The sequence below is a fragment of the Typopeltis vanoorti genome, chromosome 16, assembly GCF_054136105.1.
Source record: "Typopeltis vanoorti isolate ZY-2024b chromosome 16, IOZ_Tvanoo_1.0, whole genome shotgun sequence".
NCBI classification, from domain to species: domain Eukaryota; kingdom Metazoa; phylum Arthropoda; class Arachnida; order Uropygi; family Thelyphonidae; genus Typopeltis; species Typopeltis vanoorti.
Window position 1 is genome coordinate 30,950,007 of NC_143564.1, and position 67,494 is coordinate 31,017,500.

The 67,494-nt window shown below is 35.3% G+C and overlaps 1 protein-coding gene across 2 annotated transcripts; it reads left to right on the forward strand.

The window, feature by feature from the left end:
* Positions 1-33,719: 33,719 nt before the first annotated feature.
* On the forward strand, positions 33,720-59,249 carry LOC150097924 (sedoheptulokinase-like). 2 transcript variants are annotated; one of them, XM_090406305.1, is made up of 4 exons: positions 33,720-34,364; positions 51,284-51,459; positions 54,498-54,695; positions 58,707-59,249. In XM_090406305.1, exons 1-4 carry the CDS (start codon positions 33,742-33,744, stop codon positions 59,105-59,107), a joined length of 1,398 nt encoding a protein of 465 aa, XP_090262431.1. In that variant the 5' UTR covers positions 33,720-33,741; the 3' UTR covers positions 59,108-59,249. The 2 variants fall into 2 exon arrangements, with proteins under 2 accessions (XP_090262431.1, XP_090262432.1); XM_090406306.1 differs by lacking the exon at positions 54,498-54,695.
* Positions 59,250-67,494: the final 8,245 nt, after the last annotated feature.

Here is a 67,494-nt window from a genome sequence, read left to right on the forward strand (position 1 = left end):
TTTGCAAAACGCAGAAGACGACTATATTCCCTTTCAGTGAAGTGTTGAAATCATAAACGGGATGTTAATAGTGTTTGAACTCAGAGAGAAATTAGAAAAACAACGAATGAAGTATCTGTAGCAGTTCTACATTTTAATGATCAATCATCATAATCTCCAGTCAAACCGCTAAACTCATATCACTCCTCCAAACATGATTGGGAATTACACAAAAAACAAAAATGGGCAAGAAAGGTAAGTTATACTATTTATTTCTTTTTAAAAATATTTAATATTTTCAAACTCTTTTTAAAATTTAAGAGTATGGCATTTTAAAAATTTTAAATTTAAAATGAAATTTTGTGAAACAATATTGTTTCACAAAATTTTTCACATTTTTGCTTTTACATTCGCAAGCAATTTTTTTTTTAATTACATGTCACACCTAAAGGAAAATTTCCAAACCATAAATAATGAGCAAATCTAAAAAATGAAAGGACGTTATTCAACTACTGTTGTGTCAGACAATTTTGGCCACTAGCCAAAAATACAAGGAAAATTACTCACACAAACACGCAGGAAATGATTTCCTAGTTTAGTTAGTAGGAAATACTTTTTCCTACTAACTAAACACCCACAATATTCGCCATGGATATTTATTTATTTATTTATTATTTTTGTTGTTGTTGTTCATGGAAAAAAGTCAGATTTCATTGACTGGGACTCTTATTTACAAGTACGTAGTTTAACACGTATTTTGCAGTAATAACTGAAGTTAAAAAAGGAGTTCAATAAACACTTTGTATAAATAGCCGACATAGAGGATATAAAACAAACCTTAATTTCAAAACCTAAACTCCGAACTCGAAATTTAAGAGACTGTCTGCCACAAGGTAAATAATAAATTTGATACCGTAAGACTGTACCTTCCCATGGTCGCAACTTTTCATTAGACCAACAGTAAATCTTTGAGATAGCGCGATTCAAAGTATTTGAATACGATGAAGCAAATCTTAAGTACGCTTTACATACCAATGATATTCTCTGCATGTTAGAATTATAATGAAACATAATACAAAAATCCATCATTAAGTGCACGCTTCTGTAGTTTAGCAACCAACTTTCTGCGCACTTTATTACGCGCACAACGTTCTAAACGTTGTTTTGAAATACTGTACGTGAAATATTCTTTAATTTATTGAATTTAGGTGCCTATGATTCTATATCCACAGCACTAGTGTACTGTAGTTTAAACGACATCTTGCGTTCGGGATCACTATTAAAAATAAATAAATAAATATAATATCATTAAAAAAAAAACGTCGTTGGGAAGACGTTAATACGATTAAAATATAAATACCGCTGCTGTTTGTGGATCATTACTCTAGTCTGAATGTTTTTAAGCGATTTTTGAGGTGAGGTTTGTGAGCATCATGTGCTGAATATGTTATGATGTAAATTGATACTGAGCATTTTTTTAAAATCTGACTACGCTGTTTGGATTCTATATAATTTAAGCAGAATACATGACGCATGCGCACACACATGACCTACAAATGTCATATCGGAAATGGATAATCTTGTCGGTAGTTGCTTCAATCGATAACTTTCATAATTTTAGTAATTGAATTTTCGTCTAGATTGAAGTGATATTTTTCATTGAGATGTTTTTTTAAAGGAATTTTTATGTCGATATATTAAGTTTCTTTTGCCATCAAAATATCTTTCTATTTCTGTAACCACTTCAATCATTTTTATGTATAATTCACGCTGTAATGGGATATCAGTAGTCCGAGGCAAAAGCAAAAGATAGCATTTTTTTTTTTAAATTCTTATTGTTAAACTCATAAACTGTTTGTTAATAAGAGCAAATTTGTCATGCTTTGAAACTATGACTCTTAAATCCGAGATAGTTATGCGTCCTGGAAGAACACTATTACGAGCAAAAAACGTCTAGTAATACCTCCGTCTGAAGTGACGTTGCCAGACGTCCTCTATTACGAGTATATTAGGACATTTGGCAACCTTGGCTGACGTTATTGTTTGGATGGCATCAGAGGAGAGAGAGTGAGTGCCAATATAACCGGTTTTTTATCGTTGTTAACGAAGTCACTTTCAATCAAACTGACATTTCACTACTTAATATAACTACCTTTTCCAAGGTAATAATGAATAATTAACTGATAAAAAAATGAAGTGAGAAAGAATTACTCTCTTGTGTCGTATATATTAATTGTCTTGATTCCAAAATGGTGATTATTGAGGTGTTTTTTTAAAAAAAGTGCAGAATTGAACCGTGATTTCTTTTAAGCCATGTGAACGGATGACTCATCGATAAAAACAGCTTTTTTTTTTTTTTTTTTTTTTTTTTTTTGTAAATAGGATATCGTTGCAGAAGGCATACAGTTCAATCAATCAATTCATTTTCTTAATGAAGTAATGCAAGCTGTTAGACCTGATGTTTCTTGACCCACATCACCGTGATGGGCTGTTTACAACTTGTCATAAGTACAATGGATTTTTTGGAAATGACTGGTATCGTTAGAGGATCATAGAAAATTTCAAAATTTTGGGCCAGTTTATAAGCTACTCAGTGGAGGCTCGTGGCTTGAAATTTTGGGGGTGCGGCAACTTTCGAAATATACATACACACTATAAGTACAGTGCATATGTGTTTGGATAAAATATCAAAATTATGGTAAAAATTTAAAAAAAAATTAAACGTGAAAAACTATTGTTTATTATCGATAAAATTATACACTTTAGTATAATTCAAAATTACTTAAAATAAAATCCATTCATTTAATTGTGATTAAAGGAATGGATTTACAATTTTTGGATATTACAATTAAATCCTTTAATTGTAATGTCCAAATATTTAAAGAGACGGAGTAAACATGATAAGCACTACGAACACTCTACTACTAGCGCAAACTGCATAGAAACAACAGTGGAACTGCGCGACGGACAGTGCCGCATTACGCTAATAGCTCGCATCTCATTATGACGAGTTTATATTTGTGCGCGTAGCAATATGACACCGTGGTAAACACAGTGCTGCTAGCGTCCTTCCCTCCTAAGTGCTACAAGATGGATTTTTATTATTTTTTATACAAAATAAGAGAATTGTATAGGATTGTTGATGATAAAATTAAATATTACAAGCAAATATAAATAAATTAATAAATATATTTATGTATCGAGAAAAATTGGGGGTGCTACAGTTGCGTAGTGCCTATGCACGAGCCGTCCCTGAAGCTACTCTGATATTAATTATTGTAATAAAGATGAAATGAGAGCAGAAATATCGCATAGGAATGGTTCAAGAATAAAATCCTTGAGTTTGAAGTCCTTGGTTTATTTAAAACAAAGTTAACAACACTAAAGCCTTGTTATCATTATCTCATGTGATGATTTGTTGTTAAAACAATTTTGACCTTTCACAGGTTACCGTTTTTATTTGTAGTCTATTACTAAGAGCAAGATAACAAGAAGAAATTAATTGCTCTGATAATTATTTCTAAGGCTTTCAAAGTATTAATGGTAAGAATTTCTACATTATTCATAGTTGGAATTTATTCCAAGGTAATCGTCGTAATTTGTTTACTAATGTCGGAAGGAGCAACTTATCAGATTGAACTTCGTGTTTGTGCCCTGATACACTCCGTTAGCGTCTTTCCTTCTGGCAATACGTGGCTGTAAGGTGACGCAACAGAAGGATTCAACCATTGTCGACAGGGGGCAGTAGGGCTTGCTTTCACAAAAGGAGTATTCGTTTTCCTTGACTTTTTTTTTAAACTTATTAGTAGAGATAAGATATTCATATTTGCCTCAAAACTGATTTTGATAGAAATAATCAAAATCTTTTAATTTGACCTCGATATTGTCTTTTCACTTTTAATTGGTGTTGCATTATATTTACTATGGGCCGTTTTGTAGCTTATGATTTACTATGAATAAATCAGCTAAAATGAAAATAACATTATTAATTCAAACAAGTAAACAACAACAACAACAACAAAAAAGCATCATATTAATAAAGGGTCAAAATATCCCAGAATTGTGCAACTAGTAAGACGTAATCATTTTGGGTTTGCCATCATTTCAATCAGTTCCAGTATTTTGTATTTTAGTAGTGATGAAACAAGCATAACAGTAAGAAATTACTAATGAAAGAAGTTAATTACTCTGATAATATGTGTTTAATATATAACGTACAGTACCAAAGAGTGGTTTTAAATTTTCTGTGTGAGCGTAATTTTAAGAACTCGTTGGACCCCAAAACTTCGTGTTATAACATAATATGTTTATAATGAATTTGTTTTATAAAAATACAAGTACACATAAACGTTTATTTAATAAATGATGAAAATGTGGCCATTTTCCCCTCATAAATAGAAGTTGGACAGGGTGTATGCTTCGCACTAATACATACCTAGGAAATCGATCTCCATGTGGTTTGTACTTATTGATCCTTCACACTCATCACATGAAATATTTGTTGAGATTATTACTTGCATTATTATTGCAAGTAATATAATATAATAATAAGTATTATTAGTAGAAGTTTGCTTTATTTGAAACGGCTATCTCGGTCGCCTGTTGTATCTGTAGGTTAAAACGCCCCTTCTTAAGCAGTCAGACAAGGTTTAGTTTGCTTGGGCAAGAATTGGGAGTTGTTTTCCTTGAACTACTGAAAGTATAGAATTTGACATGCACTTTCGTCAGTTTTGAATACCAAAACAAAGCACAACTATAGCATGATACATCATACAGTAACATATTCTATAATAATAATAATAATAATAATAATAATAATAATAATGCTTGTTTTAATTTTCCAAAAGGAGTAAGCAAATCTTTCAACTAACCAACTAACTTTTGGAAATCGGTGAGCAGCCGTTTTCCATCCTTAACCTTCTCGTGATCCTTAACCATAACCCGTATTATTCTTTGAGATAGTGTCACGGTAAGTTCTATTATCTGTTTTTCTAAGTTGCAGGATTATTATTATTACGTGACACATCGAATGAGTCTAAGAACTGGGAGGGAACACTATTCCACTTCAAAACGTGACTACTCCTCTACTTAATTCTTCAACTACAAAATGATATTACTATAACTGACAACGCCATCTACCGCCCACCACCGTCGCTAACAGTATTTTTGTCTGTAAATTGATTGTTCTTATGGCCGGTTTGCCTGTATGCGTGATCAGTGGCGCACCCAGGAGGTGTCCAGGGGCCCTTCCCCCCCCCAAAGTCTCCCTCCTCAAGATTAAATCTTGAGTGCTCTCCCCCAAGATTAAATCCTGAGTGCACCATTGTGCGTGATGAAAAACCGAGTTTTCTGGAGAAAAAAGAGTACTACTTCTGTATGAGATTGCTAACTCACTTCCAATTGAAAGAAAAGCCCATATAAAGATTCCTCTCGTCGCGACGAGAATCGAACTCTGTTCTTTTCATATCGAAAGATTTCTGAGAGGGGAAGGATTTCCCCTCTCATTCTGTGAAACAAAATCAGCCCGATAATCCACGCCACTAACAGACATCTTAAGCTGGCTTTGCAGTCTTAGTTGCTTTGGCCTTAATTCAAACCAACCAACTAACCAACCCATCGCACAGGAAGTTCATTCTACTCGTAATTAGGGTAAACAGAGCCGTCGCCAGATTAGATCGTGTCCTGAGGCAAACAATTAAATATCGCCCGTGATGGATAATAAGAGAAAAATATAAGAAAATCTCCAATTGCTGTTTTGTTTTTAATGCAGGAGAAACATTAATGCAAAACGATTACATAATAATATTAATTAAATGTTTGCTCTATGGGGATATCGCACAATAAAACTGAATTTTATTCAGTTTTATTGTGCTCTTCGAAATTTAAATTATAATCTATGGCCGTCTCTATCGATATAGTTGCTAGACCAAATAATCTTTCTTGGGTGATTGCTGTTTGCAAATAATTTTTAATCAGTTTAAGCTTTGAAAAATTTCTTTCCGCACTTGCTACGCTTACGACGGCGCCTATCGCAATATGGCTGACCGAGCGCCCTTATTAAGCCGCGCCGTAAGGCAGGTTGCCTCTATGCTACACGCTGTCGACGGTACTGAGGGTAAACACGACTTCTCTTGTGATTCCAGAAAACAGGACATGTGGATAACTTACTTATTTTCAGAGGTAGCTGCCGTGCAGTGAAAATTCTACTGTGTGAGGGGAGAAAGGATGAGTTTATTTGGGTCAACGAGGGCCTGGTCATAAAGGACCAAAATTCTCATGATCTCAATGGATAATTCGGCGATGTTCATTTCATAATCAAGATGTTTAATATTAGTTAATTCCCCCCCTCCTAAATGTATTTTTTACCATAACTTTCAACTTCCTACAATATTATATAAAATTTAATCGAAATAAGCTTTTAGTTCTCAAAAATATTTTTTGCTTGCATGTCAAAAATGAATACCAGTTAAAATTAGTCCCTGTTGAAAACAAGGGAATCAGAACAAAACGCGACTCCTTACATTTATTTTGCTATCATGCTTAGTGGCTTAAAAATAAAACTTTTTGAGTGAAGGATCCATTCCTGCTATTTAACTAAAAATTCATAATAATACGAATTTTTAGTTAAATAACAACAAATGATATTTTGAATCCTAATGCAAAAATTTAAAATTCGATTTGTGAGAAATTGGCGAAAATTATATTAAGAAAACAGAAATGAAAAAAAAAAAAAACAAATACAAATAATACAATAAACAAACAGTTTCATTTATTTATTTTTCTTTCTATTCTCTCTATTTCAAAAATAGACTACAGTACTATCTTTGGGAGTATTTACCTGTTTTGATAAGAGTACATTTTTCGCCACGAGATGGCGCCATATATTCATATTTTCGGTAAAATTGAAAATATACATACCGTATATAGGTTTGTTTGTTTTGTTTTTGAAAAGTACGGAGAAAATTACTAGTCGTACTGAAATCTCATTTAAAAATGATGATTACTTAAAAAGAAAGGGTAGCTGGTGAAGAGGTGTATCGCTTTGTTCTGATGGTAATGAACTGATTCCATGAATATGTATTTCTAGACGGTGATAGTTCTTTCTCAGAAGTTGTTCAGGATATTTTGAAAAGACCGTCTGCAAGTCATGTTGCATGCTTCTCAAAAGGAACTAGAACATAAGGTCAAGGAAGTAAAAAAAAACAGAATGTGAGAAAATTGTGCAATACAAAATGTCTTTCATTTCTTTAATTAGGAACAATTGATGGTGAAACTATATTAGCCTTCAGTTTCGTCTTTACTTTGCATTTAATCTAGCTACAGAAAAGCAAGAAATTGTTATCGGTATCAAACTGACCAAGCTATTGTTATCAGTATATTAAAATTATATAATGGCGGTGCGTTGTGCTTTATTTCGAAAATTATGCAATATTTATTTATTTTTTTTATGTGTGTGTGTGTGTGTGTGTGTGTGTGTGTGTGTGTGTGTGTGTGTGTGTGTGTGTGTGCGCGCGCGTGCGCGTGCGCGTGCAATGCCATTTTTGAACATTTAAAAGATTTATTTAACTCTTAATTATTACTAAAAAAATATAATTATTGTTGCTTTTATCAGTTATATATACAAGGTTTTGTTTTATTAATTATAAAGGATTAGGCTTAACTTCTGGCATAAAAATGCTTCCGGATAATAATATAAAAAAGCTATAAATCCATATATTTAATGCAAGATCATACAATATGTTTTAAAGCACTTTCAAGTTTATTCTGAAATTATCTGAAATTACACTCATATCAGGGTACTTCACATTTTAAAACAAAATGTTTAAACAAGTACAATTTTAAGTCACACTCTCTAATAAAATACTGAGTTTCGTATTCATCCGATCATTTACCAAATACGCTGAAGAGAAGTGCAGTTACAAAAAACAAAACAAAATAAAATAAATAAAAATGACATCACCTCGAGAAGAGCCATATTGCATTGGGCATGTTACTCTTTCATAAAATTAAGGGATGTGAGTTTAAGGTGTGTAAGCAGTGGCGGATTAAAGATAGTTGGGGCCCCTAGGCAAATTATATTTGGGGCCCCGAAAATAATAATAATAAAAAAAATAAAAGTTAGGTGGCAAATAAATGAAATTTTGTACTTTTGAATATTTTGAACTAATGGATTTTTCTGCCTGTTAAAGGGTTAAAGGATGATAAATAATAGAACTTTTCATTTCTTTAAAATTTTTATCAGTTTTTTTTTTTTTACAATTTTACAAAGTTTTTTTTTTTTACTTACACTACACTCAAATAATGAAAACACGAAAAGTCACACTAAAAAGTTATTTTTGAAACAAACACCTCACTCTTACACGATTCAATAACAAGTGAAGTTAAGGAGCAACCAGGCGAAACTTCCTATTTCGGCAATGCAATCAGTTTTTGTGACCTCGAAGCTGTCAACAGCGCCGATATTGGTAATGCGGTTTTAAAGCATAGATAGCGCGCGCTGTTCAAAATACGAAGCTTGTCAACTAGCGCCGACATTGGTATTGTGGCATTATTTAAAGTGTAGATAGTACGCGCTGTTCAAAATACGTATTAAAATGTAATAATTGTTTTGAAAAAATTTTCGCTTAAAATAATCAACATTTTTGTGATGTTTACTAAAAACATTAATCTATTTTAAAACACTATAGGAAAATGTCTTGGCTTGAGTCCCCGTGCTTCATTGACTTAATTGGTAATCTGCCACTGCGTGTAAGTCAACGTGAGTTTAACAGTTCTCTACTAGCATCTAAATGCTGCTCTGTGTATTTTTTATAACAGCATGTCTAATCCATGCCACTAGCAGCTATACATATGCAAATTCGCAGTTGGAGAGAGAGAGAAAGTGGGAAACTAAAAGCTATATTATCAGTTTATTATTGAATAAAAATTATCAACACTACATAAAACGCTACATATGCCTGAAAACATATTAATGTATTTGTATAGTGTTAATGATGTATACTGTTCTTTCGACATTTCTAATACGTAATCAGAACGTTTATATCAAAAATTTACATCTGATACAATAAGAATTTTGTTTATTTAAAAAAAAAAAAAAATCCACCTATGTAGCTCAGTGGAAATGGAATGTGCTGCCCATGGCGCTAGATCGCCCGAAAAAAGAGCATTGTAAGTCAGTTCGAGTAGCCGACTACAAGAACTTAAAATAAGCCTTTTTTTTTTTTTAATTTTCAAAAAAAACTTTTTTTTTTCTGAAAAAATTTCGCTAATGCCTTTTATTCCATTGGAAGTAAGGGAGGGGGGCAGATTTTACCTCATCCAACTTTTGGAACCTGAAAGGAAGTCAAATTCCAACATTAGTGATCAGCGATAGCTGGCTGAAGACTATCACTAATTTTAAATGGCATTCGGTGAAGAGAGGGCAGACAAGTGCCGCTATCTTGAAGTTCCTAACATTATTATTGCCTGAGATAGGATGGGTTCTACGGTCGATTTTATTGAGTTTACAGGACGAAAAACTTGAGTTTCGGGAAGCAACTTGCCCGATACTGGTGGTGAACGCAGGTTCACCATGCAGAAATGTGGAACGGCTGACCATGAAGTTTAACCAGAGGAAAAATGGTGGCGTTTCTTATACCTCAATCTACTGTACCCTCCTGCATATGGACTTCCGAAGAGAGGAGCCCAGTCCATGCGCCTAATCATTGACAATTACATCTATCTGTTTGTATTGGAGAGACCTCATTGGGACCACTGGAATTTGGTAAAAAAAAAAGTATCCAATGTCTTCAGCTGCGAATGGTGAACTGGCACATCACGATCCCGTTTCGTGTGTTTTCTAAAATATATTTACCTTTAACTTTCCTTTTTCATTTCTTTATTTACGTATCTTTAAAAAAAAATCTATAAACATGCTTATCAGTTCATTATTGAAATAACTTACTCATTAGCACAGTGTTTAGATCTCTCAATAAGATCTAAGCTGGATGCCTGCTTAAAAAAAAAAAAAAAATCGATATATTTACTGCTCTCAGTTGATAACAATTGCTGCATGTTTATATTGGGTGAAGAATTTTCATATTTATTACTGTCCTTCCTAGTAATACATCTTTATCGGCTCGATTAGACAAGTAGACATCATCTTGACTCTCCAGCCTACGGATTGTGAGCTGGATGTTGTGAATGGTTTTAGTAGTAGGTGATTTTCATTCCCGGTATTCAAAAGAATTATTGGGAATGATCGATCATAAATATATTTCAGTCAGCATGAAATGACAAATTTGTATGAAATTGCTGTTGAATCACAATAAAATTAACATTGAATTCATTCTATGATAAAATATAATTTTCTGATGTGTTTCTCAAAATGCTATGCACTATTAGATTTGTGGACAGTGACATTTTTTATCGAAATCCACTATTTGGTAATATTATGAAAATCTGTTGAGCTATCTAAATTTTTTTTTCAATCAGATCGACTGTAGGGATATATATAAATATATATAATTTGTATTAAATTGTATTATATTATATATAATATTATATGCATATGTATTATATAATTTGTATTTTATATATATATATATATTAGGATAACCAAGTTATTTTATAAACTTGGTTATTTTAACTCCTAATCCCAAGTATGCAAACAATTAAGTTTGCGCCTGAAACAAAGTTCAAGTCTAAAGATGTTACAACACCAGGGCAACTCATTGTAAAGGTGGATAAAGATCTGATCACTATTCTTAGTATTTTCCCATAATGTAAAGCACATCTCACTAGAAGATGTATACTGCAATGCATTATGGGTGGGGTCACTACCTAGACCGGTTTCAACCTTTTTTTGAGGTCTCCTCAGTGAGTAGCTAGACCCTAAATACCAAAGTTTTAGTAATACGGAGCCTTATCACCTTTACCTATAGAAGTTGCAATAAGGTAGTGACCCCACCCCATAATGCATTGCAGTATACATCTTCTAGTGAGATGTGCTTTACATTATGGGAAAATATTAAGAATAGTGATCAGAGTTTTACCCACCTTTACAATGAGTTGCCCTGGTGTTGTAACATCTTTAGACTTGAACTTTGTTTCAGGCGCAAACTTAATTGTTTGCATACTTGGGATTAGGAGTTAAAATAACCAAGTTTATAAAATTATTTGGTTATCCTAATATACAATATCCCCAAGTTAAAAAATTTATTACACACACACACACACACATATATATATATATATACATGGTAATTACTCTTCTCTGATTCGGTGGAATTTAATAATTTTCAATTGAAGGTGAGTTAGCTGATCTCACACGGAAGTAGACTGGACTGTGTTCTTCCAGAAACTTAGGTTTTTCATACCGTATATAGGAAATTTGCCTGTACACGCAATTTCCCATTCAAACATCTACTCCACACAACTCACCTACTCCATTGCCTCATCCTCTATCTACACACAGTGGCACCATAATCACCACACATCGCCATCTATCGCTCACTAATAGTATTTTTGTTCTGTAAACTGTGTGAATTTTAATGGAATGAAAACCCAAGTTTTCTAAAGAAAAAATACCTCCAAATGAGATCTGCTAACTCACCTTCATTTGAAAACAGCCCATATAAAGATTCGTGTCATTTTAGTAGTGGAGACAGTAGATAATGTGCAGTGGAGTATCTTCTCGCGATGAGCCCTTGGATTCTTTGTGGTGTCACATAATAATAACAATAGCAATATTTACTGTTTTTCGATATACAATAGATCGAATATGTTTATTTAGTTCTTCTTCTTCTTCTTCTTTGTCACTACAGCCCCATGTAGGGCCTTGGCCTCCCATTTTTGGGTTTCATAACTCACTATGAGGTGGGGTCGTTACCCTCATGCTCAACCATGTGTAATTGTCTGTGAAGCGTTGTGTTCTTAAGACCAGTTTGTCTGCTTTGCGGGAGGAAAAACCCCAGATAAACTGGGAAGAAAAACCCTGCAGTCCATGCCCAAGACCGGCTAACTTGTCTATGTCTGAGAAAGATCCTTAGGCGACGAGAATCGAACGCAGGACACTCCTTTCCCAGGCATATGGTTGCAGAGCACGTAATCACACAGCTAACCGCGCGACGTTTATTTAGTTAAATCTTGATTTTTGATTGGTAAAACGATTCTAACTGATAGTTAGTAAGAAATCGAATTTGATGGATAAATTTAAAAAAAAAAATAATAATAATAAATAACATTTAGGATCTATATTAAATTTGTCAACCTGTTTAAATTTTTGATTTATTTAAGCCATTGGAAATGGCATAATTCTTAACATAAACTTATTCTACAATACATAAGTCACAGTGGATTTGATGTATAGCCAGATTTATGCATAAGCTAGATAAGTTACAGCTTAGGCCTCCAAATATTACTAAATTTAACATATACTCAGTACAGGAAACTCAGTAGCTTAGTGTGTCCGATTACCTTTAAACTCGGCCTGGTGTATTATAAACTACATTAGAACTTTTAACACACCTCGATAGATGTTTTTGAACACCACATATTTTTCAACGACATCATAATGATAATTCTTTAAGTAACGACAGAAATATTGAAAATCAGCTATGAAAAATTGAATTTTATTGGCCTGTAAACAATAACAATTATTGATGTGAGTGTAAATAATCAGAAAAAAATATTGTATATATGTTTTACTTCATAAGCACCTGCGTAGCTCAGTGGAGGTGGCATGTGCCTTCCACAGCGCTAAATCGCCCAAAGAAAGTGGGTCGTAAGTTCGATTCTAGTCGCCGACTAGAGGAACACCAGTTTCGACTGGTTCTTGATTTAGTCTATCTCTGGCACGGAAAAGCGGGTCCCCCCCATAAACTCAAGAAACTTTCAGACAGGAAAAACATAGTGTTAGGATTAGGGACCACGAGATGACAGCACTTAGTAGTCTCCTCTCTTCGCTAGACCATGTATAATTAGTGATAGACTTGGACAAGATATCTCTGATTGGCTACCGGTGGAGTTTGAACTTCCCCCTCAGTCTCCAAAAATTAGATAGGACTAAAATAGCCTGGCCTAATCCCTATACAGGAATAAAAGGCGTTACCTGATTTTTTTAATGTTTTACTTTATATAAATATAAAGTGAAATCTCTCTAATTTTTCATTAATCTGCTAAAGGCTTTTATTTCCCAAGGGAATAAGCAAAGCAGTTCAGCAGCCTTAACTAACATTATGATAATTAGAGAGCAATCAGTCTCTGCCTTTAGCGAATCATCGCAGATTCTGGCTCAAGAATATGATTTTATTTGAAATCTCGCGGTTTCTAATCTTAACACTATATGTTATTGTCTGAAATAGTGTGACTTCTATAGTCACTTTTCTTGATTTTTTTCCACATGCATACTTTTGTTTTGTACATTTTTTTCAGTAAAATGATCAGAAAAAAACGTCGTGATAAAATATACATTGAAAGATAGGCAACAAAAAGACTATTTACATATTATAAGACTATATATTACAGAGAAAAAAAGGATTTTCCTTTTGGACATACAATAGAAGGAGGCACAAGATATGAGTGGTAGAAAGGATTTGTCATTTTAGTAAAAGAGTTAACAGTACAGATCAGTATCACTCTTAGTTATCTTTCAGTTGAAGTGTATCGTAGTCGATCCAGAACAGGGTACCAGTTGAATTCCACTCATCTGTGAATTTCGCGAAAGTTCTTGTTTCTTTCTAATAATCAAGTTCCAGTGAAAGCCTGCTTTGTAGTTTCCGACATAGGGTACACATGAGGGTTTGTACCGATTTGATGATGATGGTGGATGCTGGATATTTCTTGTGTGCTTAAGGTAGAAGCTGTAAATGACGGCCTTAGTGCAGATGAAAAGGAAATTGCATATTCTGTGTCTGTTTCTCTTCTGTATGGACTAAATTCCAGTAGTCTTCTTGGCTGTGTGCGTAGTTACAGGTGCTAGAGGTAGTATTCAGGGCATAGGTGATTATCACTTTGTTTGCAGGATAGGTTAGATATGTGTGTTCCAAGGTACCTGAAACTTCACAGAAGAGACACATCCGAAAGTCAGTAGGCAAAGGTTTTTTGAGGATGATGGATACCGTCACTGGCAACTGATCCAAGGCTATTCATAATTTTTATAGGCATCCTGGGGAGAGAGTACAGCATATATTTATATAAAACATATATTTGGTCATTTTGGCAGCCTCCTGTAATTGCTTACTTACACAATCGCAATTTTAAATTGTTCGCAGTCGAAAATTGATTGCTACCGTATTTTATTTTATTTTATTTTTTTCTCGATAACTCTCATATTGTCTCTAACGGATATTCAGTATTAAAAAAAAATTAATGGTGTATCTGTAAAATGAGAGTGCCTCTAAGTTTCTTGAACTGCACACTAATGTTGGCTTATGTATTGTAAACCATAATTTTTTTAAAAAAATAGTTATTTACAGAAACTATTACAGTTCTTTCGATATATTTTGTAAATAAATATGAATAATGGATGTTTTGCTCTGGTAAACATCCTAAATATTTGATTCTGTACATTTTCTCCAGCAGAAAGAAGTTATAGCATATGATTTCTATACATTTTGTCTCTCCAGTTGAATCAGAAATTAATATGATTGGACAAAGTTGCCAATAAAATCCATTTAGACAAAATGCATGATAACCTTGAGTTCAGATGGATGGACTCAAATGCATATTTTCCCTTTCGCAAAATATGCATTTTTGAAATGAACTTAACTATAATATTTTTTACTTTCAGGTTCACGAAAGACTTCATTATTATTGTTCCCGCTACTTTGCGTGGATGTACTATAGTAACATGAAAATGGGGGGGGGGAGTCAAGAGACAACTTTATGTTGGGCTAATATACGAGATGTTGGCTGGTCAACCTATCAACCTATAGTACGTTACTACCGTATATGGGTAGTGGGTTGGGAAAGGAGAAATTTGTTTACATTTGATTTAAAAGCCTGTATGTTGTATTCCTTGGGAAATACGTCAGGGGGAAGACTATTCCAGAGTACCGCAGTAGCAGAGATGAAGGAGAGGAAAAGAAACTTGTTCTGTGGGTTTCAAGGTATACTGTGAAAGGATGTTGGTTGACAGCTGTACGTGTTCCGATGGGCTTAGTACAGAGTGGGAGGGATTTTATTGATGATGTTTCCGATGAACATTTCCCATGGAAATATTTATAGAATATACAAATCACAGAGACCAATCATCTATGTGAAAGTGCGGGGAGCGAGTTGGTGAGAGATGGGTCATCTATCAGTCTAGTTGCTCTCCTCTATATTTAATCAAGCATTTTGATGGAGCTTTTAGGAGCCACACTCCAAATGTGAGAGCAGTATACGATAGCAGGGCGGATTTGTGATTTATATAATGTTAACAGCTGGTGAAGTAGCGTCTTGAGCGAAAGAGAAATCCTTGTTTTTTTTTTAAAGCTGAGGATGCAATAGTTGTGATGTGTTTATGCCAAGAGAGGCTTGATGTCAAGGTAATTCCGAGAAGAGAAATTTCGTCTCTGGGAATTTGAGTGTTATCAAAAACAATGCTGGGGAGAAATGGTTCTTTTTTGTGAGAAATAAGACAGAACTGGGTTTTACTAGCGTTGAAGTTGACGAGGTTATTTGAGCCCCATTGGAAGATGGCTTGGATGTCAGAATTAAGGGGGCAGTGGTGGTTGATGTTCTGTGGGTTGAAGTGAGTTGTGTAGAGTAGGTTTTGGCAACGAGATGGCAACTGTCGCCATCTCGTGTTTATTATCCAATATTGCATGCTATGACATTAAATGTCTTTGTTCAACAACAGTGGCTGAAAAAAAAAAAAAAAAAGAAGGCACAAGAAACGATCCTCTAGCTCAGTAGCGCACTCAGGATTTAATCTTGGGGGGGGGGTTGAGTAGACGATTTGAGAATACACACTACGAATCGCATACGACCTATGACTGAGCATCTGCAATGATCGCTAATTCATAAGTAGCATAGAAATAGAAGACACGACACAACATAAATTTAAAAAAATTATTTTTAATTAGAAAAGATTTTTGGAAAATTTTCGAGTGGTTTTTCCTTTTTCTTTGCGGGAACAGGACCCTTTCCTCCTCCTTTGGGAGCGCCACTGCTCTAGCTAATTACTAGTATATCGAACTTATAAGACTTCTTTTGGCAATCTAAAATCTAGGGGGTGGGAAATCCTTTGACACCCACGGTACAACAAATTAAGTATATAACACAATTATTAAGCATCAATTTATTAAAAAAGTATATACAAATAAGTAAGCTCTATATAATAATTTTAATAAAAATTTTATATAACAAATATTAGAAAAGTTTCATATAGTAGGTTTATAAATTTAATTTTATAATGAAACATTTAATGAAATTTTAATAAATTTTCGGCATTTGTATGTCACACGTCACAGTTAATAAAGTTACGGATACGCAGTACCGTTCATGTGACGTCAACTAAAGAACTTGAACCTTTTTTTTTTTTCTTTCTTCGCTTGGTGGTGTGCGAATTTGATTTTTAAAACACTCACCATTATCATATTAAAATCTATAAGCTGATCATGAGCTTATATAATTTCATCCTGTATTGCAATCGTAACTTTTCTTTATCATTTTTAAGATTTTTTGAGGAAGGTGGGCAGAATAGAAAATATTTCAACCGCAGGTATTTCTGATGCATTTTTATCGAGAATATTATTATTTGAAATATATTAATAATTCTATAATGATTATGCATATCTTGTTTGAATTACTAATCCAGTTAAATATTTCGTTATTTACCATATTTATGGTAGTTAAACATTTCTGACACTAGAAGGAGAAAAATATCGTCCAGCTATATTTCAGTCATTTGTTTTCGTACGCTGGTAGTTGATAGATAATTCAGTTCGAGGATAAGGTACTAGTGGTGTAGGGTAGAATGAATTAATAATTTATTATAAATTCTTGGAAATTGTATGTGGATTTTCTGATGCGAACTGGTAAATATTTGATATGGCATATTGAATTTACTGTTTTGGGAAATTAGCGCAATCTCTTTTTTGTTTGTGAATTAAGCCTAATAATTGATATTAAGCATGCAGAATTTGGTATATGAAATGCAAGCGAAATAAAAACTAATTGGTTGGCTTCAGAAGGCTTTTAAAAATCCCCAGTGTAATATTGTTTATAATAAATTATATAGATTTTGTGAAATGAATGGCAAACCAAATAAATATAAGTGTTTCACATGGTGCATTTAGTAATAAAAGCACATCTTTTCCCTGCAACTTAACTACTGACATTTAACAGGAAACTAAAGACAAACATATGGCTATTATTTAGAATTTAGAAATCCATCACAAAATCCTAGATATCATGGGTTTCTTCTTTGTGAATATGAACATTCTACAGTGATAACAAATTCGGTATCATTTGTCAACACGATTGACGTCATGTGCATATGTAATAACTGCACATCTGATATACCAGAAATGCAGTAATAATATTGCAGCTTTTTGATGTCTATATACTAGAGCAACTGATAATTAATGGTATGATCTAAGATTAGTTTAGTTGTATAAGTGAAATATTGTATAAGTCTTAGCGATGCAATATTCATAGCGGTCATATTTTGTTGGGATCATGTGATTGGCAAAGATAGTTTATGATAATTAATTGATGCTATTACATATATTTGTTTATTATGATAGGCTTAGTCTCAGAGGTTTCCCCCCCCCCCCCCCTTCAAAAATGGAATTCATCATGCTTTCAAATACGAATCCCACCACAAAAAAAAAAAAAAAAAAAAAAAATAGTACCGTGTTACAAATTAAGTAATGAGGGTAGGATAATCTGGAAGCACCGTTTGAGCGATCAAACACAGAATTTTTTTCGAACCACTGACTTCCTCTCCTCCCGCCAATAACCAGAGTGGAAGTTCATCTGCAACCTAAAGTCCTTGCAACACTGCAATTCGAACACAACTTATTTTTTTGGGATGGGGGGATGAAACTATCTATTCTGCCAGAAGAGACAGGCAACATATTACAATAAAACATATTTATTTATCTTAAGTAATTGGGGATTGGTTTTATATTAACTGCACAGTGAGGTTTTTTTTTTTTCCCCATAAATTTCCTTTCTTTCACGCACATGATGAACCTCAATTTTACGCTTCCTGGTTTTATTTTCATCGAAATTATGTACCTACTTTATGAATGGTTTTAGCCAGTGCTCATGGCAGATATTAAATTTAATGTATTTTTTTTTTTTTTTCGAATTTACTCATTTTTAAATCATTAATAAAACTTACTGAACTACGAAATTTAAAATCCGTAACAAACTTCCTCCCCCGTTAGAATCGCAAATGGTTTTAGTCTAACAGGTGCAACCTTTCAATTGGTTGAAGCACAGCTACACGTGATTTGCTCATGCACCACGTGACTTCGCTGTGTGCCTGTTGCGTGTTACATGGTCATAAACAATGGCCATTGAAAGTTTACAGTTTCGTCACGTTTATACTTCAGGAGCAAACCTTGTTTGCTTACACTTGGATAATGGATTAAACCAAGTATATAATTTCTTGGTATCTTTAATTTATACTACCAAGTGGAAAAATTTCAACAATTATGTTTTATTATCTGTAAAGCAGTATTAACGCATGTAAACAGTTATTTTAATGGCATTTTAAATTAACAAAGTTTTCCTATTAGCCAACTCACTGTTTTTTTTTTTCTTCTTTTTAGGTAATCAGGGGAGTAAAATAGTACTTCCCTTGATTTCAGATTTTTATATTTCATTTAAAATAGTCACAAAGTGTAAAATATGGATTTCGTTGTTGTGTGCGAATGATTTGTATTCGGCTTTGTATTTTTATCTTCAATTACAGGGATCCATTTTTGATTAGGTGTTTCATTCATCAGAAATATAATAACTGTACATTAGAATTCAGATATTAAGAATTGAAATGATCCATTTATTCCATCGAGAAGAAGGTTTTTTTTTTTTTTTTTTTTTAAATCTATTATATCAAATCCATTTTATGGTTTCAGATAAAAAGCTGTGTTCGTGGGTGGGTGGGTGGGTGTTAAATAAAATCATGATCCTTTACGGACGTTTTTGAATTCGATTTAAACACGGGTCTTTTATAAGGAAACATTACGAACCGGTGTATACAGGTCTGTTGAGTGTTGCTCTCAGTAGTGCTAGTCAACTGGTATTGGATTATGTAACAACTTTTAGTGTTGGAACAAGAATATACAGTATAAGGACTTATTGGATTGTCTTTCTAAGATGCTCATCTTCATCTGGTGTTGTTAATGAAGTAATGGGAATTGGCGAGGAATCTGGTCTCCTTTTCTCCGTTTATCTCTCTCTCTCTCTCTCTCTCTGTTCTTTCTTTTCTTTTTCTTTCAGAAAAAGAAAAGAAAGAACTTTTCTTGTTCTTTCCCCCTTAAACCTACTTTCTTCTTCCTGACTCAGTTCTCAAGCCAAACTGTCTCATTATCAGCGTCAGCTAAATAGAAATATATCTCAGTAAGAACGCACTAAGTGCGTTTTAACTGTGATGATTCTTACATATATTCTTTTGTGTGTGTGTGTGTGTGTGCGCGCGTGTCTGTGTCATCAAAGTTAGGGAACAAATGATTTAGCTTTATCCCCGAATGAAAAGTAGTTGCTTGTCAACTGTTAAAAATGCAGTATCTCTTATTTCGGAAATGGCTTCGACTGTTTTGAAAACGGAAGGAAATCCTGAAAGGAAATGTTCCTCACCACCAATTACTATTTGCAACATCCCCCCCTACCCCCAACTCTTTTATCTAATGTTTTTTTTTTTTTTAATATAATTTGGTTTTTCCCCTTTTTTTTATGTTAAAACTGTTACAAACGTTCAGGAATGTTTTTGTGAAGGATGTGATTTTATCCAATATAAATAATGCTTGCAAATTTAAACATTTTTCATACTGCATAAACGTGTATGTAATTTGAAAAAAGAGCCTTACAGTTGACCCTTGAACAGCGCGGAGGTTAGGGGCGCCGACTCCCCGCGTTGTTCGAAAATCCCCGTATAACTTTTGACTCCTCATTATTGACCGGAAGCCTTACCGATAACATAAACAGTCGATTAAACGCATATTTTTATAGTATACTGTACTTGTGTTATATTATATACTGTACTATATTCCTACAATAAAGTAAGCTAGAGGAAAGAAAATGTTATTATAGCAAATCATAAGGAAGTGAAAATACATTTTAGTACTGTAAACGGAGGCTATTTATTGCTACCGATATTCCTTTCTTATTCTCACTATTCCTTCTTACTATTGCATACTTAGTTTATCTACCTTTCGCACTACGAGTTTTATGCCTATGGATACTAGAAAATTTATTTGATAAGACTGCCACCAGTATCTTTTAACTGGCATAAAACTTAGTAATACGGCCGGTTGATTTTTTCTCTATAACACAAATTCGTTCAGTAAAACTTCGTACACTAAACTACGACTGAATGAGAATTAAGTAAGAAAACAAGTGTGAAGACGTAGGTTTTGTTATTTAAATAAAATAAAAGTAGTCACAGGAATGCATTTAGAAAGTAATATGGACCCAGTTATAAGAATAGAACAAACTAATTGAAATGTTTCTTTTTCCAATCACTGATTCTAACGCATCATGTGAGATTTAACTGTCACTGCCTCAGATTAGCTAGATTACTGTTTCCCTTCAGTTAGCGTAGACATTGTGTTTTTTCGAACTGCGTTACCTGTTTTTCATTAAAACCTTATCAAATGAAAGTGAAGCAATCGGTCTCATAATAGGAGGGATTTTGTTCTGGGAAGCTCCGTTTTTGTGCTGTTCTGGAAAGAAAGGAAACTGACCATAAAAGGCCCTGTACGAGCCTTATAGATTTAGCCGCTTCGGCTTTGACTTACAAACAAAGAGAGGGAGAAGAAAAGTCTCCGTGCTTGATATTGAATGACTAGCATTTTCTGGGAAAAAAAAAAAAAAACTGTTATAGCGGATAGAATTGTAATTTAATTTGGCTTTTTAAACCAACTGATGAGTGGCAAATCCACTGAAAACTGTGGACGATAGAAATAATCTCCAGTAGATAAGAATTCTAGGAATAAACTTGATTTTTTTGTACTGTTACTATAATAATTACATTATCATTTAAAACTATTATATTTTTCTTTATAAAACCAGTGTGGTTTTTACCCTGTTACTCGGTCAATTTCCTTTTATTTTTGGCCCACACAGAGGCGGAAGGATTTTTCCTCCAGGAAACTCGAGGTTTTCATCTTGGAAAACAATTGAACTATCCAGAATAATACTCACATTTGTACTGGCCTCAGAAGAAGAAAGAAGAAGAAAAAACTTTGTGTTGCTTTATTCTATTTTCCTTTTATTTTTACTTTCATTTAATTGCGTTATGTTCTATCCAATTCACTCTCTCTACTATCCCATCTATCACCCGCTACATACTGCTTTTGTTTGCTAATTGTGTTTCCTAGTCGATTTTCTTGCATTGCGAAAGAACAAATCCTGTTACCCGTATGAGAACTGTTAACTAACCTTCAGTCGAAAATCTTTCTATCGTAAAAAGATTCTTCTCGTAATTTCTTATTTTTCTTTCCGTTTACTGTAATCTGTGTTTTTAATTTTTCTCAGGAGTATCGTTTCTCTCTCTCTCTCTCTCTCTCGCGCGCGCACGCACGCACGCACGCACGCACGCACGCACACACACACACACACACACACACACACACACACACACACACACACACACACACACACACACACACACACACACTTTGTTTCTTTTATGTTATCCCTTTAATTTATTACTTATTACATTTAAGTATGTTCTTGGCGCGTACACGTGATTTAAACCTAAACTCGCTCTGTCATCTCTCACGTAATCCTCTGCTCACAGACGACCAGAGCAATAATCTCAGCAAGATACATTGTGCGTCACGAACCAGCGATATCACAATGACATCAATTACAAAGGATGATGATTTGATAAAAGAATTGTTTTCTTTCCAAGAATATAAATAATGTGAAGTTATGAACTGTATTAGTCGCTCTTTGAAATATCTTTCAAATATGGTAAAAAAAAAAGAAAAAAGAAAGCACGAAAATGTCGTTTCAACAATAAACAATAACGAAGTTTTCACTTTCACAGTCAGAGTTCCCATAGCCATGCGAAAAAATGCTCCTGCACAGCCTCCATGCAAGGACGAGGACATACTGTATGAAGTCCTTTTCCTAACCATTATTTTATTTTTTGGAACAGAGCCAAAATACTCATCATCTGATAATTTTTGACGCATAATTACATAATGATAATAATCTGTACTTATAGGGGCCATTAAGGCCCGTGACCTTCCCAGATTGATTTTCGTAACCATAGATTTAGGAATGTTTATACTTAAATGTATATTTCTGTATGTCAATTAAATGTATTTCCTGACCGGTTTGCCTGAATACAGAAAGAATAATCCCGAGTTCTTGGAAGAACCCCCCCCCCCCCACACACACACCTCCGTATGGGATCGGCTGACTCACCACTGAAAAACTTGAATGAAGGTTTTGATGTTGGCTTTGATGTTAGCTTCCTGGACGAGATTCGAATCCGGGTCTTCTCAACCGAAGGCCTTGGGAAGGCGCCTGCGAAAACCACCGAAGTACAGAGGCTCATACATATTAGCCTGCATAATTATCGTCCCTATTAATTTGCAATCTAGAATCGAAAAAAAAAAAAACGTTTTGAGGAATTATTCACTCCATATTCTCTGCGACGAAGTTCTTCCTAAGTCATAACATGCATTTACACTTTCACCACTCACCAGCCACAGAACTGCAGATGGATTTTGCTCTTTATTTGTATATCTTACTGAAAGCACACGCGCTAGTGGTGACGGTAGTAGTCGCCGCGTGGGCACGGAACGTGCAGTTCATCATACTTGAATGGTGATGTATGCATTTGGTGTTTGGAGTTTTTCCAAGTTGCCCCAGCGTCATTTGGATTGCCGTTAATTAAGATCGGCCTGTGTGGGAGCATCGGAAGTCATATGTTCTGTTCTGAACTACCAGGTCCAGATAACTTAAACATTGCATTTGCTGTTAGTAGGATTTCCTTTAAAATTTCTTTAATGTCTGTGAATATTCTAGAAGAATGACACTGGCATAAAAGTAATGATATGTTCTCAAGGGCATAGTAAGCCTGATGCCCAAGAATTGTGATAAAAATAATATTCATTGTATGAAGCAAGAACATTATTATTATTATTATTATTATTATTATTATTATTATTACTAATTCTTCTTCTCTCCCGTAGTCCTAAATGGACCGTTGGGTCACTCATGGCTGGTAGGTGATATTCTTTGTTAGCCTCCTCCAATTATCTCGGTCTCTTGTTCTTGATGTCAGTTGAGAAAGGGAGGAATTTGTACATTTTTTGATGTTATCAGTCCATTTTAATCGAGGTCGGCCCCTAACCCTTGATCCCGGAACGATTCCTTCTAGTGCTTGCTTTGGAATGCATTAGCCCTCCGCATATCCGAACCATTTAATCTGTCTTCTTCTGATGACTGTCAGGATATTTCCCTTTTTTTCCCGTCTATTGAATCAATCAGTTTTCGGACATTTTCATTGGTTTCGTGAGCGGTATAGGGAATTCTCAAAAGTCTTCTGTAAGTTTTCATTTCAAAAGACAGGAGTCTCCTCTCATCTTCCCTCAATAAAGTCCAGGCTTCACAACCATACAAGAGGATAGACGTAACCAATGCGTCAATTAGTCTTAATTTGGTTGTGATTGCTATTCTGTTATCTCTCCGCAATGGTTTTAACTTCTGCAGGGTCACGGTTACCTTTGCAATTCGGTATTTAATGTCGGTTTTTGAGCGACCATCTTGACTCAACGTGCTTCCTAGATAAGTGAACTTGTTTACATTCTCAATTTGTATCTTTAAGAGTTCAATGTCTGATTTTGAGGTTATTATTGTTTGTTTTTTGCAGGTTTATGTATAATCCATATTTATTTAATGTCCCGAAAACGCCGCTGGTTATCTCTTGTATCGATATCGTCTGCAAAACGAGTTATTTATTCTTAGTCCGCCAACTACTATTCCAGTGTCATATTCATGAAGAGCTTCATCTATGACATATTCCAGAAAACAATTAAGAAGAGGGGGACAAGATGCATCCCTGTCTTACCCCCCGTTCTGCCCGGAACGGTTCACTGCTGTGATTTTTAATTTCAATTCTCATATCAGATGAGGAATAAAGAGATTTGATAATCCTAATGATTTTGTTGTCAATACCATAATGTTCTAAAATTTTCCGTAATGTCTCGTGCTATATTGAGTCAAAAGTTTTTTGAAGGTCTAAAAAGTTGTGACAGATTATTTTGTTATGTTCTATGTATTTTTCACCTAGTATGTGTATTGTAAAAATGTGGTCGATTGTACTTCTGGACTTCCGGAAGCCTGCTTGTTCATCTGATAGGCTGTTTTCTATTTTCTTTTTAATTCTTGACAATATTTTTAACAGGATTTTGCTTGGATGGTTAATAAGTTATTGTTCTATAGTTGCTACATTTATTGCTGTTTCTCTTTTTATGAATAGGTGCAAGGACAGAAGTCCGCCAATCAGAAGGCCAAGTCTCTGTGTTCCATACATCCTGAAATAAATTTAGCAAGGTGTCTATGATGATGTCACCTCCTTCGCATATCAGTTCCATTGTAACACCATCAATTTCCGGTGATTTTCCTATTTTTGAGGAGCTAACTGCTGCGATGACTTCTTTTAATATCGGGTAATCTCCTTCCTCCGAACCTCCTGGCAAAATATCGTCAGTCAGTCAGTTGGGGTTCCTTTTGAAAAAGCTTGGTTGCATAACATTTCCTAGTATCGTAGTTGCGTTGTATTTTCTGGTTATCCGTGATAAGTGTTCCATCTTCTATACTCCAATTGATTGCAGTAAAAGGTTTGGTTACCTTATTGATAATTTGAAAAGCACTTTTAAAATTATTTTTATTTAGTTCCTCTTCTATATTTTTACATTCATCTAGTATCGTTAAGTTTCTAGCATGTTTGATTTCTTTTTTAATAATCTTGGTAATATTTTTATACTGTTCTCTGTTGTCACGGTTGTTAATATGAGATTTCAAATTTCTTCTTTCGTCGCATAGGTCCAAAATATTTTTGGTTATTCATGGTTTATTGACTTTCCTTTCGTATCCAAGAATTTCTTCAGCTGTTTCAGTTATATTTTGTGAGAAGTATTTGGTTTTAGATTCGATATTATTATATTTTTTGAAGCTTGTGTCGAAAATATGTTTTAATTTGTATTTATATAAGGTATTTATTTGGGGTCTTTTAATTTTTCTATATTATATCTTTTACGAGTTGATTGAGTAGGTAATATTTCCCTCATTTTCATATTCACAGTTGTGATGACCATATTGTGATCGCTGCTAATGTCGGCTCCAGGAAATGATCTGGTTCTTGTGAGGTTGATAGAGTTTTTAAATTTTGGGCTTACAAGGATCAAGTCGATTTGGTTGTGTGTTTTAGCATCAGGGGAAATCCTGATTATTACTACTACTTACAGTTATGTTTTCTGTATAGGGCACGAAATATTTCTAGAAAATGACTGAATTGATTGTATCGTAAGTGGTCATATGAAATAAATAACTTATGAGAAAAAGATCTTATTACTGACATGCCATAAAAACATAACTTTTATAACATTTTTGCAGTAACGTTATTTATACGTATAAAATCTCATCAAACTTCGTCTCCAGAAGAATAACATACTCGGGACGAAGATTAAAAGTGATGATGAAAATAATTGTATAATAAGGGGAAGCTTCCGTATTATTATCGGTCTCGTATTAAATGAACTAGTACAAGAAATCACAAACAGTAAGCTTCCTTTCGATACAAGCCTTACCCATGCGATCTTTTTGTCAGTAATAATCACTTCGTCAAGAGAAGCTGCATAAAGAAAAAAATTAATCTTTTATGGCTGTTCTTTAAATTTTGAAACCTAGCAAGAAACATTCGCACAACAAATGCCCAAGATGTCTGATATCCTTTATATTGGAAATGAATAATAACAAGAATACGTAGAATACAGTTCAGCTTTTGGTAACTTAATCGATGAGTTTATCAGCGCTGTGTTTTTGATATTATATTCCCAAGCTTGTTTAATGAGCACTGAGAAAATAATCATTACTTTGCCAAAATTTTACAGTAATTAGTTTTTACACTATCCTACAAATGGAAGGTTTTCTTACTTGAAACTTGGGTTTTTCATCAAACCAACCAGAAGAACTCATGCAATTTACAGACATAATATACTGGCCTGATAGTCTTGTCTTCTTTCGGTTCACAACTTTTTATTATGTTATAGGTTGGCACCTCCAGGGAGTCAGGGATTCATCGCGAGAAGGGAATTACATCATGGAAGGTGTAATTCCCTTGATACCTATGATATCTTCTCTTTAACAGCATTCACCGATGACATACTCACCGGCAGCTTATTCCATTCATGTTTTGTCTTTATAACAGCCATTAATAAATTGAGACAACGTCATTCAGTCATTTTTCACAGTTAGGAGATTCGATGAATTGAGAAAAATTCGTTCCGGAGTTACTTGTTCTCTTGATATTATTTACAGAGAAATATTGTAACGATATATCTCCTAAAAAAAATATTAGACGTCTTACGGAGGTTACAACAGACTTTAAACTTCGAAGATATTGTAAACTAATACGAACTTGACTTTTATACTTTGAGATGAATACTGAAATAAAATCATGAAAAAATACACAATTCAAATAGGAGAGAAAGAGCACTCTTATGATGCATTTTCATTAAAATCGGCATTTTCGGTATTAAAATAAAAGAAAAGATTTTGCGCAAGCAAAAAATATACACCTTTTTTTTTGCTTACTTTGGATCAACTGGTTTCATAAAAAATAACCTGTTTACTATAATCGGTCATATTTTTATGAACTATCTTTTAGGGATCGGTGATCGATTATCATAAAATTCAGTTTGTTCATAATTTGAAAAGAAATTTCATTTTATTCTTTGCGAATTACGTTGTTGGGAGAGGAATTTAAATATTAAATATCAATAAAAAGCTATCAGTAAACAAGAGCTTTTAGGAGAAACGGTGTATGACCTGACAACTTCCGGCATCTCATGACTATAAACCAGGAGTATCAAACTCAATTGGACCGCGGGCCACTTGCCATAAAACAATATCTCAAGTGGGCCGCAAATAATTTTCGACTAAAAAATCCTGCAGTAATTAGAATCGAAGGGAAGTGAAACAATGAGTATAAATAAATTGGAAAATTAATAAATTTTATTTATTCTAAGTCATTACAAGACATAAACTGATAGTATAATGATTATGACAACTCAAAAAAATAAAGAATATTTTTGTTATATTAATATTTACAATAGATAGCATGTTATTCTTTCATCTGCAATATAGTGGCAGTTGAGGAGGGTGTTTTTTACAGTGGGGAGCGAGTTATTTCCCCGGCGTGAAAGTGGTTAAACTTTATTTGCGAGGTATATGCAAAACATTTTAATTACTTTTTTCGTAAAGTAAAATCAGGGGTGCGCATCATATGCGAGGGCGAGTTATATTCCAGTAAATATGGTATCTCTGGTTTATTATAGAAAGCAACCATCCTCTGTTTAATCTTTTAAATCTTTCCTTGAGGCTTCACGGGCTGTAAGAAATTGCTTACATTTTCTTACATTGGGTCGCATGCTGCTTTTGGGCCGTAAGTTTGACACCCCTGCTATAAACCTTAACATACTGTCTATAATGGTGTGGGTTCTTTTTTATGAGTACTACTTTAAATAACCAGCATAAAGAAAAACATGTAGAAATGCTTTTTTAAAAAATGAAAAATGAATTTTTCATTTTTTAAAAAAGGTTTTAAAAAATATATATTTCACACATTGTGTGGTCTTACTGACATTTCATAATATACAAATGAGATGAATTGGGTGTTTTCAAAGTGTTCCAGAACGTGGCACTACTGCTACTCCTGCTTTTAACCTGCAGTATATTAGTGCTGCAGGCTGGCTAAAGATTAGCCCTGCTGTATATCGACTCACTTGAAAAACAACGAAATGCTGTTTTTTGTCAGAGCATCTGGCGTGGTATTTATCAGCAGATTCGCTTAACGCCCTCCCCCGACCATTGGCTACACGGGAGAAGTGGAAATCGCGCCTGATGATAAGTGGAAGTGCGAGCAGTTCAAACATACAGACCGATGTTAAAGGAAAGGCGTAGTCGGACGAAAACTTCAAATACGTTAGATAACATGGCTCTAATGGATGATGCTATTCAAAGGAACAGAACGTCATAATTTCTTGATGCTCTCCAGGCCACATGATTTAAGCTTGCCATTTTCGGTTATCTACTTTCAAATTTAATCTGCTATCTTCATTAAAAATTGTGCCTAATTGCTGAAATATCTTAGTTATATATTCTCAATTGAGAATGCATTTGTTTTCCATGTCTCTACCTTTTCAGTTTTCATCTTTTTATTGTTGATTATCATACTGAATTTGTTACAGCAAATAAATGATTTATACGCTTAAATAATTCCACTATATCTTCAATTTAGAGTTCTGATGACTTATAGCGAATTTGTTTATCAGCACAGTTTAAATTATCTGCATAAAGTAAAAAGTCGCTTCTAAATATCCCCAATTTTGATATGCCTTAATCTTCGTAATCCATTTTTTACGTTTATGAATGCTGCATTTTGATTACAAGTCGATATATGTACACCCTCTGTCCAAAAAGAAACCGAACTTTTCGAAAATATAAGAAACTAGTGGCGCCACCTGTTGTATCTTTTTGTTGTCGAAAGCGGCAACCTGCATTAGTGGTGTGTCAACTGTTTATGACATTTGTTTCATTAGAAGCCGAATTATAGTGCCAAGAGCGACAGTGTGTTTTGATAAACGGTCGGAAAATGAGTTTCAAACAGAGAGTTGCGATTGCCTTTTGTGTTGAACTTGGTAAAAGTTTTACCGAAACGCATCAAATGCGTTTGAGGACGACGAAAAGCCGGGCCGTCCGAAAACTCGACTGAGCGAAGTTAACATCCAAAAAGTGCGTGCTTTCATCAAAGAAAACCCGAAATCGTCCGTGAGATTGATTGAAGATGAATTGGGGATTCCAAAATCAACTGTGCACAACATTTTGACCGAGAGTTTGGGCCTTTGTGAATTGAATTCGCGATTTATTCCCTACAAGTTGACCGACGACCAAAAAATGTATCGAATTGAACACTGCACGGATCTCATTAAAACCGCTCGTAAGGACTCAAATTTCCTTGAAACGATCGTTACTGGTGACGAAACGTGGTGTTTTGAGTATGAGCCCGAAACAAAGCGCCAGAGTGCTGAGTGGAGACCACCCAAAAAGGGGCATCCAAAAAAAAGTCGCTTGAAGAAGTCAAAAGTAAAGAAAATGCTGATTTGTTTCTACGATTCCAAGGGCATTATCCACAAAGAATTCGTTCCGCCTGACCAAACGGTCAATGGTGAGTTTTATCTCGAAGTTTTGAAGCGATCGATAGCCAGAATTCGTCGCGTACGGCATGAATATCGTGATGTAGGCAGCTGGTCACTTTTGCACGATAATGCACCGTGTCAACGTTCGAACATTGTTAGATAGTTTTTGAGCAAAACCCAAGTTTGTGTGTTGGATCACTCGCCGTATTCATCTGATTTAACACCTTATGACTTCTTTCTCTTCCTCCGACTTCATTTGCCGATGAAAGGAAAGCGATACGACACCATTGAAAACTTTCAAGCAGCAGTAACTAGGACCCTCAACAGTATCCCAAAAACCGATATGAAAAGCTCATTTAACGAATTAATTGACCGTGCCAAGCGCTGTATTGAAGCTGAGGGAGAGTATATTGATTGAAATAAATGATTTGAATATGTAATTATAATTGGCCTGTGTTTTATTTTCTATCAAAAGTTCGGTTTCTTTTTGGACAGAGGGTGTATACCAAACAATATGATGCTACATTTTTCTTGTTATTTTAATTGTGGATAAATATATGATCTAAATGCTTATACATTGTATTCTTAAGTAAACCTACTTGGCAATAATTTCTTATATTCGAATTTCTTATTATTCTAACAAGCCATTAGCATTGCAGATCTCATTGCATGGAAATCCTCTAAGAAAAAATACCACTACTGTAATTCATTTGTATTACCCCCCCCCTCCCCCCCACACACACTACTATTACCATTGCATTTGTCATTATTCTAAGGAACAGTCGTTCCTGATGAGGATGAGTTCCTTCTTCCCTGGTCTCTCGCCTTCAAATTTTCTCTTTATTTTCTTATAGTTTCTTCGAATCTATCGGAGTACATCCTTGAATAACATGTGTCTGGATTAGTACTTTCTTTCCCCGCTTTCCATCTAGTAGGTCAGTCAGTATTAACGTTGTCTCTCCACCTTCCCCCCCTCCTTTTTTTTTTTTGAAAGATCTGGGTTCGAAAAGCCTAGGACGCGAGGGAATGTTTATAAAGGTTTCTTTCAACTGAAGGTAATTTAATCGGTACATATGGCTTAAGGGATTTTTATCAAGCAAAAGACACATGACCCAAGGAGCACACAGACATAATTAGGCTTCATGCCGTAGTTACTTGGACCATAATGCCAAACAGTGACTTCCGTTGTAATATGTTTAGTCCATTTATTATGTACCTGTATGTGCACTAGGAATTTCATCTGCATTTCTATATGTCCTCTTTAATACTCGGTTCTTTTCTTTCATGTAATTGTCAGATGTTATTTCTTCATTTTTTGTTGTTGTTTTTCATTTGTTTAATTTCCACTTTGCTTCTGTTAATATTCTTCAGCAGTACTTTCAAGCGCTTCATTTCTTTTCAAATCTCCTGTCGTATTAAGTCTCACACCATATAATATATAATCCAAAAATACTTTTTTATAAATCTCTTTTGTTTGCTCTTTGTCTGCCTATCTTATTTGTAAGAATAAATGACTTATTTTCCTTTAATATTTGCTGTAGGAATTTTTCGTACTTTCATCTAACTTACATCATCCATCTTCTTGAAGAGTTCCTTCTGGTTATATGAACGATTTTACTTGTTCTGTGTTCTTAACTTTAATGTCTGTTTTGTCTATCCTATTTAATCTTTTGATCTTGTCACATCATTACTTTTATTTTTCATTTTAGTACTTGGTTGCATCCTCTATATCCAAATTGAAAAACAATGCTGATTGTCCACAACCTTGTGTGTGTGTGTGTGTGTGTGTGTGTGTGTGCGTGCACACGTTTGCGCGCGCGTGTTCCATCCATGAAAAGTGGGAGATGAAATTCATCTCCCACAGTCAAAACGTTCAGCTCAGGGGAGATCCTAATCCGCAGCCTGTTGGTTGGAGAGCGGTACATTAACAATGAGTCCAACCAGTTCGGCAAAATGCTGCTCGATATTTCATGTCATTCTAATATTTATGTTTTACTATATCCGGCACAATCTTCGAAGCACGATTGAGTAAGCTTAGAGTTTGATAATTTTTACAGTTTGTTGCATTTCCTTTCTTGAGTATTGTTACAAGTAGATTTTCGTAGCAATTATCATTCCCCCCCCCAGATAAATTGACTTCATCTTAAACAATGTTTCCTTTTTTGCATCTCCCTCCCCTTTTTTTTTTAATTTCAGCTGCTATCATATCTGCTAATATAGTTTTGTAGTTAGGTCCCGTAGCTCTGTCAAAACTTTCTTTCATCCACTTCATACTGGGGTTCAATAATTTTCACTTTTCATACACCTGCTCGCTAAAGGGGGAAATTCGGGGGGCCATAGTTTAAAGTCAGAAGTGTTCTCTCCATAGCAAAATGCTTGGGAAAATAGTGCATTAGTTTTAATTTGCTTTCTATACCAGACTTTTGCAACCATTTATCAGTGCTCATCTTATCGTATGTTAAATTCAGGGAGACTCTATAGCTAAGGCGTAAGAACCACACAACATTTGCCTGGAAAGACTTGGATTTAAATCCCGCCTAGGAGGCGAAGAGCCTCTTTCTAGGCCGTTTTGACTGAATTAGCCAGTCTCATACAGTGGTAAGAGTTTCATACCTCAAACCGCCCAGAGAACATGCATTTAACCTACATACTGGCTGGTCTTAATGAACTCATTTGCTTCGTCCTTAATTCTAACTGTATCAAAAACCTTATATTCATTCACTGATTTCGCATTCTTCACAGGCAGTATGCGCTAACCTGTCATGATTCTTAGATATAAAAGCCTGTTCCTGTTTCCTATACAACACAACACTTCAAGGTGTGATTCTTGTGTTTATGTTCATTCTGAAACTAATTTAATTGCAACTCGGTAAACGGTATGCAGGTATTCCATCAGTTTGTAAACGCTTTTACCAACTTGTACGTATCAATATGGTATATTCAAGTCGTTATAATCAAGTCTTAAGATTAATTACAGGCTCTATTAGATCGACTCCAACATATTGGTTACCTCTTTTAGGGCATTATTCCTACCGATCTACGTAGATTGAATTCTTTAATCCATGAATTTCAAAAAATTGCTGGTAATCCGAACCTACCTATTCATTAGGATCTCTCAACTCTTAATGTCAATAGATTGAAATCTCGCCATCCATCACTACGAGCAGCAGCAGAACTACTGCTAAATAATTTTAATCCTTTATCAAAGTGGAAGAAAACATGGAAGGAAAATACAAAAGAACATTTGCATAACATTTTTAAAGATGATCAAATCATTACAGGATCAGATCTACCTCGCAAAACCTGGATAGTACTAAATAGGATTCGGACAAACCATGGCCTATGTGGAGATACTCTCTATAATTGGAACAGACAAACATCTCCAGAATGTGACTGTGGTGCTCCACGACAGACCATGCAACATATTGTAAAACAGTGCACCTTCCGTGCTTATCAGAATGACTGGAAAGACTTTTTACAAGCAGCTCCTGAAGCTGTGACCTGGATTACGAACTTAGATCTGAATTTATAATGATATATATGTTGTTGTTTTTTTCCCATATTATAACATATTAAAACTTTTACTTTTAACTCTTATTTAATTTTCCAACTCCTTGGATTAGATCTGTTATTCTTCAAAGTTTTTAACTTAAAATATTTTAAATTCTTCAATCCTGTTAATATGTAATGACATCATGATTCTCTTTTTTAACATCATTTTTGCCATGAGCTATGTATGTATTCAAGTCGTTTATAAATAAAGGGATAGGGAACATGCTAATGAAAAAATTGTCAAGTAAAATATATTTTGTGGTTGTAAGTTCAAAATCCGTTATTTATATACAGTACTAATAATGTAACGAATATTTTGCTGACATTCAGTTATATAATGCCTCTGTTGTTAAAGTACATATTCGTATTTACTTAAATATATGCTCATAACTAAAATTTCTGTATATAATAAAATGTTTCTAATTATTATGGTACAGATTTATATTTTTATTATTTGTTTTATTTGCTTATTTTTCTTTCTTTCTTTCTTTTTAGCTTGTAACAGAAGTTCTTCCCAACTCACCAACTTTGAACACGTGAATTGGTTGCTATGGTAACTATCAAGCAGCTGTAGGTGACTCTGCGTCATATAACGTGTGTGTCGGTTACTGCTAGAGTTTGTCGTCTGCAAGCAATGGCGGCGGAGGCTTCTCGTCCTGTGCTCGTTCTGGGTATCGACATCGGAACAACCACTGTTAAAGTTTGCCTTGTATCTAGTAACCGAAATATTGTTCAGGCAGCATCTAGAGAGACGAAGTCATTTTCTCCGAGTGAACTAGGTGCATTGGGAAACGAACAAGATGTGCACAAGATTTGTACGGCACTACAGTTTTGCGTCTCTAGGTTGGCTAAAGAATCGCTAGCGCGGGTAACACACATTGCTGTTTCCGGACAAATGCACGGCTGTGTGCTATGGAAACATGGAGAAGGGTGGCATCAAAATAACTTCGGGCGTTATGATGTCGATCAGGCTAGTATGCTGTACACGTGGCAAGACGGACGCTGTACTGCCGATTTCCTCTCAACTTTACCTCAGCCAGAATCACACTTGCGGCTAAGCACAGGCCATGGGTGCGCCACTTTGTTGTGGCTACAGCGGTTCAAACCGGGACTCCTGGATAAATATGATCGAGCAGGTACCGTTCAAGACCTTGTAGTAGCGATGCTGTGTGGACTTGATAAACCGGTTATGTCTGTACAAAACGCAGCCAGCTGGGGTTACCTGGATACTGTTAACAGAACCTGGAATAAAAAAAGGTGAGCTTTTCCTAGTTTAGTGCAGTTCATAGTTTAATGCAGTCGAATAGAAATGTTGACAATAAATAAATGTCTCGCAGGTTATACCTTAATAATGGAGAGTTGTCCATTTAGCTACGATTGAGAATTAATAATTACTCTTTCCGATCAAGTTGCGCATTATTCATAGCAGCCATTTATCTCAATTTGTTCTGATGCTGTTTTAGCAAAAAAAGGGTTCGGATGTACAAGTGCTGTGGTATTCATTCCGATGAATACATCTATTTAAAATACAGTACATTAATGTAGCAATGTTTTAAAATGATTGTCTGTCATAATTAAAATTGTAATAAAAATATAAATTCACTAACAAAAAACTGCATTCGTTTTGTTTGTTCCTCAGCAAGCTTTCGATAGGCTCTTTTGCTATCTTAAATTTTTGCGGAGACCACATCCAAGTCTTTATTGCATGCATGTACCGCCTCTCCATCCCCCACACTGATTTCATCACGTGTGGATCATGGGACCATCTACGCGATGTTCATAGTGGCCTTAAATGATATTCTCATCTTCAGAGTTCGGACTCTGAAGACATAAAACCGAAATTAATTTCTAATGTAGTATTCAAAGCATCAAATTGAGGAAAGAAATTTTATGATGATTTCAGTAAAATTTTATCATCAACGACACAAGGAAAAGTAAATTTATTGACTCGTTTTTGGACAAGTTTTTAATGAGGAAACAGGATAGATATTGTCCGAGGGTAGTTAATTTTTCTTTAATTATACAATTCTTGCATCTGATAAATATAAAACTTGTCATAGAAGCTGACTTTGTATGAGCCTATGAAATATGGTAAATATCACTGTATTAAGCCTCGGAAAGTTCTGCATTTCATTTATGGAGATTTGCGTTTCCTTCCTGTGGGAAACTGAAAATTACGCCATAGGACTTTCTTTGTTTTACCTCAATGTATATTTAATGTTTACATCATGGTGATTTCGGTCCCTTCTTTATATTCGACATGATTTTCCATAGTTCTTGCGAACTGAAGTGTTGATGTTACAAGCGATAATTTCATTGATATTTTGTAGCAGTATCGTCGATGAATAACGCCTCGGCACAATCGGTAGTGACGATGCCCTTTATAAAGATCTGCGTTCGAATCCCATCTGGTGAATTAGCCGGTCTCTTACCGGCTAATTTATTAAGCGACCGACAATAATGTATTTTTTTTTTTGAATGGGGCACTTCCTTATATGCAAACCTATAGTACATTTGTAGCGTAGGTGGGCTAAGGATTTTTTATATTTTTTAAAAATTTATTTTTACATGGTTCAGAAATCCTCTAAGGAGCAAGCACGGAACTTTTCAAACCACTTCGTCTTCCACAAACATACATGCCCATGGTGGGATTCGAACCCCTCGCTTGTTGGTTGAAGAGCGAACGAACTCGGCCAACCGAGGAAGATGAATTTCATCGGTTAGTGTGAGACCCACCACCCTGCTAACTGAAGGCTTCAATGAAAAAAGTTCCAGGTTTGGTCTGTAGAGCAGGGTTTTCGGACTATGTAAAAATAGAGGGGAAAATCCTTAATCCACTTACGGTAGTAATGTATTATAGGCTAACAACCTTTCGTGAGTGAAGAAAAAAAAACAGGCCGGTATTACCTTTGATGATGTGCATGTAGATCGCACGTTCATGGGCAGATTTTAGGATTCTAAATAAGTCACCTTCTTTTGCAAATCCAGCACCAATGATTCAGGGATTACAACATTGTAATACTCGAAGCCTGGAAACATGAGTTTAATGATAGGAACTTGGATATGCACGGATTTTCTCGTGAATAATGTGGAAAGGGTTTTTGATGCAAAGAATCTTTTGATCCTTATTATTTAAGGATATTGGAGTACTATCTAGCATCACTTCATAGTATATAAACAAAATTTTAAAAATCGATCGTTGGTACTTTTTAAGAGGATATGGCGGCGTTTTTATATGAACATATCGCATCACAAACGTGATTGGTTTCAGAGTGGCATGAAAGCAATTTTGAATCAGAGTACATCCTTTAACAAGCTGATGCATCAAGAGCACAGTTTAAGAAAATTTAAGAAAAAACTTAATAAATGGTAATTCGCTTATTTGAATAAAAGGAGAGAACATTTCCTAGCTACTGTGGAACTTTTATTATATTCAACTTGAAAGTATATGCACCCATCAGAAAATATGCAGAGAAGTTTGTGCCTATCCTCTGAAAACCTAAAACTCAGTCATCACACCTAAGTATCTCTCAGCACTACTCGTCACTTCATTGGATCTGTTCACAGTCCATAAGTAATGAGCTAGATTACTGAAAAGACTTTGGATTCACTTGCGTTATGTGGGGCCTAAAATATGTGTCATTATTACTGGCATAACGACGATTTTGCTGTCCCTCCTAGGACCCTTGGCTTTCATTAGATCTTCCTTCTACGATCACTTCCCCATATTTTAGGGTTTCGTAGCAGAGTATTATACCAGAGCGTAACTACTGTGTGGTTTGCGGATAATAATCGGTCAATTTTCTTGACTCGTTGGATTTTGTTAATTGTTGCCTTACTCATTTTCATCACATCGGCTTCTTTCGACTTGTTCCACTATTAAAAATTCAAATAGGTTGCAGAACGCAGCGCACTTTATATTGCATTTGATTATCAAAACGCCTTAAAACATTAGGCCATTCATATCGTTATCACACATATGTAATGTTTGCTGCACACTTCTACTTTCTTCTTTTGCCTTCACATTCATTCCTTTCGGAAGAGTATTCAAATATATTTACAGAACAATGTATTAATGTCACCAAAACTTAAAATTTTCCACTGGTCGCATGATAGTCAGATCGCACCGTCTCCAAAAACCAGTTCTAACTGTTGGAAGAAATAAAGTAAGAACCTGTGACCACTGCAAAAGATGGATGCATATGGATGCACCGTTGTATTTGACCGAATATCTTCCCTTTTATATCCAACAGAAATTGGATTGGAAAATATGAATCCGGAGTATTAAATCATGAAAAAGAGTCGCTAGGTTTGTGGAATACAAAGTGAAATGGGTGTGTTTTTGTTAGTAAATAGCTGTGAACAAAAAACAAGCATGTCGTGGAGGAGGTGTCTGTGTCAGTCTTTTATTTCTTTATTTCTGTTAATCTGGAATTGCTTTAACTTTCCATCGAACAGTGTACATGTGCGGCTATAAAACAACTCGAGAATGGATGACCTGATTTCAATTAAATTTAATATTTGTGACTTTGAGGAAAACATTGAACAGTTTGAATTTAAAATCCTACATGAATAACTATCACTTTATTTATCGTATGTTATTATTTTTATTGTTGTTCGCATATGGGTGTATCCAGCATTTGCATTTGGATCTGAGATGAAGTATTGTTCAGAAGTAACTATTTCCTAGAAGAGGGCCAGTTCAGGTTATCATCTTTCCCCGAAGAGTTCTGTTCCTGTAGATATGTGTGTGGTTAGCCGGTTTGCCTGTTTTTTGAAGTAGAAAAAACTCTATATGAGACTGGCTATTTCGTCTTTACTCGAAAAGACCTCATAAAGGTTCCTTGCATCAGAGATGGGCATGGAACTCGGATCTTTCCGACCAAAAGGCTTCGTCCATACCACTGAGAGCTACGGAGGCTCATTTATCACATGAATCCTTTCCACAGAAGGTTATTTATTAACTTGTGTACTGTAGTAACCGTATTGGCGCACCATGATTTTCCGCTGTCTTTCTGTCATAAATTTCTGTCATTTCTGCCGGTCTGGTTGGCCGGGTGGTTAGCGTACCCGCTTTTCGTCCAAAAGGCTGCGGGTTCGAATCCCGCCATGGGCATGGATGTTTGTGATTGTCTGTGGGGAAATTAGTGGTGGTGGCTGGCGGTAGATGGCGTTGGTGAAGTTGAGATCAGTTGGTGGATTGAGTGGTGGAGACAGAGTTGTAGAGCAAGTGCCCGCCCTCGATGAGTCTTCAGACTCTCTGGAGGTATCAAATAATAATAATAATAACCATAAACCAACCAACCACGAAAGGTTGCAAACCTATATAGCACATGTATACCATGGATGAGGCTAAGGATTAGATAGTCCCTCTAGACCAAGAATGACATCTTTCGAACTACACGATTCCTCCAGTAATCAGAATAGTGATCTCAGATGAAAATCATCCACCGACACTCAAAAGTTGTCCTCGTTGCCAGTAATTGTAATAATTCCATTACAATTACTGGCAACGTCCTTTAGGCATGATAAATTGGTTTATTTATCATGCCTAAAGGACGCAGTCTCGCTCTAATCTTCTTTCCTTTGTTTATTAAGTGACAGCCATAGTTTTCTAGGCAACCGTCATGATTATTTCTTTAATATGATATTTGCTATTAAGCTTCGAGAAGCTTGGAAATTAGACAGAAGGAACATGTCGGAGACGTTAATCATAACAGAACAGACACCTCAGGTTTGGCGCATCACTTCTCAACTTCAAACCACCCTATAGATTGGGATAACAGCTCAATGCCATACATGGAGGAAGATTACAGCTGTCGAATATTTAAAGAAGCTGCAGTGGTCCTACGAACAGGAAACAACCTTAATAGAAACCAAGGAGTAATATTAAAGGATATATGGAAAAATCTTATTAACTCGTTAAGTTTAGCGGAACTACAGTACGCCAAAAACTATTACTGTAGGACCAAAATCGACTAATGCGACTTCGCGTTCTAAGTTGAATAATGGCCACTAATAGTTAACCAATATCAATTAAATAGCCTTCACTTGAAAAGTTATTACACGTTATATTATAGACGAAAGGACACATTCGTTACCAACGGAACTACTGAAGCTTAATAAGAAATATGGTAACAGTCGGGCTAAAATGAAGAGAGAATTGAGATGCGATCGTTCCTCCTTCCCTCCTCAGACACCTCTACAAATCGCCTCGTTCAGTCGTTTTCGACAAATTTCGAAATGCAACCCTCTTACGGTCCCATGACTGCTTATACACAATTAGACTAAGAAGTGAGAAGAAAGTCAAATATCGCAAATAAGTTACATGTCGCATAGTTCAACTGATCTGGCAATTTATTCCTCGACTATAAATCTCATATAAAAAAGCTCATTTTTTAAATATATATATATATATATATATATTTAAAAAATCGATAAAAGCACTGAGAAAGCATGAGATTTGCTGTATTTTGAAGTGGCTACTTGTCTGACATTAAAATTTTAATTATTGACAATGCAAATAGCTCTGAAATTCAAGTATCATAACAGTAGCGCAACAATAACTTCTTCATTAATTAATTAAAAATAATTTTTTTAAAAAAAGTTGTAGCTTCTAAAATGTGGCCAGTCTCCAGCCTTCCTCTATACCCAACTCACTTTTCACATATGCTATGCTTCTTTTTTATTAGATATTTTACACATATAAATAAATAACATTCAGTATAAAAACAATTACTGAAAATAGCTAATCACCACTTGGAACATTCGAGTATTACAAGGGATCTGAGTAAAGTCCCTTACGAAGTTAAAAGCATTCATTATAGTAATGAATTAAATCGAAAGTTTTCACGCATGGACTTTTTGTAATTTCGGGTTGGGGAGGGGGTTAGATCTTGGTCTTCTTATTTGACGAAAAGATGATCCTCTTTAAATGCATCTATATTTTGTTGTAAGAATTAATTGTGTATTTATTTACTTCTATTTTCCGATTGAGATATGAAATTTATGAAAGCTGAAAAAAAAAGCCTTCGAGTATGGTTAAAAATAAGTGAATTTGGGTAAATACATTTCTGCATGTAAAGCTGTTATATTATATTTAATGTTATATATATTCTTATCTAGAATAAGAACAACGGATTTAGCTTGTATGAAATTTGATCTTCAGTATGAAAAATTTATTGAAAGATTTACTGTAAAAAATAAGCCCGTAGTAGCTGTCTCCATCGTACATATTGTAATAAATTTTGATAGCAGCCATGGGCTTTATAAAAGTGAGGTCTGTGACGTCAGGAAGGTTTTGGCAATTTTCCAGATTGTAGCATTTTGCAGCTGCATTGACGTTGGTAATCTTACTCATGTAATGGATATGCGGGCAAAAAATTGAAATACAGCATCTCTTCAAGGGCGCTCTTTTGTTTAAAGTGTAGACATTTGAAGAGATAAACAATGATGCAACGTTGATTTAGAACATGAGATTTTATAAAGCTCGTGGACAGTCTGGTATTATGATATGGATTCAATATTACTTTCCCCAAGTAATTTACACCTTCTACATCATTGTTTTTAGCATTTCCTACGTGATTACTTGAAAATAGAGCAGCCCAGATTATCTTTCTGAATGGCGTAACCTCGCATCACACACACACACACACACACACACACACACACACACACACACACACACACACACACACACACACACACACACACACACACACACACACACACACTATCTGGATGGATATATGAAATTAGGAGGAAGCATGGTTCACTAACAAATAGTAGCGGAAATTAATATTATTACTTTTGAATTAATTGCAATACATATAGTTAATGCAACACTCAAAAAAGTTGACCTAAATAATAGAGCAACGTTTACACTTGTGGTGCAACTAATGTAATTCTCAATACACAATCACAATTCATTTGGTTGAATTGTAAGGCAGCCAAGGCTGCGAGGGTATATTAGTTAGTTGTGTGCGTTCTCGGGCTGGTTTCCCCGTTTTGAGGGAGGAAAACATCATATCCGTAAGAAACTGGCCAAATGGTATTCACTTGAAAAACGTTTTATAAACGATTTCTAACATTCTAAAAGGATTCGAACTCAGGTCTTTCTAGCAGAAGGCAAACATTACAGTTCTACTCACTGTGCTGTTTCACTGAGGCACAGAAAGAAAGAAAATATATATATAGTGTGGTTAGCGTATCTGCTCTCCAGCCAAAGGTTGAGGGTTCGAATCCCGCCGTGGACATGGATGTTTGTGATTGTCTGGGGAAAAACTAGTGATGTTGTTCGGCGGTAAATGGCGTTGGTGTAGTTGAGGTCAGTTGATGGATTGAGTGGTGGAGACAGAGCTGTAGAACAGGTCCTCTCCTTCGATGAGTCTTTGGACTACCTGGAGGTGTCTAATAATAATATATTCATAACAAGCCTCCATTATCAAACCTGAGCATTCTATATGATACCACTGCATACACTCGAATCCATTCTTTGTATTTTAATAATAGAAACCATTATTGAATCAATATTGAAAAATTCGTCACTTTAGCCGTTGATTCTACTTCCAAGAAAAGGTTATCGTTAGTTTCAATTATCTTTTTTTTTCATTTATTTTTCTTATTTATTTATTTATGTATTTTGTGTGTGCGTGCGTGCACTGTTCTCAGCGCACGAAGATTAGGTTTTCTAATGCTTAACAAGTTTTTCTCCATCTTGAGAGAAATTTGTTAAACATCACTTAATATGCAGGAATGACCCACAAAGGTTTGACATGAGTGATGGGCATTGGCTAAAGACCAAAAGAACTGAAAAGTTAATGGAGAGGACTCAATGGCGTACCCGGAGGGGAGGCCAAGGGACCCTGTCTCCCCCAAAGAAAAAGGAAAACCACTAGAAAATTTTCCAAAAATCTTTTCCTGATTAAAATTTTTTTTTTTTTAATTTATGTTGTCATGTCTTCTATTTCTCTACTACTTATGAATTAGCGATCATTGTAGATGCTCAGTGGTAGGTTGTATGCGATGCGTAATGTGTATTCTGAAATCGTCTACTCAACTCGCCCCCCCCCCCAAGATTAAATCCTAAGTGCGCTATTGAAAGGACTATATCCAACAGTAGATGGAAACAAGCTAAAGAAGTTGCTCGCATGAGCACTGCTGAGGTTAGCTTTCTATGATGATAATGTTCGAGTTGTCTCACATAGGAGCCTTACCTTTTTTTTTTTTTCTTTTTGGCTAAAATAATAAACAGAAACTGAGTAGCCACCAAACACGTCAAGAGCATCTTATCTGAGCATCAGCTTGACCTCTTAGTTAAGAATTGTCTTTTTTTTTTCTTTTTTTTTAATGCAGTATCATAGTCGCTTCCAAATGCGTCCCATTACAAGTATCGCAGGAAATGTTCTGCTGTGTTCACATGTAAGTATCGAAAGTGGTTCAACCCCAAAATACTACCATTCCTGTGGCAAGACCGCGTTGATGTATGGTCGGTTACAAGAGCTGTGAAAAAATTAATCATAGTTTCAGCAGCAGATAACTCTTTGTAAAGTTCAACTTTTGTCAGCTAATGTACATAGTGAACATAGGAATACCGCCACTCGAGAGTTGAGGAGCGGAGAAAGATTTCATAGTCCAATAATTCCTAGTACAGGTTGTTCATCTGCAGGAAAGTTATGGCATATGTACTGTACGTAGTACTTGTTGGAATTATGGTCAAAGCAACTAAGGCTAAAAGGACAGCATGTTGTTTTTCAACCAAGTTTGTCTGGTTGGTGGGAATTTATCATCAGTTGAAATGCCTGTATAAAGATACCGCGCATCCTAGACGAAATTCAGGCGCCGATCTTTCCGCCCGAAAAGGAAATGTCTCGACAACCTGTCGACGATTGCAGAACCTCTTTCTAGAGGCATAGAAGCAGCAGCACGAATCAATAGAGCCATGTGTTGTCACCTGGCACGATACGTGGACTGGCGGCTAGTTGCCCATTGATTGTAGAGATGAACGATGTAGTACGACTAGACTGATAGTAGTGTGGGGAGTACTTTTTTGTATATATTCGTTCTCTTGACACTGTTGGATCCACTCAGAATACCACAGTCTATCTGAACTTCCTTCTTAAATAAGCACGCCTCCGTAATTCAGTCTCTAGGATATCGCGATTTTTTTGTCTGTTGGAAAGACTTGGGTTGGAATCCTTTCAAGGACTTTATACGGGCTTTTCAACTGGTAAGTTAGTCGGTCTCATACGGTAGTGAAGAGTATTTTTTCTTCCAGGAAACTCAGGTTTTCTCATACCGTTTAACAGGCAAATACGGTGTGCGTATGTGTACAGAAAGATACACACACACACACACACACACACGCGCGCGCGCGCGATACTGTAAACATTATTCAGACGTACCATTTTCCTCATACTGTTCAGAAACCACGCTGTATATCTATACAAGGGATGAAGGCTAAATAACTGCATTTATGTATATTTCTGGAAATTTATATAGTTTAGAAGTTAATATCTCGCTGGAAGTTGGTTATCATGAGCTGCTACTAGTTGACAACTAGTAGGCTCATGATAGCCAACTGATTGTAACTCTGATAACCAACTCTATTTGCGCTGCAGTAATCGATGATTGCAACTCAAACAGAGCAATGGAGATCGAAATCTAATGAGGGAAAAAAAACAAACAAGAAATTTTGAGACCACAAACTGAAGGAAAAGATTAGGAGATATCTCATCCGACAAAACAGGTAAATTGGAGGGAAAAGACATGCTATTAATAGAGATATGTCAGTCTTATTAAGCTCTAAGTTCCTCCGTCTTAATTTCAACGAATGCCTGAGTGATTCTCACAACTAGAGTTGGGTTGCTGCTTTATTTTAGCCAAAATAAGGAGTAAAGTTCCCAGGCGAGACAACAATTCGAACATTCATAAAAAGTTAACTTCCTGGAGCTCAGCAGTGCTCATGTGAGAAATTTCTTTTCTTTGGAGTTTAGGTTATCTGCTGCGCATGCCTTTGTGCCACAATATTACATGTTAACACTTTTTCCGGTTTCCACGAATAGATAGCTGCTTACAAATCTACATCATCCCCAAACAGTGTTCGTTTATTACTTGCGTTGTGAAGAGTTTCTCATTATTGGACAGATAAGATGTTGAAAAGCTGTTATACAAGGAAGTTAATATACATATACAGTATATGCAGTTTGAAATCTTTGCGTGGCGCTGGCAGAGGAGTGTATTATCCCATTTGTTAACTATTGTGGCAACCTTATTACAGTATAAGAATGCTTCTTCTGGTTTGAGACATAGTTGTAGTGCCCATTACATTAATATTGTAGTCTGTAGAATTCTGGTGGTTCTTTGGAAACGGTCCAGTAGAGTATCAGCTTGATGCCATACCATTAGTGTAGCAGCAGAAGCTGTGGTGACTTGATCTGAACAAATGGGAAAGCAAAGAGATTGGTATGTCCATCTTCGCTACTGGTACTAGCTATCAGTAGCGAGGTTTTGGCAGTGGAATGCGCAGATTACTTCTGTTTATCAACTTTATTGAAAATCTGCTCAGACTTTCAATGAAGTCGCGGTTGGAGGTAAACTCACTTATTGAAGTTGGTGAAATACTCAAGTTTCCTCAAAACTTTTACCACCTTTTATATATATTTACACACATTTTATATATATATATACTTTTCCCAACAACAGTTGGTATCCGGTTAATATATTTATGGACATATCTGCACACAGTGAATTAGTTGCCAATGTATATACCATATAATGTAAAAATTCCTTTTACTTCCACGAAAGACAAAATCAGCTATTGTCTTTCGTGGAAATAAAAGGAAGTTTTATTTTCATATGCTACATGGCCCTTACACGCATAATCCAAAAACCTAGTGAAGAATCACAGAAAAAGAGGCAAGCAATTGATCTTGAAACGCAGTTGCAAGTTATAAAGCAGTGGTCGCCAAAGTGGTCGATATAACATTGTTAGGGGTCGATTGGGGGTCGATAGAAAAATATAAGACATCATTGTACGGGTAATATTTAATTCGGTAAACTTGGATTACCTCCATCCTGAATGACAACGCAATTAAGAGTGAATCGTGGGTACAGTGACATGAATAGGACCTGTAAGACGGAGCAAGGTCATGAAAATAGTTACGGAGGTAACTATTAGCTAACTTAAAATAGTTAAAATGACGTATTTACCAATAAACGGATGTCGGCGGTTCCGGCGCGGCGTGAGAGGGATTGCAACACGTGCGTGGCTGCTTATTTACTTATACTTACATGTATTCGATCCCAGTTCTCATATTTGCGCATCGACATACAAGTGAGCGTTAATGTTCTAAAATTCATCAACATACATATTATAATTCGTTATTCATTCAAGAACTAAACTTCTCTATGTTGAAGAGTTGAGGCAGGGCTGGTACTTTTATATATCCTATATATACCTATAGAAAGATTGTATTATTGTTATTTTGTTATCTAAATTAAATTTTATATTTTATATATTATTTATCCCTCCTATCAAATATGTAATGTTAAGAAGGACGTCAAAAACAAAAACGTATCCCTTTGACGTTAAGCCAATATAATAATATATACTATATTACACATATAAGAAACACTGTAACTATAAAATAAACAGTCTAAAAACTCACATAAGCGTCTTTTCTGCTTGTCCTATTATAATTACGTAATAGTAAAATAGATGGGATCGATAAAAAGTAAGAATCTCTTGAAGGGGTCGACGGTCAAAGAAGTTTGGCGACCCCTGTTATAAAGCAACATAAAGCTGGTAAGCCCGTCAATGTGATCGCACATGACTTCGGATGGTCTCATTCTACAGTGACGACCATTTTGAAAAATAAGGATAAAATCGTAGAGGCTGTGAAAGGATCTGCTTCCATTAAATCGACGATAGTGACGAAGCAACGACAAGGTCCTATCGGTGATAAGGAAAAGCTACTTTTTCTCCTTATCAAGGAGAAAAAGTAAGGAAAAAAAGTTTCTCCTTATTAAGGAGAAAGCAGAACCTGATTATGACTACGAATTCAATGCTTCTTCCGGTTGGTTCATGAGATTCAAGCAGCGTTTTGCGCTGCTTAATGTGAAAATGTATGGGAACCTGCAAGTGCTCAGAAGGCTGCCAAGGAGTTTGTGGGAAAATTGGATAAAATTATTACGGAGGAAAATTATTTGCTACAGCAAATATTTAATATGGATGAGACGTCCTTGTTTCGGAAAAAATGCCCGAGCGGACATTCATCCACAAAAAGCTAAAATCTATTCCTAGTTTCAAAGCTCTTAATCGCCGTATTACGATTCTGTTACGGGTAATATGGCTGGATATAAACTGAAACCATTTGTGATATGGCACAGTGAGAATCCATGAATCTTCAAAAACATTAGGAAACAGACTCCAGTTCATTATCTGAGCAATAAGAAGTCGTGGATGACTCAAAAATTGTTTGAGGATGCTTTAATCGACTGTTCTGCGAGTGAAATAAAAAGCTATTGTGTGAAAGAAAATGTAGAATTTAAAATTTTATTAATTCTAGATAATGCTCCAGGTCATCCGTCTTATATGTCTTATAGTGGTGATCTTCACCAAGTTCAGGGTCATGTTTCTCCCTCCAAACACTACTTCATTGATCCAACCGATGGATTACGGAGTTCATGTAGTGCTTAAGGCTTATTAACTACGGAGAACTTTTTTCACAAGCCATTTCTGCTACTGAAGGAAATGACTAAACTCTCATGCAATTCTGGAAAACATTCAATATTTATCATGCTATTAAAAATATTGCTGTGGCTTGGGACGAAGTGACCTCTCAATGTATGAGTGGCATATGGAAAAAGACATTAATAAGGTTTGTACATGATTTTGGAAGTTTGTTATTATAGTGGACTTAGCAAACAATCTGAATCTCGAAGTGAACGATGACGACATAATTCAACTCATAGAAAGTTCCTCTGAAGAGTTGACCAACGAAGAATTGGTCGAAGAGTTGCAGAAGAGGAAAAACGAGAAAAGGAAGAGGGGAAACGAGAAACAGGAAGAGATAGTTAAACAATTTACAGTGAAGGGTCTTGCAGAAATGTTATTCGCAGTTAGCGATGTTCCCAAAATGGCCGAAGACATGGACGCCAATGTTGAACACTACTTAATAATAAAAACGAAAGTACATGATTCGTTTGCTTGCTATGAACAAATTTATGATGAAAAGAAGAAGAGGAATAAGCAAAGCACAGTGGACATTTTCATCAAAAAAAAAAAGGTTACACCAGAAGAGCCACAGCCGGATCGTTCTCACAGGGAAGGTAATGAAGATGTGATTGTGGAGGAAGATTTGGGTGATTATTCCCTGTTTTATAGTGGCAGTTACGCACAGTACAGTTTTATAATAAGGTTTAAAAATTAAAATGACAGTATATTACGGTTAAGTTCCTAACCCCTATAACTCTGTTGATTTAATGTATCGACTTACATCCTCCCGGATGGAACGGAACCCGGACCTAAGTCGAGGGATGACTGTATATGTAAATAATGTTAAAATGTAGTAGGAAAATTTTTGTAAAATATTATTATTGTACATGTTTCATGGAACAAAAAAAATAGTTATGCATTTCATTTATTTTTAATATTTCCTGTTCATTGAATATGTTTAATTCCCTGTTTATTTTTACAAATTACAGTAGCAATGTCTAGAAATGTTTCTAATTATGGCATCAAGTCCGATATTTCAGTTCGGAGCGAAACTGCAATCGTATGAAGCTCAGTAACGGAGAACTAAGAGCTTTAAGCAGGTCCAAAAAAATAAATAAATAAATAAATAAATAAAATAAATAAAAAATACTCGCAAAAGAGATGAAAACTAGTTATGTCACTAAAATTGAAGTCACTGAAAATGTAGAGGGGGGTTTACAAATCATGGTCAATGCCATAGACATTTTGTCTTGAAAAATTAAATTCATCCAGCTATTGAATATTGATATCCATATAGTTTTCCCAAAAACTGACTTTGCAGAAAGTGGTTAAGTTAATTACTCATCTTTCACTTGCCATGCAGACATTCAGTTTTTGGTGCTTGAATTCTGCTGGAAATTCTATCACCACCACTTTTCGTGATAGTTATCATTAAGATTCTTCTAAATTTTTAAAACATGCAACGAGCAGTCATTGTCATAGAAAGGAATCATCTTAGAAATAAAGGAACGCCTTAGAAATAGAGGAAAGCGTTCATGCCATGTTTCAGTTGATCCAAAAGCATTGTGTCCGTCCATGGATACGCCTTCGTATCCCAGTCGCGAAATTTTGTGCTTCGGTTGGAAAGAAAACTTGGGTTCTGATCCTGTCTGAAGGTGAGTTAGTCTTTTTATTGTCATCTGGTACGAGTGGTTTCGACCATGTGGATAAGCAGTCATGTCTAAAGGAAAGAAAACTTGGGTTCTGATCCTGTCTGAAGGTGAGTTAGTCTTTTTACTGTCATCTGGTACGAGTGGTTTCAACCATGTGGATAAGCAGTCATGTCTAAAGGAAAGAAATGTGCACGTAGCATTCTGAGACTGGGAAGAAAACTTGAAGATGCTTTGTAAAGAGGAAGTTAAAGCAAAAATGAACAGATTTGGGAGCCAGTAAAGAATCATTTTGAAATAGGACCAACGTATTGTATATTTAGAGGTACAGAAATATAGAAAGGATAGATGTGAAATGGATGAAGATATTAAGCAGGAAATTCACAAAATTAGATTGATAAAAGGCAAGAGTCATACAAACAAGTGTAGTAAAGAAATATAAATTATGATATGAGGAAAGACCAGTGAATCACGTTAAGGAAAAGTAGAGGATTTTATTTTTCTTATGTGGCCGGTAGGAGAAAGAATCACTTTTGTATGGAGGCGGGCTAGCCAAGGAAAAAGATATATCACAGCTACTTAACCGAATTTTGTTAGACTATTTCTTAGTAGGAGTTTGAGGAATTGGTGCATGAGCTAGTGTTGTTTAAAATATTGTCTATTCTAGAAGTTAATGCAGCAGTGGGCATCAAATATTCAATACCACCTCTAACTTGATAATTGAAACGATTATCATATGGAAGGATCCCAAAGGAACAGAAAGATCGTAAGCTAGCACCGACTGTGCAAGGATGGATTCAAAGCAAAAGCGTTGAATTATAGAATCATTGTACATTTTTGGATTGGTTGTTGTAATTTGGAAAAGTAGATGAGAACTAAGATACAGAATTAGATAGATGTGAACAGAAGAATTGTCTAGAGGCTAGCAGGAGTTTGGCTTTAACACATTGTTTGTTAAAGATTATCCATAGTGACGAAATGTAAATTAGTGATTTGGATACGACCTCAGATGGTTTGTGCATGGGAGAGCGGTGATCCGGAGGGGAGGGGGAAGGTAGAGAGAGGGTGAAGGTCTACCATTTAATTTATATCATAGAAGTGGTGGTGAAAACAACGCGGAACAGTGCATCATTAATCAGGACGTGGACAAGTAGACACAGGAAGCCATATGAGGTGATAACAAGAATGACTTGACATTTCATTCAGTTTCTTTCTCTTACAATAACGAAAATTGTTTTTAAGTTATGTAGCTGTAAAGCAGTGCGGCTGTTTCTATGTAGCAACTTGTTTTCCCCATTGCTCTCATCTCATTTGAACTGGGACAATTAAAACCATAAGGGCATATGGAATCAACCTCTCGTCGCCATAATTTGTTGCCATTATAAATAAACTCTTGCCTTTCTTCTTATGCAACTGACAGTTTCTCCCACTGCTTCCCGACCACTAAATATAACTCGTACATTAGCAGCGTAGGGCTGTTTTGGAATGCCATGACGAGATGTGATCATGTTCAGTGATTAGCGGAAAATTCGAGTACAGCTGTATAGCTGTGGCATTGGGCCTCATTATCACGCATCACGTGGTTTTAACTGACTCATGCATGGTAGTTATATCCATAGCTAGAAATGCTGTGTGTGTGTGTGTGAGAGAGAGAGAGAGACAGGAAATATGTACTGTATGAGTGCTTTATATCCGAGACCTGTTTCTTTTTGTGGGGAGCATTAAAGTATATACATGTTCCAAGTGATTATTCATTGTTAATGCATCTCTGATTGGGAATGGAAGTAGCAGCTGCCATGTCATCATTATTTATAATATATCTGCAATATTTTCTAAAGGTTTTCCTTTAGGGCGTTTTATAGTTTGAAAAGGGGAGAAGATGTCGCGGAGTACCAAATTGGGTTAATTGTGGGGTGGGAAGCCAAGAAGCCGTTTCGCTAACAATTCCTTGATACTTAGGACTGCTTTGTAGCCAGTGGCATAGCTAGAGCTGTTGCTGCCCGGGGCGATCCCTGAGTTTGTCGCTCCTCTCAATACACACCAAAAATACTACAAAAAGTCAAACGACGTATAGGGAAATAAATTAAAACACTGTTTATTTTTGAAGTAAAACTTTAATTTCAACATTCTAAAATGTTATCTTTCTTGCTTTTCTGTTAACAAAATCGTCGATGACATTGGCGAAGTCTATTTCATAGTAATGTAGGTAATTCTCAATCAATTTTATTTAGAAAAACTCCTCTCACAACTAGCAATACTTACAGCAATTGTGAGGAAAATTCGCAGTAGTATTACAATATTTGGAAATGAGTTCTCGAAACTGTATTTTAGAATTAACTGCAAAAGTTCAAAATGCCGCCCGGGGCGGACCTTCCCCTCCGCCCCTCCCTAGCTACGCCTCTGTTCTAAACCCCCTGAACTGTTTCCTGTGTATGTGACAGTTATTACTAGGCAAGAGGTATCTCATGTATATGATAGCCTCTCGTATTCTGATTTCATAATACAGATCTTCGATCATGCCTGCACCCAAAATCTATATAAATACTGAGTGCTGTAAAATTAAGGAATTAATAGTTCGAATTTTTATTTTTTTAATGCATACGCAGCTTAACTCGCATTTTGTACTGAATTACCATATTAACTTACACATGATCGAGAAAATTGGAGCCATGATGGTTTTTAAACGGCCATTCTTTATTGACTTTCGCAGAGTATTTCTTTTCCTTTATTTATTTATTTATTTTTTTATTTTCTTCCGTAATGCTTGCTTCTCATACATGAAGTAAGATGAAATTATTTTCTCTTTTCAGATTGGAAGAAGTCGATTTCCGCATTGATTTGTTGCCGGATGTGACTACAGCCGGAAGTATAATTGGCCACACAATATCTGATTGGTATGGAATTCCTCAAGGTACTCCAGTGTTTGCAGCCATGGGTGACTTGCAGTGTTCAGTATTTTCCATAATGGAAAAGGAACATGATGCTGGTATGTTTGAAGGTTAAATATATTGTTAGTTTTAGTTGGAGGGAAGTAACTTGCAGCCACTGAGAAGACAAATACCGTCTTATAATATTTTCTAGATTAAACTTTGATAAAAATCTAAGATAATGGAAATCAAGAAGTTCTAAATGTTTGCCATGAGCAAACAGACGAAGAATATAAAGTTGTGTTATCTATAAAATAGAGAATGACTGTCACTGTCAAACAGTGTGACCGAATGTGTTAACTTCAATCACCTTGTTTGACAATGACAACTGTCATTTTCACAGTGACTGGAATGCTTTTAAAATGACTGGAAAAACTGTGCAAATAAATGTGAATCACATATGCGTTATATTTTGTACTCACTTATAACATGTTACAAAATTCAGGAACAAAACTGTTATCCATGTATGACATCGCATTTATGTTGATGTAGTCCTTGGATATGTGGCAGAAGGAGGCGCTGGAATCAACTAGCACAATTGCTGTTGTGTGTCATTGCAATAATAATAGGTTTATAAAATATACAGTTTTGTATAACTTCCATTATTTAAATCTTAATATATTGTATATATTATAAGAAAAATCAAATTACGCCAGTGTAATCTATATATATAAAGACAGATACTGAGTTTCGTCAAATTCTAAGAGTGACTTCGTTATCTTCACACGGATGGGATGTTTAAAGCTGCATTAATAGCTACTAGCTTATTATTATTATCATAGGATTAATGATAATCCTATGTTTAGATCGATCTGAACTGTATTCTGAAAAGTATTCGAATCACCCTTCCTAAAAAGTAATGAAATGGATGAAACAAGACACAAAGAAAATACAGGTTATAAAAGTATGCACAAGTTTTAACGAGGTTTGGTTATCATCTGCTATGCCATTGATTTTCCATTGCATGCTACCGAAACTGCAACTTTTAAAATCAGCAGCTGATGATTATAAATATAAGAAGTACTGAAAGTTTCTCTCCTATGAAGAATTTGATGGGAAAAAAAAAGAGAGAGGATATTTCCACTATCATCAATAAAATAATTTCACAGCTTCATGTTTAGACATTCCGTAACGGTAGTTGAAATGGCATGGCATTCATCACTAGAAATACTGTCTGGAGTAGTTGGTGTTGGAGTAGTTCTGGGATTCTTGAACAACGAAACTACTGAAGTATTGAATCGCATTAAAAACGTTCACATTTGACGATCAAGTGTAGTTGTGGAGGTGTAGGAAATTTGAGCACCCTAAATACTACAGTGCATCCTAAAAGTGAAGCTCAGAGGAAGTTATTTTTCGCAGTTCAGACCGATGTCATAGATCATAGTATCTAAAACATCCAATATAGTTTAATGTTATTTTCACAGCTGCGTAGTACTTGACGCTATCACTTAAGTATTTCATATTCCATCAGGATAATGTTCCATCCCAATTAGTCAGGCTTGTTGGAACCTAGTTTGAGGAAAGCAAAATTGTAGAATTTGCAAGCCCACCAAAAAATTCCGATCAGAATCTCGTAAATCACCTTTTTGGTGAACTAAAATACTGTTCTGGATTGAACCAGTAGGGATCATTTTGGCGATAGCGATAATATTGAACGAGAAACGACACTAAATCCAAGCAAAATAAAGGCACTCCACGAAGAATCACTGCTGTCACGAACAAAATTGAATTTTAGATTCTATTAATTTCTTTATTAAGTATCAATAGTGACATCTGAATATCCGTGAGGGTAAAGGGAATAACACAATATATTATAGCTATTGTGTGATAGGATACAAACAGATAAAAGTCAGTATTCCAGATATCTTGAAGCCTAGATACTTGCGTTATTGTCCTTCATTAAATATTTAAACCACTTGAAATAGTTGTCATGGATTGAAAAAAATCTTCATTTGCCTGCTGCGTCTACTTTAATTTGTGAAGTAGATCACGCCAGTTTAGTGTTATTTTAGTATCTAAGTAACTATCAGTTTACTCTGGCGAAATGCGTAATAACAATTCAGGAAATTGCTAAAAGAATGTTTCATTCTTAAATTCAACAACTCTATTTGTATGGAATTCAACACCGCCATTGCAATAGAATTACAAAGAATTATCCACTTATGGCTAACAATCTATAATCAATCGAAAACAATGCTATTTCAACCATGTTATACTAGCCTCTCACTTTGATGTATGCGTATTTTGTGTCTAAATTTACTTCTTGTGTTCTGTTTTCATAACCTGCCGAAGACTAGTGCAACCTGGTTGAATTCCCCCCCCCCCCCAAAAAAAGCAAGTGACCCATCCTTGTTATCTTTCAGCTATATGGACATTTATGTCCATATATGTCCATATAGTACACCCACAGATACGAGACCCTTCGACACTTCTGCGCATGTCAAAAGAAAGAGAATCCATTCCAATAATAGGGTAATCAATCCGTATTGTGGGATGAGTGTTATTACAGTCGGACAATTAACTTCTCTTTTATGATCATTGTAGTTTTTAAAGTGCTAACTATTTTGTTTGTACAACAGTTGGAAAATTTTATATAAAGCACGTGATTTCGCGTGTTAGTGACCAATTCGTACATCGCCTTATTTCTTTCTCCTCTTCAGCATGAATCGACACTTCTTGGCAGCCTGCCAACGACAGCTCTCGCTTTTGTCGTCGGACTAATACTACCACCATCATCCCGCTCATGGGAAGCCTGAAATAACTTAAAAAAAAAGTTCCATGTTTTGTTTCTGAGCAGGGTTTCTGGATTATCCATAGGCTACCCAAGATGATGACGTGTTGGGCAAGAGCAGATTTTAAAAAAAAGCAGTCGTTTCAAATCATTGTCTGCTTATGTGTATTTAAAAAAAAAACACGAAAACAACAAAAAAAAGTAATATTTTTAAGTGAAAAAAAAATAACTAAATTCTATAAATCGTGTACTGTTGCATTTTAAACAGTATAAAATCACTCAGCTTCAGCTATTTATCAATTATATTGCTGTTTTCATTATTCTTATAGTTTTATCATCATACTTTTCTTTCTCACTTTCTTATAGTAATGAATATTAGTACCTCAGCTCAGCTGTCATTCCTTATGCCAGAAGGATTCGTTCCACCAAATGGTAATCCTGCATCTGCAGTGGAGTATTTTCCTTACTTTCGAGGAAGATATTTAGCTGTGGCAGCATCCCTTAATGGCGGCAATGTTCTAGCAGCTTTTGTGCGCATGCTCCAACAATGGACTCACGAACTTGGTACGTTTTGCAGTTTAATCACCATCAGAATATCTAAATGCTTAAATTCAGTTTTTCGGAATGTAAGTCAAATTATTAATACATCTTAATCTGATGTATTTATAATCAGGCAACAACATTCCTGATAGTCACCTAGCTGATCTGTTTCGATTAATTGTAATAATTAGTATGGTGCAACAAAGAAAATAAATACATCTTCTAATGCCTCTTAATTCTCCAAAAGGAGAAAGCTGAGCGCATTTAAAACTCTGACTTGGAAATCGACGGGCAGCTGGTCCCCAGCTCTAAACATCATCAACAGCTGAGTTTATGGCTATTTGATTATTTTCAAGGCATCGGGGAGAGTGTACGGCAGACAACTTCCACCATCTCGTGATCCCAAACCCTAACACTTGTGTGATTGTCTGAAATAGTGTGAGACGGTTTTTTTTTTTCTGATATACTACGAAAAAAAAAAGAGAAAAAAAACAAAAAAAATACATACTTGCTGCCAAAATCGACTAAACCAGCTTAAAAATGCCTATAGAAGATTATTACTCTAGTCAGGGACTAGAATCGAACCTATGGGCCTTTCTTCCTTCTAGCGATCTAACATTATAATAACAGAAACATTGCCACATTGTGTCTATATAGCCGCTACGGAGGTTAAAAAGCAGACACGGTACCTTACACATACGCGGGCGCGGAAATATGTTCAAATAACAAACCTTCTGGATTAATAATAACATTTTCTTAATTTTGGCATAAGTTTAAATTCAATCTGGACAACAACAACTCCATTGCTATGTGTTGGTCATTTGGCTAACCATCATTAGTGTATCGATTTTAAGTGGCCTGGATAAAGAACCGGTGTAATTGAACTTTGCGATTCCGAAAGAGGACCACCTTATTATTGTTTGAATCATCTTCTTTGGATCGGCAACCTTTCTTAGATTTGTGAAAAGAGAATTCGTAGCTCAGTCGGAATCGATGATGCCCTTTGGTCAGAAATACACGAGTTCTTATTTCGTTAAGGATGCAAAGAACTTTTATAAGGACTTTTAAATGGAAGGTGAAGTAGTCTCATGCGATTGATTTAATTAACACCCTTTCATTGGCTTAAAGTCTTGCTGAAATATAGCAAGAATTTGAGCCAATCACGTGATAATCGTTCTTGCAAAAAAATTCTGTGAATTTATCAGAGTATTATACTCGTGAACTGTTATATTTATTGGAAATATATTGAGTAATTTATTAAATATAAATTACTTATAAAATATGTCATTTATTTGAAGAAATCCACCAAAAGAGAATTTTGTTTTGGTACTTTAGGGTGAAAATTAATTATACAAAGACTATTTTAATATTAAGCACGATTTAACCTTGTTTTAATCCTTGTTATGGACTCATTAAATAATTTTAATTACTTCATATTTCAGATTTGTTGATCAAATTATTTACACCGATGTCATGCGATCCTTTTTATAATTCAAAGTCCACGCTAATGTCCCCGTGGAGAGTAAACGTTCATTGTTTAGTTAGTAGCTCGTATGACATACGTCACTAACCGATGCTGAACACCAAGTTGCAATTCTGTAGTAGTAGTTAATAACTGGGAAAATTTATAACGTTGAAGAATAATGGTTATTCATTCACGATGAATGTAAGCTTGTTCAAAGATATCCAACGTTTGACAAGAGTACAACTGTCCTATCAAAATGTGCCTTTATCTTCAAGTTAAGTGAAATTAGTAGTGTTAAAAAATTGAAATAAATAATGAAAATTTAAACACAATGTACTTAAAACTAAAAAAAAAATGGCTGATCTGCTCATGAAATTTTATCATTATGAACATTTAGAAAACACTCTGCTAATAGTTTTCGACGTTTTTAGAGAGGGGGGGGATATGACAGAGTGAGTAAATTATTTTCTGAATAGTATGTTTGGGAAGTTGTATTTGTATGATCTCCTTCATAAGTAGCTCATCCGTTTTTCTGGGCGATTCCCTCCTTCATTCGGTACGCGTAACTCAGTGCCAGAAACTTGACCCTTAACTAGCAGTAAGCGGAGATGTATATGCCAGAAATTCTTACGGAATATCTCCTTTCAGATTCATTCCTAAGTAGGTTCCGATGCACCCCCAAATGCTACAATAAATGAGCGCTTCCTTAAGACCTTAGTAGAAAGGCCAGCGACATCATCCCTAAAAGCAACCATCATTTTAGGTGGTCACTCGAACCTAAAAACAATGTATCAAGCTATCGAAGCATATCCTACGATATGCATCCGTAGATTGTCGGTTCGATTCTTTACTTCAGAGGAAACTGCGCTACGTCATCTTTATCTGTTGTCAAATCAGCAGGAAATGTTCCACACAAATTAACACTAGAAAAAATAACCTCACGTAGGCCACGTTTTTTTTTTTTTTTTTTTTCTCTCGCAGTTCTACTTCAGAGAACTGCGCGACCATCGAGTTCCTTCATTTATATTCATCTTCAGTTCTCTGAAGATTCATATCTTCAATTTCGAGGAAGTGAGAGGAGCAGGTTTGAGAATAAAGATGTGCGCCATCAGCGACTCACATCATTATTCTCCAACACCTAGTTTAATTGCACATGATGTTCTGCGCAATCACTACGCCATACTGGTCATTTGAAAGCAGATGTTCCATGACCATGTCTAGCAACTAGCTGCATACTGTATTTGAGATGCAAGGGGGGGGGGAGGATCAAGGAGATGGAACGCTTTGCTCATTTAGCATACAGTCTGGATCTGGAATCATTTGATTATCGATCGCTCATTTACTGGTTGTTAGACATTCGACAATGTAATGTTGAGACTATATGTCGAGAATTAATCACCTTCAATAACTGGTCTTGGTATTGCTTGTTGCGGCATCGAACTGCTTGCGAAGAAAGAGATTAAGACCATAAAGTATTACTGTTCGTATTTTTGAAAAATGTTTTCCCATTGTAATTTTATCAAGTATCGAAATAAAATCGTCAAAGTTCCGAATATTTTCTGTCATCCTTTGTGAAAAATCTAGCCTTGCAATACTTTCAATGCAAGATCTATACTGAGGGATTTACTGTTGTTTTTCAGTTGTTCCTGTTTCATCTCTAGATTTTATGCACGCTATTTTCCACACGTTACTCAGTGAGTATTTTGTAAGGATTAACTGATCGCTGCAGTGCCACTTTCATTGGGTTTCTACTTCAGTACTAACAAACTATTGAACTTTTCCTGCCTTCATATTGATGGGCGTTTGATTCCATTCAGTGCCAACATTTCCACTTTTGTAGACAGGATTATGTAATGGTGTAGCAATGTCACCATTCTGAACTCCTGTTTTCGAAACTTCTTGAATGATTTCTCGATACAACCCAATTGAAAACTCTTTCATGAAGTATATGCTCTAACGATAGTTACTGATTAGATCCTTTGTAACTCAGTCGGAATGTCCTTGGGAATTCGAATCCCGTCTCGACCACGAAGAATCTTTATCAGGGCTTTTCATTTGAAGGTGAGTTAGTCAGTCCTGTGCGGAAGTGGAGGGGGGGTGGAAGAGTTTCGTCCCGCAACCAGGCAAACCAGCCAAGAGAATACACACAAATTTAGGCAGAAGTAGCCACCTTATCCTCAATATCCACCTTATCGCCATATTTTCAAGGTGTTGTGCTTGCTTCCATCTGATACACCACTAAGTCTATTTATTCATTTCCTATAATATTTATGGGTATTACTTAATCTTCTTCACTCCACCTGGGAGCAGCATTTTCCACCGGACTCTGTTTTTTGCTTCATCCAGTATCACATTTTGGAAGGTTTCAGTTTCCATAGCAAAAATTTTTTTCTGAGACTGGGTTGCTAGCCCTGCGCTCAACCCACCCATTTATCCGGGCTTGGGACCGGCATGTCAAGATTTCACTAAGCATGGCTGGGTTATTTATGGGTATAATATCATAATTAACTCTTGCAGAATCAATTGTGTGTGTATTGTTTTGACAATTTTTTTTTCTTTCCTCATTTCAGGTTTAGGAGTTCCGGAAAGTAAGATCTGGGAACGTATCCAGGCAACTGGTCAAGACGACTCCAGTGCTGAATCCGACATTACCATAGTGCCAACATTGTATGGTGAGCGACACCTAGCCGAACAACGAGCTTCTGCCCATAACATCGACCCTCATTGCCTCACTCTAGGAAAAGTAACACGTGCTCTTTGTAAGGGCCTCATAGCTAACTTACATTCCATGATGCCCCGTGAGCAGCTTATCGAAGCGAAGATACAACGAATTATGGGTAGCGGAACTGCTCTGACTAAAAACGTCATATTGCAAAAAGAAGTCGAACAACTTTATGAACTTCCTGTAGTATATGGTGCAGGAAGTGATGCAGCTGTTGGAGCAGCTCTTTCCGTTTTGCAACATTTATGAGAATGTAAACTATTTATGGGAGGGGAAGAAAGTGAATGAAATAAATGGTCTGTGAGAATATAAATGTAAATTACCCTGTGTAGGGTAGATTAGATTATAATCTAATCTAATCAGTCCTAAACGAAAGTAGAACTTAGATGGCTTTATTTTTGTTTCCTTGACTGCATTAGCAATTGATATCTGACTGCATCGAAATTATTATAGTAGATATAGATTAGATTAGTCAGTAATTTTTTAATTACTGACTGTACTTGAATTCGTAGGGAATAGTTCCGTGTAATGAGGTTTGTAAATTTCTGATCAGTTCATAGAAAATTACTGCTCGCTTTTCCGTTTTTTTTTTTTTAATTTGTTGTTGTTATTATTATTAATTTCTTTTTGATGGAAGACGAAGTGTACTCTGTTTAATATATTCTGTTCGATTAAAGCCTTAATTAGTTACTTTTATATTAAAGAGCCACTTACCTCTCCTACTGGTTTGTCACATATCAACTTTTGTATTACTGCTTATCGAATATATTTAAAACATTATTTAGTTTTAAGTAAAATTATGAGCTTTCAGTTGAATTATAAACTTAAGTTTATAATTCAACTTTATAATTCTACACACAAACATTGAAATACCTGTATAATAATTCGGTGCACATCATTAGCAGAACTGTATGCATTACACCTTATTTCTACAATTCCATGCTTGAGCATTTCTCTGGTTTTCTCAAGCATGGAATTGTAGAAATAAGGTGTAATGCATACAGTTCTGCTAATGATGTTCACCGAATTATTATACAGGTATTTCAATGTTTGTGTGTAGCGTGTTGCAATTAATGCGAAATGCATTGTGTAGGAGTGAGTTGTTCCTTTGAACAGCTGGGCTATCAAGTTATGTTCGATCAGATCGCTAGTTGCTTAAATATATTTTTAAGGATATATATATATATATATATATATATATTTTGTATTTCTCAGAATTTAATTTACACTCGACATTGAAACTACCTTCACTGCCCATCTGGAGCATAACCAGAATGGAATTTGATTTCCTACATTATGGCTCATCAAGTTATTTCTGTAGAAGCCTGCTTAATTAAAAAGAAGTGATTGTCTTAAAAGCATTTCATTATTAGATCTGGTTCCTTCCAGCAGAATTTCCTAGTGAAAAAATTGTAGTACAGTGAGAATATCCATCTCACTTGTAGTTTTGCTTGGAATTAATTATTTGCAAAGTGTATTGTAGTAGAAAAAATAAAAGAATGCATGAAGCACTGTATTAGAAAAAAGCGATTAATTTAAATAAAGCACAACGAAAAATTACTTACATATTTCAATGGTCTGACTGCCATACCTGAGGTATATGTCTCCCCCCCCCCAAGAAAGTCCATCGCATCAGTTTTCATCTCTGTGTATTATTGACGTCGTTTTTTTTTTAATATATATATATATATATATATATATATATATATATATATATATATATATATATTAGGGTACCCATAATTTAAAAATAACAGTATCGACTCGACTGACGAGGTAGGGGGAGTTCGAGATTTCCTATAGTTAATTTGCATAGGAACAAAATTAGATTAAAAAGATACTTTTTTTACTACAATATTTGAATGTAAATAAATTAGTTATGTTTATAGTAGCAGCTAATTAAGTAGTAATAAGTGATTAAGTTTAAAACTGGTAAATATTAACTAAAGCAAAATAATACTAAAATGAAAGTTCCAGTAAAAAAATACTTAACAAGTGGCCTTGCTTGTCGCACCTAAGTCTCAATAGTTTCTGTTTCCTAACAAAGGTTGTTATCATTGATTTTTCTCCTTGTTCTATAATACATTCAATAAAACAGAATTCTGACGATCATTTTGGCATGATCGTCAGAACTCTGTTAATGATGGCTGGAAAAAAAAAATTTATCTTCAGTATTACTTGTCAAGTAGTAGAATTCGATAAATATTCTTGATCCATGGTTTATGCTAATATGGACACTGAATTTATAGTTGTCAAGCTAAGGACGACGTTTTTCCACTCCGCACTTTTATTTAGTGCTGTCCTGGATGAGCCCTCTGCATAAAATTTAAATTCTGAATGTATCAGAAACCGTCATTAATCAGATTGTGCAATAAGTTTTCAATATTCAGGTAAATATTCTTTATTTTGTTTCATTTTAATTTTGTCCATAAATATTTTAATCTCAGCTCTGACTTCGAAAGCGGATTTATTTATTTTTATTTTATTTTTTTTTTGTTAATACGGTTAAGCATTTATCGATGAAAGAAAAATAAGTTTAAAAAAATGCCTTAAAATAACTTCTTTTAAAAACAGTATTACTCTCTTCATCTGGACTAGTTGAGCTCTTATATTTAAAAAAAAAAAAAAGCTAAACATATTGATAATATAAATACATATTGAAATTAATATAAATAAATTCACACATGACGTACATGCTATCAGAAGATAATACTTCCTGTAACAGTTGTTTCTTTTAGGTATATTACACAAAAACATTTTACTTTTGAAATCGAATATACCCCCCCCTCCAAAAAAAAAAAGACATTGGTGTCTCGAAAGCATGTCTAGAAATTCCGAGACAATTTTTGTCAAAACCCGCACTGATGAGCACCCTACTCCCTACCCCCCCTCTCTCTCCCCCCCTCTACATAATAAAATATCGTGTTAAATTTATTTTATATAATATTGTATAACATAAAATCTATAACATAGTATAAACATGTTTCATATATCAACACACTCCTTAAAAAAAAAAGCCTCGAGTGCCCAAATAGATACAAAAAGTACATCTGGTTAACAAAAAGTACATCTGGTTAAATACTCTTAGTTTATAGTATCGCTTCTTGTTAAAGGTTTCAAAGTTTTAGTAGGAATTTTATTCAATCAATAAACGAAGCCATAGATATTTCCAAGAAAATATCTTAAGATATTTCAAGAAAAGCAAAAGGAAAGACTCTCTTCCTGTATGTGAGTCACCGTTCGCAAGAACCGATGTTTTCCCAGTTTACTGATATCAATCGCCTTACTTTGTTTAGAAGTTCTTGGTTAAATTGTGTATTTTTTTCTTAGATAAGATTGTTTTTTTTTTTTTTTTATAATTCCAAATGTAATAGCCTTATATAGTCGATTGCAGCATTCAGGATTTCTACAGTCAACGTTCTCTGCACTGATTTTTTTTTATACCTTGCTCCAGATAAAGTTATCGATCCATGAAAATTATGATGTATGGCATGTCATGATTGGATGAGCGCATCCGTGTATGCAGAAATGAGGACGCAGCGCGCGCGCGCATGCACACACACACACACACACGTAGCGTATATGGTGTATTTCATTTTGACAGTAATGTTAATAAGAAAATTGCTAACGGTTTGTGTTTTATCAGATATCACCAGCACACTTATTTCAGTTAAAGAATTTGGAATGTTTAAGAGCAGTGTTTATTGAAAAATTCTAAATTTTTGTGCATTTTAGGTATGCAGCGAAGATTTTGTTTGAATCACGTCTTGAGTACAAAGATCCTTTATACGAGTTTCTTCATCTGAAGGTGGCTTAGTGGCTCTCATAAAGAGATGGAAAAGTTTTTCCTACCAGAAGCTCCTTTTTTCTTTTTTTTCCCCGCAAAACAAGCAAAGTGGACAGAAGAATACGCGCACTTAACAGACAAAATACATTAATTTCTTCGTCTTGCTTCGGCCGTCATTCCAAACAGCCAACAATGGTTTCCTTTTTGATTCGTAAGATGATACACCACATTAATTTGTTTTAGTAGTATTTATGTTGTTCAAATACTAAACTTAATGCTCATCTTGAAGCTATTTTTAACATGAAGAGTAAACTGGAAGGTAGAAATCGTATTCAGGGAACCATAAAACTTGCATATCGTAGAAGGGGGGGGGGATCTGCATTATAATATCTTCCTAACAATGATTTGGGTCTAATGAACTGTTCCGATCTTCTTTTATTTTTATTTTATATATACTGATCTTAGCAACCGATTGTAATCCATTTACTTTGTTTTCTCTCAAGGTAGCTGGAGCAGTAGCGCATTCAGGATTTAATCTTGGGGGGGGGGGGAGTTGAGTAGACGATTTGAGAATACAAACTTCGCATGCAGTGGCGGGTTACCCATTAAGGCAGTGAGGCACGCGCCTAAGGGCCTTAAGCTTTAGGGGGCCCCAAGCCAAGACATTTTCTTATAGTGTTTTAAAAGAGATTAATGTTTTCAGTAAACATCATAAAAATCTTGATTATTTTAAGCGAAAATTTTTTCAAAACAATTATTACGTTTTAATACGAATTTTGAGCAGCGCGCACTATCTACGCTTTAAATAATGCCGCAATACCAATGTCGGCGCTAGCTAACAAGCTTTGTATTTGGTATGTTGAACAGTGCGCACTATCTACGCTTTAAATTAAACCGCATTATACCAATGTCGGCGCACGGCGCTGTTGACGGCTTCGAGGTCACGAAAAGTGATTGCATTACCGAGATAGGAAGTTTCGTCTGGTTGCTCCTTAACTTCATTTGTTATTGAATCGTGTAAGAGTGAGGTGTTTGTTTCAAAAATAATTTTTTAGTGTGACTTCGTGTTTTCATTATTTGAGTGTAGTGCAAGTAAAAAAAAAACTATAAAATTGTAAAAAAAATGATAAAAAATTTTTAAAAAAAATAAATAAAATAAAAAGTTTTATTAATTATATTAAGAGCAAAAGGCTTCAATTCGGCGACATATAAACTTATTTAAGTTAAGGGATATTACATCCCATATTGTTTCATAGCCGAATAAGAAACTCAAAGAGTTTCATGCCGAATATAGTGAATATATAAAGTTCGGCGAGTCCAAGCGTAAGCATAATACCTGGATAGTGTTACAACTGACCCTTTGGGAGTGCAACACTGAGGCAACTCATGGTAAGGGTGGAGCATGCTCCGATCACTATTCTTGATATTTCCCCATAATGTGAAACCTAGCTCCTAGGAGCTGTATTACTGTTCCCCATCATATAATTAATAATTTTAGGACACCTTCTTGGCAATTCTCATAGTAGGGTATATGTAAGTTATGTTTGCTACAAACATGGTATTTCTAGGTCTACCTACTCACTGATGAGACCTCAATAAATGTTGAAACTGGTCTGGGTAGTGACCTTCTCTCACTCATAATGTTGAACAGTAATACAGCTCCTAGGAGCTAGGTTTCACATTATGGGGAAATATCAAGAATAGTGATCGGAGCTTGCACAATCCTTACCATGAGTTGCCTCAGTGTTGCATTCCCTAAAGGGTCAGTTGTAACACTATCCAGGTATTTGCTTACGCTTGGACTCGCCGAACTTTTATATATTCACTATATTCGGCATGAAACTCTTTGAGTTTCTTATTCGGTTATGAAACAATATGGGATGTAATATCCCTTAACTTAAATAAAAAGTTTTATTTATCATCCTTTAACCCTTTAACAGGCAGAAAAATCCAGAAGTTCAAAAAATTCAAAAGTACAAAATTTCATTTATTTGCCACCTAACTTTTATTTTTTTTATTCGTTTTTTTTTTGGGGGGGGGGGATTTAATTTGCCTAGGGGCCCCAACTATCCTTAATCCGCGACTGATCGCATGCGACCTATGACTAAGCATCTGCAATGATCGCTAATTCATAAGTAGTATAGAAATAGAAGACACGACACAACATAAATAAAAAAAATGAAATTTAATGAGGAAAAGATTTTTTTTGAAATTTTTCTAGTGTTTTTTTTCTTTTTCTTTGAGGGTTAAGGGCCCCTTTTCCTCCCCCCCCCTTTGGGTGCTTCACTGAGCTGTAGTAGGAAAGCTACTTTACTAGGATTATTACAAGGCTTTAACAATAGTATTCTGTGTCTGTAGATATGTTCATATGGAACCGGTTTGTCCGTTTTGAGGGACGAAAAACCCGACTAATTCACCTTTGAATGAAAAGTCCTGATAATTCGAGTCAGACGGAATTCAAAATCAGGTCTTTCCAATCAAAGGCCTCAACCGAAACCACCTGAGCTATGGAGTCTCTTCATTCACTTTAGAATGTTCTGTTTATGTTTTTTAATATATATTTTAAATATCTAGAAGTTCAATGGCTTTATATTAAGAATAATACCAGTTCATTACAGTATTTGTTTTTTGTGTTCCCACAGAATCCGGCTGTTTTTCTAATAAACTACTTTTCTACAGTTTGAATTCCTTTGTTTTTCGTCTTGTTTTTTTGTACCTGTATATACATGAGAGGTTGGTTGGTCAAACTTATAGCACGTTAGTATACGGCGTACATGGGAAGACATCTGGGGAAGGAGGAACTTGTTCACATTAGATATGAAGGTCTGCGCATTGTGTATTCTTCGGAAACACGTGGGAGGGGAAGCTGTTCCAGAGTATAACAGTAAGAAAGGAGGAAGAGAAACGTGTTCTATGAGTATGGAGTTGGACTGCGATGGAGTGTTGGGTGGTAGCTGCACGTGTTTCAGGGGATTTGATAGAGAGGGGTAGGGAATTGATGATAGCCCTGATGAACATTTACCATGGAAATATTTGTAGAAAATGCATGCTGTAGAATAACGTCTGCCTGAGAGTGGTTGGAGTGAGCCGGTAAGAGATGAGTTATTAATCCGTCGGATGACTTTCTTCTACTGCGTCGAGTATTTTTAGAGCTGTTGTTCAACCCTATTCTTGTTCTTATTCTTGCATTTAGATCTACTGGTAATGTGCAATGCATTTCATCGACTTTATCAATTACTTTCTGCACTTATATAATAGATGGTTTTCTTCTTCAGCATACGTTAGCAACAATTATTGTTTTATGATCTTGTAATAATTTATTATGTATACTCTTCCACTCCCATAATGGAGTAGAAGAGTATACATAAAATTTGGAGCATGCAGATATTTTCTTTGCGGTATGATGTGATTGTACGCCAACTAGAGGAGCTTTTACTAGGCCTTCAGCCTATTCCAGAGTTGGCTGATCTTTAATTGCTGGATTAATATCCCCGAAACTTGGATATTAATCCAGCAACTGAAGAAATAGACGTAGAAATCACTCATTCAGGCAAAAATACTAATGTTTGGGTTTAAGATCGCTAGTGGCACTTATTTCTATACTCTCACCCCAAGATCTTACATATAATTGATAGCCCTGAACTCGGTTACGGTGATGAGTAAAGGTGAAGAGCGAACGCGAAACAAGTTCCAAAAAGTTAGGGCTAAAAAATGTTCCGCCTATGTCATTTTGGGAAAGTCATTTTACTCAGTTTGTCAGTTAACAGATGACCAAAGTTAAAACAACAACAAAAAAAAAAGCACTAAAAGTTTTCTCATCCATGAACTAAAAATAAGGAGCGAGATATTTTCATTTGACAAATAAACTAATAGCAGTTCAAACTTGATAACAAGGCATTAAGTGTATAAAAAATAATGACAGCACGGAGTTTGCCTTCAAAGGAGCAAGTCTACAATGAATAATCTGAATTTAAAGAAACTGCAACATTTGAACTAACGATTTAATTTCCGATGATGTGAGAACATTGACAGAAACTCCGGCTCGTATTCTAGAAATTCCGAGTGATTAGCGTGTCAGCGGCTCTTGCTCCTTTATCTGCAGGAGATAAGTTAAATTTTAGTACAATCAGTACTTGGGACGGGACAAACGGCGAATATATACACAGAATATCTATCTATAGTTCAATAAATGTTTTCGAAAGAAATTATTGCTTGTTAACTTCACCACTGCTGCCATCTCATTGTAATAAGACAGCAGCATTGGTATAATTAGCATACGAAACCTAGAAGTCGAAGGTAATGAGAACCTGTTGTGAGATAGAACAATAATACTTCTGACACTAAACTTCACGTTGTGTTACTGAAATTATTTTTACCATTTACCTTGCCTATAATAATACACATTTCTACCTATGGCCAAGCCACTACCATTTTTACATCTTTTTAACTTTTCTGATTACAAATACTTGACACAGTGTCTTTGAAATGTTTTTAGTAATTCTTGATACGTTCATAAATGAACACTAAGGTTAATCAAAGCTTCCTCCCTTTCAGACTTTTCTCACTACCTTTTATGCGCATGAAGCATTGATGGTTTTTCATCTCGCATATCACCAAATCGGCCAGGCGAACGCATAATTAATAGACAAAAATACTGTTAGTGGGCAGTATATGGCATAAGTATTGTAGACAGCGGGTTGTGCACTCTCCCTTTGTTTAATGCTCGCGAATATTCAACCGTTCTGGGAGTTTAAGAGGAGCAGAAAGATTACAACGAAGTAGAGTCGCAAGAGTTCAGCGCGACCCAACAAAGAACTAAACTATATAATCACTATTGTATCTCTAAACC

What these genes read in the sequence shown, in the direction of transcription:
- LOC150097924 (XM_090406305.1), top strand. Translation starts at nt 33,742, where the DNA reads ATGGCGGCGGAGGCTTCTCGTCCTGTGCTCGTTCTGGGTATCGACATC. An exon ending in AGAACCTGGAATAAAAAAAG is followed by an intron (nt 34,365 to 51,283) that starts GTGAGCTTTTCC and finishes TTCTCTTTTCAG; the next exon opens with ATTGGAAGAAGTCGATTTCC. An exon ending in GGAAAAGGAACATGATGCTG is followed by an intron (nt 51,460 to 54,497) that starts GTATGTTTGAAG and finishes ACTTTCTTATAG; the next exon opens with TAATGAATATTAGTACCTCA.